Raw genomic sequence first — 69,632 nt, 5'->3', positions numbered from 1 at the left:
ACAATGTCCACAGTACAAAGGGAGAATGCAACACTTATAACAATGTTTAAAAGCTTTAAGCTTTTCACTCATTCCTCCATTGATGGGCTAACATGATATCCATTAACTTGACACAGCTATTCAATCAACCTCTCACTACACCAATGCAGCCTGCCTGTACTGAGCAAAAAAGGACAATTAATCAGAACACCAGGAGACCTACTGCTACCCTCTGACACCCTGAAGTCGCCGGTAAGAGTGTTGACATTGATGTACCAATCCCAACAGCTGAAAAAAAAACCTCCTGGCAAAATGATGCATTCATGAGCGGCAGGTGTGGGATGCACCAATGGCACAGGAGCCTGAGGGCACGTACCACCAGACTTAAGGACAGCTTCTACCCCACTGTGATAAGACTATTGGACAGTTCCCTTATACATTGAGATGGACTCTGACCTCACGATCTACCTTGTTGTGACCTTGCACTTTATTGCACTGCACTTTCTCTGTAGCTGTGACACTTTACTCTGTACTGTTACTGTTTTTACCTGTACTACATCAATGCACTCTGTACTAACTCAATGTAACTGCACTGTGTAATGAATTGATCTGTATGATCGGTATGCAAGACAGGTTTTTCACTGTACCTCGCTACAAGTGACAATAATAAACCAATACCAACACAAATTAGCTATCGGGCAGATCCGTTACTCAAGGCTGCCCCAGTCACATGTCCAACTTTGTTTTCAGGCCTAAGGGAGATAAAATTAGCTCTTTGGCACCATCACATCAAGCTCTCGTAAGGCTGACTGGTGCCATTTTATTATGTGGTTAACAGTTATTGCACAGAGGATATATGAAATGCCAAGCCCGACACACAATGTCACTTCTTGATCATGTTTTATGCCTTTAAGTTGTTTATTGATGAGGCTGGAGACTGGGGGGCCAACACGTGACCTGCTCAGGAAAAGTACCTTAAATTGCCTGGACCATGGATCACAACCTCAGGGAATCTCACAGTACTTCATGGCGTGGGGTTGGTCGGCAAACCAGCTGCCAACGTGTGCACAGTGAGATCCCACAAATGGAAGAACTCCGCTTTTGAGATCAGGAGCTGGGCGAGGAACCCATGGACGGTAATTTGTCAAAGGACTTCCCTAATGAGATTGCGTTCAGTGTCTGTGCCCTGGACCGACTATGTCACTGGGGCTGGGATGAGCTCAGGGGCTACATCATGAAAAGGCTTGAAATCCCTTGAGTGGAGAATATAAACGGGGGACGTCTGCAGTGAGGGAAAAGCTGGCAATACACAGAACGAAAACATTGCACTTCGCTCACTCAAACCTGCAGCCGGGCAGCAGCCCGGGAGCCTTCCTGCCGCTGGAAGGGACCAGATGACACGATAATGTTCACCCAGTGGGGTGACTGGGCGTGGAACCAGCCGCATGGACGGGCGGTGATCGGGGGCAGGAGGGCTCAGCCAGAGTCCGGGCGCTGCACCCTGGAGTGATGCTAAATACTGACCCCGCTCCCCCCGCCAGGGGCTCCACTCTCCCCCTCTCCTCTGCTGGGGGTGGGGGGGGGGGGGATCCCCAGTCCCGGGACAGATACCCCGGAGTCCCGAGCGGGCGGCACCGGCTGAAGCCCCGCGGTTTGCAGCGGTCCCGGGGAGGGAGCGCCGCACCCGAGCGGCTCCGCTTGTCGTTTCCCAACAAACATTTTAAATGCAATTAAAGAAATCGGTTTGCCCGGCGGGGTTTGGGATGAATGAGGCGCTGCTGGTCTTTTTGCATCGATGCACGATTAAATACAACAGTTTAAAAAGCTACGTGCCAGGTGTACAAAAGGCGACCACGAAGGGACTCGAACCCTCAATCTTCCGATCCGAAGTCGGACGCCTTATCCATTAGGCCACGCGGTCGGTGCATCTGCTGCCCTGGGCTGCACATCGGCAGTGGTGACGGGAGGCTCGCAGCTTCCAGCCCAGCCTCCCGGCGCTCAGCTCCTCCTCCCCGCCGCCGCTGCTCGCACCCGCCCGGCCTCGGGCTGAACGCCCAGGGATCGTGCCTGTGCCAGCCGGAGGCTTGGACACACGGGGACAAAGCACCCGGTGCGCCAGCCTCCGGGTGAAGGCAGTAACACATCAGTCTGTTTTACACCCATTCTATAGTATTGGTTTATTATTGTCACTTGTACCGAGGTGCAGTGAAAAACTTGTCTTGCAAACTGATCGTACAGGTCAATTCATTACACAGTGCAGTTACATTGAGTCAGTACAGAGTGCATTGATGTAGTACAGGTAAAAACAATAACAGTACAGAGTAAAGTGTCACAGCTACAGAGAAAGTGCAGTGCAATAAGGTGCAAGGTCACAAGAAGATAGATCGTGAGGTCAGAGTCCATCTCATTGTATAAGGGAACCGTTCAGTAGTCTTATCACAGTGGGGTAGAAGCTGTCCTTGAGCCTGGTGGTACGTGCCCTCAGGCTCCTGTATCTTCTGCCCGATGGAAGAGGAGAGAAGAGAGAATGTCCCGGGTGGGTGGGGTCTTTCATTATGCTGGCTGCTTCACCAAGACAGCGAGAGGTATAGACAGAGTCGAAGGAGGGGAGGCTGGTTTCCGTGACGTGCTGGGCTGTGTCCACAACTCTCTGCAGTTTCTTGCAGTCCTGGGCAGAGCAGTTGCAATACCAAACTGTCATGCATCCAGCAGATAGGATGCTTTCTATGGTGCATCGATAAAGATTGGTGAGTGTCAAAGGGGACATGCCAAATTTCTTTAGCCTCCTGAGGAAGTAGAGGCACTGGTGAGCTTTCTTGGCCGTGGCGTGTACGTGGTTGGACCAGGACAGGCTATTGGTGATGTTCACTCCCAGGAACTTGAAGCTCTGAACCCTCTCGACCTCAGCACCATTGATGTAGACAGGTGCACGTACACCGCCCCCTTTCCTGAAGTCAATGACCAGCTCTTTTGCTGGTATTGAGGGAAAGGTTGTTGTCATGACACCATGTCACTAAGCTCTTTATCTCCTTCCTGTACTCCAGCATCGTTATTTGAGATACGGCCTACTAGATGGTCTCATCTGCAAACTTGTAGATGGAGTTAGAGCAGAATCTGGCCACGCAGTCGTGAGTGTATAGGGAGTAGAGTAGAGGGCTGAGGATGCAGCTTTGTGGGGCACCAGTGTTGAGAATAATCGTGCTGGAGGTGTTGCTGCCTATCCTCACTGATTGCGGTCTGTTGGTCAGGAAGTCAAGGATCCAGTTGCAGAGGGAGGTGTTGAGTCCCAGGTATTGGAGTTTGCTGATGAGTTTGCTTGGAATTATAGTACTGAAAGCAGAGCTGTAGTCAATAAACAATAGTCTAACGTAGGTGTCTTTACTGTCCGGATGCTCCAGAGATGAGTGTAGGGCCAGGGAGATGACATCCACTGTAGACCTGTAACAGCGGTAGGCGAATTGCAGTGGATCGAGATTTACTGGGAGGCTGGAGTTGATGTGTGCCATGACCAGCCTCTCAGGGCGCAGTTCAGGAGAGTGACGGAATACTCTCCGCTTGCCCGGAGAAGTGCAGCTCTGACAACTCTCAAGAACAATGGCACACAGTGGCTGCAGGATGTAGTGCGTTACTTGCTCAGGCTACTCTGACAGCACCTCCCAAACCCCTGACCTTTATCATCAAAAGGAACAAGGGTGGGAACACCACCACCTGTAGGTTCCCCTCCAAGTCAACACCTTCCTAATCTGGAAACTTATTGCAAAAAAACATTAATGTTGGAAGGTCTCAGCGAGTCAAATGCCACCTGTGGGAGGAGAAATCAGTCAATGTTTCAGGTCAGGGATCCTTCCTCAGTAACTGAATGGACCCAAAACATTGAGTGGCTTCTCTTCCCACAGATGTTGCTTGATTGGCTGAGATCTTCCAGTGTTTCTGTTTTTGTTTCAGATTCCAGTGTCTGTAGTTTTATTTGTTTCTGTTACTGTTGGAGATTTATTGCCAGCCCTTCATCATTACTGGGTCTAAATCCTGGAACTCTCTCCCAGGAAAATGTGGAACCTTCATCAGAGCAACTGCAGCAGTTTAAGAAGGTGGCTGACAGTCATATTTTGAAAGGCAATTAGTGATTAGCAGACTGATCAGTTATGATTAACAAGTAGTCATCACCCTTGATGTGTCACCTGCATTGTCTCTGTGAGCACCTTACCAGAGATACCCCCTCCTTGTCCTTTCACCTCTCTCCCTCACTCAACTTAAAACACATTTGTTCTCTCATGTAAACAAAAAACAGAAGATGCTGGAAACACTCGGCAGGGCAGGCAACTTCTGTGGCAAGAGAAATACCGTTAATGTTTCAGGTTGAAGACCGTCATCAGAACTGGGTAAGTTTCTCGCAGGCCAATATCACATTGACGTTTGAGGGAGCTGGTGTACTGAAACTGACTTCTGTGTTTCATACACTTCCAAGATAATCCACAGTCTGTCCACTATTTAAAACAGGTGGAGGTGGAGAAAGGTGCTTTCAGTTTCTTTCAGTCAATAGAGCAGAACTGGCATGACTTGTGAAACAGTGTCTAAATCACTCCTGTCCCAGAACACTTCCAATTCTCAGTCATTAGTTTTAATGATAGGAAAACTGGATGCATTAAAGAATCAAGTCCCTACTCAACTGAAGCGGAGGTTGTTCTCCTGGCTGCAGCTGTACCTGACGGCCAACATCTGAGGTGGTGTGCTGCCCTGCGAAGTTAACTGCTCATGCAACTTCTCCATCCCAAACCCTATCCCATTATTGGTAAAATGGGTGGTTTCAATGCCAGTGTAATCCTCTGCACCATAGGCCTGAGTTTTGCCAACTGCACCTTTGCTTGTTCCTTAAAGTAGGCAGTTGAGGTGGGTTCTTACTAAGATCCCACTGCATTGAAAACATGGGAATTACATCTGCGTGGGTGTGCTTGCAGGTTGGTCTGGATATTTGACGCTCTGCACTGTCACATGTACCGAGATACAGTGAAAACCTTTTGTTTGCATGCCATCCAGATAGATCATTCCATACATACATACAGCGAGGTAGTAAAAAAGAAAAAAAAGAAAGCAGAATATAGTTTTACAGTTACAGAGAAGGTGCAGTGCAAGGGCCATGATGAGGTAGATAAAGAGATCAAGAGTTCATCTTTATAAGATGCCTGTTCAAGAGTCTTATAACAGCAGGATGGAAGCTGGAGACACAGAAGATTGCAGATGCTGGAATCTGGAGCAACACACAAAATGCTGCAGGAACTCAGCGGGTGAGGCAGCATCTATAGAGGGAAACGGACAGTCGATGTTTCGGGTTGAGACCCTTCATCTGGACTGATAGAAGCTGGACTGATAGAATTTGGATAGAAGCTGTCTAGATGGTGGTGTGGAGACACGAGGAATTCTACAGATGCTGGAATCTGGAGCAAGTGCTCCAGATGGTGGTGTGTGTTTTCAAACTTTTGTATCTTCTGCTGGATGGAAGTGGGGAGAAGAGAGAATGTCCAGGGTGGGTGGGGTCTTTGATTGTGTTGGCTGTTTTCCCAAGGCAGCGAGAAGGGGTAGACAGAGTCCATGGAGGAAACACATAAGAGACCACAGATGCTGGAACCTGGAGCAACAAACAATCCCCAGTCGGAGCTGGTGTTCAGAGTGCTTCTTTTGACAAGCTGAGAAACACGGTGTGTTATATCCATGGAAGGGCTGACTGCTGTGTGTCGCTGCCAGCAGCCTTAGTGGTATGTGAGTTTTTATATTATCCAGGGGAAGTCTCTGCCCCTGTCTCTCACATCGTTTGTTGCCCAGTGGAGGGGAGGCTGGTTTACGTGATGCGCTGGGCTGTGTCCACAACTCCCTGCAGTTTCTTGCGGTGCCGGGCAGAGCAGTTGTTGTACCAAGCTGTGGTGCGTCCGGATAGGAAGCTTTCTGTGGTGCATCGGTAATAATTGGTGAGGGTCACCGGGGACAGGCTGAATTTCCTCAGCCTCCTGAGGAATTAGAGGGAATGTGAGCTTTCTGACCATCATTGACCATCAATGACTTATTTTCTTCCAGTCGAAACATTAATTAATTCCAATGGTTAGCATTACTGAAAGATTGTATTTATTTATATTTCCAAAACCCCTTGTGTCCATTCCTGTCTTTGCTGCTCTGTTCCGGGTTTTGAAAACTCCGCTCCCGGCTGCCACGTGATCCACTCCGGGTCCTTGATGCGACTCCGGGCCGCGCATGCGCAGGACGACACTTCGTTTCCGGTGCGGCCGGAAGTGCGCCGCCGCCATGAAGTCGTTCCCCAGACGCTGGGCGAAGCCGCTGCTGTTCGGGGCGGTGGCGGCGGCGCTGGCGGCCGGGTTCGTCCACAGGTGAGGCGGCCCCTGCTCCCGGTGACCCGGGTCTCCCCACCCCCGGGCAGAGGTTCCCCCGTGACCTTTCCCTTGACGTGACCTCCCCTCTGACTCCGTGACCTCTTCTCTATCCCTGTGACCTTTCCCCTCCCTGTGACCTCCCCTCTGCCCCTGTTACTTTCCTCTGTGACCTTTCCCCTCTGCCCCGTGACTTCCCCTGTGACCTTCCCCTCTGCCCCATGATTTCCCTCTGTGACCTTTCCCCTATGACTTCCCTCTGTGACCTTTTCTCTCTGCACATGACTTCCCTTTGTGACCTTTTCCCTCTGCCACGTGACTTCCTCTGTGACCTTTCCACTCTGTCCCATGACTTCCCTCTGTGACCTTTCCCCTGCGCCCCTGTGACTTCCCTCTGTGACCTTTCCCCTCTGCCCGAGACGCTGACCCCTGGCCCTGGGTCCCTCAGCCCGGGGACCCACCCCGCCTGTGAGCCCCTGAGGTCCCTCCGGCGGTGAGGAGACTGGAGTTGTTGGCAATGGTTTAGGTGTCATCTCCTGTACACAAATCCTCTGGCAATAAAGCTCAGCTGTTATTTGATATATCTGCAACTTAGCTTCAGCAACTTGTGTACCATGACACCCAGGTCATTTTGAATGTCGTGCTTCCCAATCCCTCATCACTTAAACAATACTCAGCACTTCTGTTTTACAGTGGATAACTTATCATCTTCCAACATTGTGCTGTGTCTGCCATGTTATTGCCACTCACAGAGTTTGTCTGCCTCCCTGGTGTCATTAGCGGTGTTGGAAGGACACTCAGTCCTCATTACCTGCGAGGGACAGGGACACGGACCTCCTGTGGACAATGAAAAATGCAGATTGGCAGTGACACACGGCAGTCAACCCTTCCGTGGATATAACAACACTGTAATGTTCACCTTGTCAAAAGAAGCGCTCTGAACCCCAGTTCCAACTGCAAACCTACCAGGTCTCTGACCCCTGTTGTTCCCAACCCCAGCCCACACTCTGGACCCTGGATGCAGTCCTACCCATGTTCCTGATGCCTCCCCTCCAGTCTTCCTGAGCTTGATCCTGACTCTGGCCACAAACCAACTATTGGTATTTCACTACTTGGTGACACAAGGCATCAAATGCAATCCATCTCATGGCAGACAGGATTCACCAACCTCACACGAGAGAAGGTTCTGGAGGAACTCACTATATTTACCCGCACTCCCAGTAGTGCGCAACTGACCTTGCAGGTACATGGATCAGCAGGTAGTAAGTCAATGGATATCAAGGACTTAGTGTGTTACCTTTGGTCCCCTCAGCCAGATCGATATAGACTGTGGTTAGTTGGGGTCTAAAGAACAATCCTTGTGGTACCCCACTAGTCACAGCCGGCCATCCTGAGAAGGTTACGTTTATTCCTAGTCTTTGTTAACCAGCTCTCAATCCAGAACATTACTCATTATCGCACGTGCTCTAACCTTGTTCAACAATCTGTATGAGATTTTATCAATGCTTTTTGAAATTGAAATACTCTATGTCCCACTGTCGTAGCCTTCAGTGTAGTTTCCCAGTCTTTACTCTTGTACACAAATCCTCTTGCAATAAAGCTCAACTATTACTTGATGCACCTGCATCTTAGTTTCAGCAACTTGTGCACAATGACACCCAGGTCATTTTGAATGTCAGTGCTTCACTCCTTCGCATCAATGCTTCACAGCCATCCTGCCCCTCGTACCTTCGTAGTTTTCCTTGTGCGGATTGAGCACTCTCTTCTGAAAAATTCTATCCTATTATAGTCACTCTTTCTAGGGACGCCGTTACAACAAGATTATTTAATAACCCTATCTCATTGCACTGTTCTTGTTGGTTCCTCCAGGTACCAATCTAGAATTCTATCCCATGTACATTCCAGGAATTTATCCTCTACATTGTTAGTAGTAATTTGATTTGTCGATTAAAATCCCCCATGATTACTGCACTACTCCTTGCATGCACCTTCGATTCCCTTATTTAAACCATCTACAATTTGGAGGCCAATAAACAACTCAGCAACGTTCTGTCCCGATTCTTCTAAGCAGCACCCAAACCAATTTCAATTCCATACCATAACCCATGTTGAACTTCTGTACTGAGCTCATCTCTGATTATCAACACTACCTCACCACTTTATCCATTTTGTCTGCCATTCCTAAATACCCTAATGAGTCGGAACCAAAGCACTGGCAGCTGGAAACACACCTTGAAGCTGCTCAAGGGTGGACCCAGTATGATCTGTCCCCTGGGGTCGAGGCCCACACCCTCAGGCTCACCACCAGCCCAGGGCGATCACTGGCCCAGGCTCAGCAGTGTTTTCTGTCTTGAACAGGCGCAGTTTTTTCCCTGACATCGAAGAGATCCGAGATAGAGAGCGGCAGAAGTATGGTGAGAAGCTGCAGCTGGTTCTGGAACGAAGGGAGAGGCAGCTGCTGGAAATAGAGCAGAAGAAATCATCCCGGTGAGCTTGGGAAAGAGCTGAACAATGCCAGTACACGGTGGCTGTGTATCCCGCTCCAGGGGACTGCAACCAGCCACCGTGTGCGATCTGGCACCTGGACTGGACAATTAGACTAAAAGGAACAGGAGTACTGGTCCAAAATACAGATAGTGGAATGCGCCATGAAGGATCACACTAATGATGTATCTCTATGTTGCACACCATGTGTTGTAATAAATCATTTCTGAATATCATGTTAACATAGGAGCTTAAATTGTTACATTCAATACAAAGAACTTCTCCACTTATTCTCACACAACAGATAGGCTCCAGCAGCACCCAGTAAGACCACTTTGAATTGCTTTGAGATACTTGAACCAGGAGATCCCCAGTCTAATCCTTTGTCCATTCCTTAAACAGTGGCAGTGGCAATATTGAGGAAAAAGGGAATGGAGTCGAGTTCAGCAATGTGTCACGTAACTGATCAATGCAAAGATAATCATGATTTGATAAAATTGTTCTTAATTACTTCCTACATCACTCTGGCTGAAGATGGTTGAAAACACTTCAGGCTTGTCTTTGCCAGTTGTCCTGGGTTATCCCGCTGTTGAGGTTGGTGCTGTTCTTGGAGATGCTTCCTCCTCCCATTAATCCACCACCAGATGTTGCAGGCTCACAGAGCTCTGGTCTGATCCTTTGAGGAATGCCAAGCTGTGTCACCTGCTGCTTCCACTGCTGGGCTCTGTTGCAGCTTTCCCAGGTTTAGTGGGTCCTGCTCTCAGCAGGCCCCTCCTGCACACCTCATTGAATTAGGCTTGCTTGCTTGATGATAATTATAGAACACGCTAATACTTTGTGGTGGATTGCAGTTCCGCTGATGACCAAAAGGATCTCCCGTATATCCTGCTTTGAATTCCACATTCATGTTGCAAATCTATCCCATTTGACGCAGAGGTAGTGCTGTGCAATAAATGGTTTGAGGATTGAGGATGAACTTTGCTTCCACGAGGAACATGCGGTGGTCACTTCCACCAATAGTGCCATGGATGGATGCATGTGCTGCAGTCCCGTGTCCTTCAGAACTGAACCAGCTTGGTGGTTCAAACCACTCTTTGTGATAGATGTTGAATTTCCCAGTTTGTTCTGTGCCCCTCCTATCCTGTGTTCAACATGGAGGTGCACCGATTCATCATCTGAGGGAAGACAGTTGGGTGGCAATCCCCAGGTTTTCTTCTTGTTTGACCTGCTGCGATGAGACTTCAGTGTCCAGAGCCAGTGTCGGAGATGAGATACTCCCTGACTGAACACTTTTGTGCCACCATCTCTGGTGGGTGCTGTTTCTTATGTACCATGACAGCCTTGGGGGTGGTTGAAAGATATGATCCAGGCTGTCACTTGACTTGCTAGATGTACAGCTCCCAATTTTGACAACAGTTCCCAGATTTGAGGAAGTCATCAAAAGGAGTTTAGCAGATGAAGGGCATGACAACCAGTGGGGAAGCAATTACCAACAGGGACAATCAGGAGGCAGATATCCCAGACACACAGATCTGGAAGGAGTCAGGTCATGAAAGGATATGAAAAATGGTAAGAATCTTGTAATTTAGCTGTTTAACTGGTAAATTAGTGAACACTGGGGTCATGTTCTCTTATGACATGCGCAGAGGCATTTCATCCCCTTGAGTTTATGCTGGGGCTCAGGGCGATCCCATTCACCCACTTATTTCCCTGTAACCTATTCTCTCACATGCCCCATGATTTTCCTACCACCTGCCTACAAAAGGGGGAGTTGACAGCAGTCAATGAATCCACCATCTAGCACAGTTTTTGTACATGAGGAAACTGGAAGGCACCACGTGGTCACAGGGAGAAAGTGCAAACTCCACACTGAGTGCACTGCAGGCCTCTGAGCTGTGCTCTGCTAATCCACTGTACTTCCCAAAACGATGGATGGAGCAGCAGATATTTGGATGTTGGAAGCTTAAGGAGGATAGAACGAAAAGGTTGGAGGGGGTTTTGGTTTAGTAGTAGTGAAGTCTGGAGGTAATTGAGCTGTAGATGATTTCAGTGGCAATTCTGTTGAGGCAGCACTGAATTAAAAGTAATCAGCCTTGTCGGTGGCACAAATGTACGGTTGTACGCTTAAATGTGAGATGAAGCTTGTGAACAGTCCGGCTGAGTTTGAGATATCATGGAGAAGGATGGAGGATGGAGCTGGTGCATAAGAAGTGAAATTCATTTCAGAAACAGAACACAACTTTGATCTGCCCAGTAGTTACTGGGAGGAGATTTGGTGAGGATGGCAAGGACAGGGTTGCAGAGTGGCTGAGTGACATTGGTGTACGTGTACATCTGTACTATACCCCATGTTCCAGTGATAGATGTTTACGTTCCCCAGTGCTGTGCCCTAGGTTACAATGGAGATATCTCCCCCCCCCATTGCAGTACTGCAAGTTATACAGTGATTAATAGTCCCCATTGATCTACCTTGTGTTATACTGTGGCAGTAAGATCAGATTACAGTAACAATCAGTAAAATTGTTACTATACAACAGGATTCTCAGCAGTTGAGTATGTTCAAAATTGAGATGGTATTCAAAAGTCTCTCCAAGGGAATCGAAGGATCTGGGGACTGTGTACAAAGTGGACAAAGTACAGGATTGACCATGGTCTGACTGAGTACTGAAGAAGCCCTCCATATTTATTTCTTATGCACTTCGGATTCTCCAGCACAAGTAGATCACTGTTATTCCAAACATACTGTTAAAGATGGCCTCTTCTCCAGCAAACCTAGATTTGGACCCACACAACTCAGAACCACATGTTGGCATTTTGAAATGAATGTAAACATTCTAAACAGAACAGCACAACGCTTCAGCGAAATCCGAATGACAATACTGAATGGTTTAATCATCACATTATTGTCATAAAAGTAGTGATCCAATGCAAGAGGAAAAATAACATTAACATGAATTACTGAATCACTTCATTCAGTGTTTACGCAATAATTACAATACTGTATCCTGCCCCTCCCAAGAAACCTGCCCTGTATTCATTGAGTGGAATCCATGCACACAATGCTCCACAGAAAGAACACAAAAGAACTTTCACTGAGCACACACACTGAAATTAATGTGGCTTTGCTTCCTAGTCACTGAGGAACAAGCAACATCACAGGTCTGTTAAAGGCAATTAAATGCATTGGCTGAATATATATTATACAACAACAAACAATGACACAGGGAGATTTGGCAGCCTTAACAATTAATTTTTGAGAGAAGTGCTGTGAGCCTCTCATAGGCTTCAGGTGAAAGGCAGAGAGGTTGATTTCTCAGTAAAACGAACCCTCAAATCTTGGAGGCCCACGTGAACTGAAAGTGTCGAGGCCAGTGTCAGAGGATGGCAAAGGGTTGGCACCCTCAGCAGACGGACGATTCCTCTTCAACATACGGAATGTAAGCAGCAATTCCGACCAACAAGGTCACATCCTCGAGCCTCGCTCTTGCAGAATCTATTTCCAATAAAATGTCAGGAGACAAGACCATTAGAGATTGTGAGTAGGAAAATGTAATTTGGTGAACAAACGACCTAAATACCTGTGTAAAAATATGCCTTATGTCTCAGAGTGCATCTGACTTCACATGTGTCCCCATCTGACCCACGACAACACAAAGAATATCTCAAACCACCCCAACTTGACGACTAGAAGTTAACCCATTTTGTGACAAATACAGCAAGCAGCTGAGAAAGAACAAGAGGCAAAGGGATGGACAGTGTGGTACCTTGGCTTTTTCACTAGGCTCTATGACAATTCCATTGGTTGAGTTGTTCAGCTCCCTGGAGACAACGCAGAGAAATTCAGCCTGATCTTCACTGCCATAGTTGTAGGAGGATCCGATGCTAATGAGCTGAGACAGAGAACCAGAATTTAAATACTAATACACACAAAGGGGCACCAGATAAATCACACTATTCTCTCTTACAGCCTTCCAGAATTTAATCAAATAACCCAGTCACAAATGGTAGAGATCACTATACACAGCAGCTGGAATCCACAGATCCACTCTCAAAATCCACAGATCTGAACACAAAATGAAGGCCAACTCCCCAGTTCTTTATGCAGGGAAAGCTGCACTACTGAATGTGTTGTCTTTCAGAAGAGATATTACATCAAACCTTGATACAGACTGAAGTCTGGCACAAACATCTAAGTGTTTGAAACTATCTTATTGAGGATCTAAACATCTTGTTGCAAAGCCCCAAACACCTAACATAACAGCAAATTATATTGGGGAACGATGATTTTTTTTGCTGCAGGATTGCTAGAAAGACCCAAAAAATTTACAAGACCTTCAAAAGTGGCTGCATTACAAAACAGAAAAAAAATTTCTGGTCAACCTTAGAAAATCAGAAATGTTTCTTTCTGAATATAGCTAGAGCATCCATGTTCACAGTGACAACTGGGACTCCTGCATGGGACACAGATTATAATCACAGCATTTCTAAAGGAGGATATGGAAATAGTGGTGGTCCCAGTGGATGGGATATTTATTTTACTGGCTCTTGCCAATGTAACATTAGCCACACATTCTACAATACATTACGATGGATTGAGTCTGAATGGATTGAGTCCAAATTGATCTGTAAGCACATGAACATACAGGTCAAACAACACTATATATTACCAATGACATCACCTTTTCTGTTCAACTAATATCATAAGTATAATCCATTAGTTACATGTGTCGGTATGCACGTGGGATCAAATTAGCTACTCTAGGGCAATTTATCAGTAAGCTATCTTTCATTGGAGCAGTTTCTAGGAGGAACTTTTCACAAGCAATCCCTGTATGTTAATAACACATTGGACAAATGTACCCTAATTAAAGTATTTAGTAAAACTGATGTAAAAAGATGTATTTCACTGTACGTTTCGATGTACATGTGACTAATAAAGATATCTACTGCCATTATTAATTTAGTTACTTTCACTATACTCAACTCCCAACTTGTATAACAGATCATATAGCATATTTACCACAGAAACAGACCATTCTGTAGAAAGCAGAGGGTTGTGGTGGAGGGAGTGCATTCAGATTGGAGGGCTGTGACTAGCGATGACCCACAAGGATCAGTTCTGGGACCTCTGCTTCTCATGATTTTTATTACTGACTTGGATGAGGGGGTAGAAGGGTGGGTGGGCAAGTTTGCAGACGACACAAAGGTCGGTGGTGTTATAGATAGTGTGGAGGATTGTCGAAGGTTGCAGAGGGACATTGATAGGATGCAGAGCTGGGCTGAGAAGTGGCAGATGGAGTTCAATCCGGAGAAGTGTGAGGTGGTACACTTTGGAAGGACAAACTTCAAGGCGGAGTACAAAGTTAATGGCAGGATTCTGGGTGGTGTGGAGGAGCAGAGGGATCTGGGGGTTCATATCCACAGATCCGTGGAAGTTGCCTCACAGGTGGATAGGGTAGTTAAGAAAGCTTATGGGAGGTTAGCTTTCATAAGTCGTGGGATCGAGTTTAAGAGCCACGAGGTAATGATGCAGCTCTACAATACTCTGGTTAGACCACACTTAGAGTACTGTGTCCAGTTCTGGTCACCTCATTATAGGAAGGATGTAGAAGCGTTGGAAAGGGTGCAGAGGAGATTTACCAGGATGCTGCCTGGTTTAGAGAGTATGGATTATGAGGAGAGACTAAAGGAGCTCAGGCTTTACTCATTGGAGAGAAGGAGGATGAGAGGAGACATGATAGAGGTGTATAAAATATTGAGGAATAGATAGAGTGGACAGCCAGCGCCTCTTTCCCAGGGCACCAATGCTCAATACAAGAGGGCATGGCTTTAAAGTAATGGGTGGGAAGTTCAAGGGAGATATCAGAGGGAGTTTTTTTTTACCCAGAGAGTGGTTGGGGCATGGAATGCACTGCCTGGAGGTACATTGGTCAAATTCAAGAGACTGCTAGATAAGCATATGGAAGAATTTAAAATAGAGGGATATGTGGGAGGAAGGGGTTAGATAGTCTTAGGCGAGGCTTAAAGGTCGGCACAACATGAGGGGCCGAAGGGCCTGTATTGTGCTGTACTGTTCTATGTTCTATGATTCAGTCCACACTGGTGATTATACTCCACTCCAGCTCCCTGATATCTTTCCCCATCTACTTATTTGTCTCACATATATCCATCCAGCTTCATAAAATTATCTGTACTCTTGCCTTAACCCATGAAAAACTAATTCTCATCACTTTCTGCTCTTTTGAGTTTCCTGTTTGGTTTCTTGGTAACAATCTTATATTGGTGAGCACTTTCCCACAATGCTCTATCAAAACCTTCTCCATGCATCAACCAAACTGGGTTCAGAGCATTAATTAGAGGTAAATGAGGCTACTGGTTATAGGGGCCGATGGGTTGACATGCAGCAATGCTGAGGACCGGCAGTCAATTCCCACCCTACACAACCCACAGATCATGTCCAATTCTACAAAAGGCTGCAGAGGGTCACATCTTCCTTTCAGAGCTCAAACCAAGACACCATTCTGGCTCTCGTCACCTTCAGCAGCCTCCTTCACCAAAAAATATTTCATTTCCTCTTGTCGCCAAATGCCCACCTTTCAGCAGCTCGCTGGCTATAAAATGTACACACTATACAACCTCTTTGTCAAAGAGCTCATTCTGAGCACATGCTGATCGTCCCTCTTCTATGCCTAAGTTAGTGTTTCTTTGTTAAGGTTTGTGTTTATCTCTGATTATTACTGCTTGACTATTTATGATCCTTAAAATCCCCTCAGTTTAAATACTGCCATTAGTAATTTAGTTACCTTCACCATACTCTCTCAACTCCCAACTTGTATAACAGATCCTTATGACTGAAAATCGATGTGCTACCTGCTCAAATTTCCATCCGTCCGACATCGTAGAAACCATCTGTGTGAGTTCCTCCTCCTGACACTGTAGGACACGGTAAACGTGTTTCACTGGACCCTGTAGAGTGGATGTAACACCATAAACACTCTTTCATAGTAATTCTTATTACGATATAAAAGTCAGCTACAAATACTGGGAGTAATCTTCATCATTGTTGCAGTCACGTTTATACATTAGTCCTTACGAGACAGGATGTGATCAACTACCAGTGCACTACGTGGCAGCTGTCTGGTCTGGGCTGCCAGCCAATTTCAACATGGGTTCTTACATAAAAATAATTCTTGGATTCTGATGAAGGATCTCAGACCCGAGGTGCTGACTTTTATTGTAGATTCCTACATTCTCTCTAGAAGTAGGGGATGAGTCACCTTGACCTACTGGAGCCCAGATGGTCACAGTCTTTCCACAAAGCTGTTAGTTACAGAGTTCCAGCTTTTTAACTACTTTGTTGAGAAGGAAAAGTGATACAAATGCAACTTAGCAGTGCTTTGGAGAGGTATTTGGAGTAGGTATTCTCATTCATCTGTTATCGATGTTTTTCCAATTGATAGAAGTCAGAGAATTCGGAGGTGACACCAAAGCAGCCTTGGCAAGTTGCTGCAAGGCAGGTTATAGATGGCACACATTGCACCAGTGTGGTATGTTGCCAGATGTGCAGTTTACTTTGTTCTGCATGATGTTGAGCTTCTTGAGAACTGTTAAAGTTATAGCCACTACACTTTTAATGTGCCTTGCAGGCTGGTAGAAAGGCTTTGGGAGTCCGGAAGTGCATCACCTGGTGTGGATTATCCAGCTTCTGACCCACTTCAGCAGTCACAACATGACTGGTTTAGCGGGATTTCTGGTCAATGGTGTTAACATTACCAGAAAGAATTCAACCACATTAATGGACTCGTAAGAGAATGTAGTTAAACTTTCTCCTTTATGGAAATGACCACTGACTGGTATGTGTATGAAATCAGTCTTGTCTCATCAGCCTAAGCCTGAATATTTCTGAACTCTTGCTGCACATGGATACTGAACCACTTCATTACCTGAAAGATTGAAAATGGAAGGGATTAGTCCACCAACGATCTTCCGATGAAGGAAAATTCATTGATGAAACACAGCACCACTTTAGGAATTCCTGCAGCAGGGTCCTAGGGCAGAGACGATGAGCCTATAACAATTGCAGTCTCTCTGCTCCCTATGGCTCCAGCCACTGACCATTTTTCACCCTGCTCCTACTAGATATTCTTAGTGGCAGATACCGCTTTCTTCTCACCCTCACAAAAATTAAGCTCATGTCTATGTCTGGATCAAGACTAAGAGTTCTGGAGTCCAAAAGCCAAATGAGCATTAGTGGGGAGGTTATGGTTGCGCATTCCTACTTGATAGCAATGTCACCTTCCATTGCTCTGCTGATGATTGAGAGTGGACTGATAGACTAGGTTAGATTGTTGATTTCCAGCAGGGGTTAATACTGATCACAAACAGCTTCAGCGTTCCGGGGCTGGAGATTCCCACCGCTGATCAGTCTATGGCTCCGCAGCAACGGGTACACATGTGGGAAAAAGGGCAAGCCACAAATGGAGGCAACTGTGATGGAAGCTGAAGCTTTCCAAAACACGTTGCAAGGAATCAAATGTGAGTGAGGTAACACAGAGCAACTCAGGAGAGAAAACAAGTCAGCAAAGAAACTGTTCCTTCTGATTCTGGGCAGTCTTACATGTGCTGCATGCGGCTGATAGTTACCCAGAATCTTTTTCTCATCTCTGCCAATCAAAGGGTGGTGGGGTTGGGGTATGAGCTGCTGGTCTGCCTGTAGTTTTCTATTTGTTTTATATTTAGAGTTGGTACCTTTCAATAATTCCAGTCAGGGACTGGGCAGAGTGGAAGCAAATTTTTGAGTGGCATGTCCCAAACTTATCCTGTCCCTTGAATATCTGGACTTACTGAATTCACAAGGATATGCACAGTTTAAAAAAAAATATAGATCAATCATTTTTGGGAAGCCAACCACAAACATCACTGATTCTGTAACATAGAACATCTACTCAGGCAATTCCAATCTTTGGATTTTGCCTGAATGTGTTGTAAGCATAGACTGCGTCTCAGAGAGATGACGTGAACAGTTCTGTGACAGAAACAAATCTATCCCTTCAACCAAGCAGGGAAACTGTTATTAGGCAATTTCTAATTAAATAAATGACCAAACAGTCAAGTTCGGCTCACCTGTGAAGTCCTATTCTCCAAGTCCCGAATACGTTCTTTGACCAATCGGACAAGTAAGGCAATGTTATAGAACTCTGCCTCCTCCAGCACCCCTGGGAAAACACAGATGGGTAAAGAAGCAGTTGGCCAGAGCCCAAGTCCATTAGAACAGCACGCCAATGACCAGTCAGCATTACACCAAAGAAGAATCCTACCAATCTAGCAGTTAGTCTCAGCTCTAACCCTTCAGAAACTTTCTGACATTTCCACAACTAAACATCACACTTTGCAAAGCCGTCCAAAGTTGGGTGTTAGAATCTCTCAAGTCATCAGAACCTTGGAAATCTATCCCTTGAACCAAGCAGATCAGTTCTACAGGAGCTCAGTTTTTGCCTTCACTAGCCTGTCCTGTTTGAAACTGTGGCTTAACTGCCTGCTTCCCATGCCACTAACTTACTGATGGAGAAACCCTAAATCGGGTCTGGCAGCATCACAAACCCTTGATAGGTGTAAAGTCAAAGTAATGTCGACAAACATTTACATGTTTTCCCCATCTTGTTATATTTCCAGTAATTTAACTCAACTGATCAAACAGTGAAGGCTACTAGAAAAACAGCAGAAGATACAGCCACTCTTAGCCCCTGGTATCCAACGTGCACATCCATCCAACCAAGAATACAAAAGGTTTGAGTGTCCTGGCATTTGCCTCATAGTTACACTGTTCACCTGGCTGGCTGTCTACTCTGTGGGGACTGACTCCTCATCCAGCCTTCACAATAATATTGCAGTAAAAGTGGACTTCAAAAATAGGAAAAGATCTCAAAGTTTGTAAATGTACAGAACATTTACCAAGATCTTAATTTGAAGTGCCATCATCTAACAATAACATTAGAAGTGTTTTAACAGTATGCCTCTCAATTTCTGGTCTTTAGAGATAAATTTATGGATCACAGAAGTTCTGAAGCAGCAGATACAACTTCAGATGTTTATATCTCCAATGTCCAACCTCACCCAGTGTCAAGTATCAAACTTACAAGCTCACCATGGTGTCTGTAACATTGTGTACAGATTTTCCTCATCACTGCTTCTTTCACCTTTCTCTGCCTGCCTTGCTGGGCTATAATTCCATGGCGGCCATTTGCCATCTACTACCGAGCTAATTAGTCATCTTTTAAGTGTGTATCAGCAGAGTCTATAACTACAGTGAACATCAGAACTTACCTGGTAGTTTACACAAAATTAAACATAACCCATCAACAGGCTGTTGTACTAATTCAGTACAATATAGACATTAAATCTTACAGCCAGTGGTCTGTATGGCTTTGGCCCATCCTGAATTTGTACTCCCTCTATTACAAGTATATTTTTCCTTAGGTAGGGAGACCAGATCTGTAAATAATATTCTTAATTGGGTCTCACCAGGGCTCTATACAATGGGAGAAAGACATTTCCATGCTTGCACAGATAAAACTGACACTCCAGCTACATGATTAATTTTTCCAGAATCCAGCAGTCAGTGGCAAGATCAGCATTTCTTGCCCATTCCTAAATGCCCCTGTGAGCCACCGCAGTCCTTTTGTTTAAGGTGCTCCCACAGTGCTGTTGCAGAGGGCATTCAAGGACTTAGATCCAGCAAAATGAAGGACCATGAATATATTGCCAAATCAGGATGGAGTGCAACTTGGAGGCAGTGGTGTTCCCTCGGTGGTGGAGATCATGGATTTGGGAGGTGCTGTCAGAGTAACCTAGCTGAGTAACTGCAGTGTTAGTGGTAAGCGTGTAAGAGAAAGTTTTCAGTGGGGTGTGAGGTGCCAAACAAATACACTGCTTTGTCCTGGATGGTTTGAGCTTCTTGAGTTTTCTTGGAACCACATTCATCCAGTCCGGGGAAGAGTATTCCATTGCAATTTTGACTTGTACCACGTAGAATGGTTGAATGTCTTTGGGGTATCAGGAGGTGTGTCATAGGCTGCAGAACACCTGGTCTCTGACCAGCCCTTGTACCCATAGTATTATTTATGCGTCTGGCCAATGGGAGACCTCCAGGATGCAGATCATGGAAGACTTAGTCATGGTAATGCAGTTGAATATCAAGGGTAGATTGACTTCTCTTGTTGAAGGTGCTCCATTTTTGACATTTTATGGCACAAATACCACTTGCCACTTATCAGCCGATGCGTGAATGTTGTTTCAGACTCGACACATGTAAGCATGGGCTGTCTCATTTGCTGAGGACCTGTGATTGTAATTGAACATTGCACAATCATTACTTCTGACCAAATGATGTAAGGAAGACCATTGATGAAGGAGCTGACGATGCTTGGTTAGCTATTGCCCTGAAGAACTCTTGCAGCAATGTTGTGGGGCTTGGTAGGGCTCCACTCATTGTAAAATTTTCCTTTAATGCCCAGTTTTATCAGGCTCCTCAATGCCACAAAAGGTCGAATGCTGTCCCCAATGTCATAAAGCAACTTTAGTTCTCCATCCCAATCTGACCTGGACTTTTCTGCCTCTGGCCTCTTACACACCTTCACTGCAGCCCAACTGGCCGATTAGGCATGTTACAACTGACAGTGAAGGACTCAACACTGAATTCCACCATTCCAGATTATCAGTGTGTTCAGCATGATTCAGAACTGTCCAGCTCTGATCAAAGGTCATCAACCTCCATGGTAACTCCATTTTCTTCCTCCACAGATGCTGTCTGGTGAGCATTTCCAGCATTTCAGTGACTGCAGTGTTTTGCATCTAACACTGTATTTTTCTCTCTCCAATGCCCTCATTCATCTCCCTCTATTTACACCTCCTACAGACAGGTTAGCTATTTTAAACAAGCCTTCAGCACCTCTTCCAAGCCAACACCATCACTGCTTGCGTGATTCAGTCTCTCCTGATCTCCAGCCCATTACAGACATTGCCTTTGTTATCTCTATCCCCCTGCCCCCCTCCTCTGCAACTTAAAACTTGTTTGATTTCTGATTTTTCTCCTTCTGATGAAAGATCATTGATCTGAAAAGTTAACTGTATCTCTCAAGAAATACTGCCTGCTCTGCTGAGTATTTCCAGTATTTTCTACTCATTTTTCAAAAAATGAGATCTTGTTCTGTGTACGTTTGTCGTAGTTCCACAGTCTTGTGATACAAGTGAGAACATGTCATAAAGAATATTAGTGGCTGCGTTTAAGATTTCAATGTAAAAGCAACTTCTTAATAATTAAAAACTAATGCAAGACTCGTGTATCCAACCTATCCAGGGTTCTTACTTTTTTAATTCAGTCTCTGTCACCTTGATAATCCAGCCCACACGGAGCTAACAATCTGTGTCTGGGTCAATCTAGGAGTCTAACGTAATGTCCATCTGAGTGTTTTCACCAGTATCTGAGTTACTCTCCAGCCAACCTCCCTGTCAACATTCGGATTATATTTCAGCAGGTATTCAGCTCTCACCCTCCTCTGCCAAGTCCTTGTTAATGATCAGTTTGCCATGTCGAAGATAGTTGAGGATTGGGCCAAAGTAACTTGGATCTCTGTCAATGAGATAGGCACCAGTTTCATCCTGCAAAACAGAGAGACAAAACAGATTGCAAAATTGACTACAATGTGAAAGTGGCTCACAGTCTCTGAGCAAGTTTTGAATATGGACTGTGGTGAACAAGCAAACTTGCCTTAATTATAAGTGTGGAAAAACACAAAAAGCCTTATTACAGGCTATATGAGTTCTCTCTCAAGATATGCATCACCAGGGTACAAATCTTTCACTGGAGAACTCTAGAGTGCAGATCTGTCACTGTGTAACACTGGCATGCAGTACTGATGTGTACAGGTCATCCACTGTAATGGTCTGCTGTATCAGGCTATTATTGACTTCCTTGATGAGCAGACATTCAGTTCCATTTTTTCCTAAAAGGGCAGGGAATTTGGTGGCTGAGGAACAGATCATACTGGACTTCAGGAACCCACCATCGTCATTGTACACTTCTGGTAAAGGTCACTTGGAACAGTCTCAATCAGGAACAGGTACACATGAGTTACACACACAGTAAAGCGTCCTCCACAATGTCATATGAAACATTCCGAAGGCGTTGACAGCATGGATCAGTTACAGAGTAAAACTCCCTCCACACTACCCTGCAGCCTGTTCAACAATAAGGCTGTTCCTATATCCCACAGCACCTATTCTCACCCTGTTGATGAGATTCCCAACTTACAGCCCAGGAAAATTGAGATAACTATAGTGTAAAGCTAAATGTACGATATCCTGTCAAACACTCCTGGGCAGGGACAGCGATGGGTTAGGTACAGGGTAAATCTCTCTCTACGGAGTCCTGGCATACACTCCCAGGGTAGGGACAGCAAGGCTTAGAATCTGAGTAAAGTTCCCTCTGCACTTCGGGTCAGCGACCCTTCACCAAATGGGACTGGTTTCTCTTTTCACAGAGGCTGCTTGACTGACTGAGTGCTTCCAGCAATTCTGTTTTTGTTTGAGGCAAGTGATATGCTGGTGGTGTTAGGAGAGGATTTGAGTCCTGGAGTAAAGATTTCTTACTGCAGTTATTTAGAGCCTTGGTGAGACTGCATCTGGAGTATTATGTAGTTTCAATTTAAAACAATATATCTGTCAAAGAGGGGTCTCGCTTCCCATATTTTCTTGTGACATAGGAAACAGCCATCAGGGCCCATCAGGTCTATGCCAGCTTTCAGAACAATCTCTCCTATTCCCCATTTATTTTCCTGTAACATTTTCTTGCACATGTTCATCAAGTCCTGCTGATTCTCCTGAAACACACTCATACTAGAGGAACTTTACAGTCAATTAATCCATCAATCCACACATTTTTGGGATGCAGGAGGAAACCCACGCAGTCACAGGGAGAAAGTATAAAACTCCACACAGACAGCACTGGAGGTCAGGATGGAACCAGGTCCCTGGAGCTGTGTAGCAGCATTACCTGTCAGACCAATGCGCTGTCTCTATGCCTGAAGATTCACTGGACTGGTTTTAGGGATGGCAAGTTTGGTAAGGTAAGCAGGCAAAGGCTCATTTCTTCATCCAAATTCAAATTCCCTAGCCACCATGTGGGATTTGAATTCTCATGTCCCTGGATCAATGGTCCAAGTGCCCAGTAATTTAATTACTACTGTACCCACGTATAACCAGAAGGACAGGAAAATTCATTGGAGGGATTATAAAGCACCAGAGAGAGGACAGAGATCTTCAATAACCAGGGAAAGGGCAGCCTGGGCCTGTGGACCCAACCATTGAATTCCAGAGGTGAGGCAAGAGTAACTGCCTTTAAGACCAAGGCAAGATTTAACTGAGAGAGGCATTGACGAGGTTTAGTAAAACTGAACTCATTGTCCAGAGTTACAAAGTGAAACAGTTGTGATTAATGGAGACCAATCACCTCAGCCCCACGGCATTGCTGCAGAACTGTCTTAGAAACAGCCACTTCCATCTACCTCAATGATTTTCACTCCATCTCAAATCAGGTCATTTGTTGATAATTCCAGAGTTCTGTTCCATTCAAAACTACTCTGATGATGAAGCCCATTCTATGCTTCTGTACTTTCAGACTTTGGTGATATTCAGACTCAGCTGGTAAGTGCAAGTATAATTTGTGCCAGGGAATGACACTCTTCCAACAAACCATCTCCTCATGGCATTTAATGGAATTACCATTGCCGTATTCCCGCCATCTTCATTTTAAGAGTTACCACTGACCAGAAACTAGAATCACAAAAACATGACTGGCACAAATGCAGATCAGAAGTTTGCTGACCTGCAACAAGTAGCACCTCCTGACTCTCCTACAGCCAACAGCCTCCAACAAGGAATATGTCAGGAAAACACTTAATTACTTTGGAGGGCTGGAGCTCTAACAATACCCATCAAACAAATCAGCCCAACTGATTGGTGCACAATCCCAAACATATACTCCCTCACAACCGACACAAGATGACCAGAATGCATACTTCCTACAAGATCAGAGAGAAACAAAGGACTAGATCCAGAAATCTAGATGGAAGACACAATGATGCTGGAGGAACTCAGCAGGCCAGGCAGCACCCGTGGAGAAAAGCAGGCAGTCAACGTTTCGGGTCAGGACCCTTCTTCAGGACTGAAGATAGGAAGAAGGCGGAGCCCAATATGTGGAGGGAAAAGCAGAGCAGTGATAGGTGGACAAAAGAGGGGAGGTGGGGTGGGCGCAAGGTGGTGATAGGTAGATGTAGGTAAGAGATAGTAATAGGCAGGTGTGGGGGAGGAGGGGAGAGTAGATTCACCAGGGGATGGGTCAAAGGTAGGGAGGAAAAAAAGGGGGTAGAAAAAAAAGGAGAGATAGACTAGGAAAGGGAAGACAAGAAGAGGCCTGGTGGGTGTGGGAGTTACCTAAATTGGGAGAATTCAATGTTCATGCCATTAGGCTGCAAGGTTCCAAGATGGAAAACGAGGTGCTGTTCCTCGAGTTTGCGTTTGCAATTCTCCTGGCAGTGGAGGAGGCCGAGGACTGACATATCAGTGATAGTGTGGGAGGGGGAGTCAAAGTGACTGGCAACGGGGAGATGCAGGTCACGGTTACGGACGGAGAGCTGGTGTTCTGAGAAATGGTCACCTAACCTGCGTTTGGTTTCACCAATGTAGAGGAGGCCACACTCTGAGCACCGAATGCAGTAGGTGATATTAGGGGAGGTGCAGGTGAATCTCTGTCTCACCTGAAAGGACTGTTTGGGTCCCTGGATGGAGGTGGTGTAGGGGCAGGTGTTGCACCTATGGCGGGGACAGTGGAAAGTTCCCGGGGTGGGGGGGAGTGAACTAGGGAGTTGCAGAGAGAGCAGTCCCTGTGAAAGGCAGAAAGGGGTGGGGTGGGGAAGATATACTTGGTGGTGGGGTCCTGTTGGAGATGGCGGAAGTGGCGGAGAATGATGCGTTGAATATATAGGCTGGTAGGATGAAATGCAAGGACAAGGGGGACCCTATCCTTGTTGGGTCTGGGAAGGGTGGGAGTGAGAGCAGAGGTGCGGGAAACGGCAGAGATATGGGTGTGAGCTCCCTCGACCACAGTCGGGGGAAGCCACGGTTAGTAAAGAAGTTGGACATCTCAGATGTCCTGGAGCGGAAAGCCTCATCATGGGAGCAGATGCGGCAGAGGCAGAGAAATTGAGGAAAAGGGATAGTGTCCTTGCAAGAGACAAGGTGGGAGGAGCTGTAATCAAGGTAGCTGTGGGCCCACCCTACAGTGGATCTGCTCTCTCCTCCTCCCCCACACCTGCCTATCACTATCTCTCACCTGCATCTACCTATCACCACCCTGTGCCCACCGATCACTGCTCTGCTTTTCCCTCCTATATATTGGGCTTCCCCTTTTCCTATCTTCAATCCTGAAGAAGGGTCCTGACCTGAAACATTGACCACCTGCTTTTCTCCACGGATGCTGCCTGGCCTGCTAAGTTCCTCCAGCATCATAGTGTTTTCCTATCTACAAGATACACAGGATCAACTCACTTAAGGTTCTTTTACAGCACTTTGCAAATCCCTGACCTCTACCGTCCAGAAGAACAAGGCAGCAGGCACATGGGAACACCACCCTTGCAGGTTCTACTCCAAGTGACACATCATCCTGACTTGGAAATATGTCCCGGGTCCTTCATCATCACAGGGTTTAAATTCAGAAACAGCCTCCCCAACAGCATCGTAGGAGTACCTTCACTGAAAGGTCTGCAGCAGTCCAAGGCGGCGGCAGTTCACCATCACCTTCTCAAGAACAATTTGGGATAGAAACATAGAAAACCTACAGCACAATTCAGGCCCTTCAGCCCACAAAGCTGTGTCAAACATGTCCCTAAGAAATTACTAGGCTTACCCATAGCTCTCTATTTTACTCAGCTCCATGTACCTATCCAAAGGTCTCTTAAGAGACCCTATCGTATCCGCCTCCACCACCATTGCCGGCAGCCCATTCCACGCACTCACCACTCTCTGAGTAAAAAACTTACCCCTGACATCTCCTCTATACCTACTCCCCAGCACCTTAAACCTATGTCCTCTTGTGGCAACCATTTCAGCCCTGGGAAAAAGCCTCTATCCACATGATCAATGCCTCTCATCATCTTATACACCTCTATCAGGTCCCCCCTCATCCTTCGTCGCTCTAAGGAGAAAAGGCCGAGTTCCCGCAACCCGCTTTCGTAAGGCATTCTCCCCAATCCAGGCAGCATCCTTGTAAATCTCCTTTGCACCCTTTCTATGGCTTCCACATCCTTCCTGTAGTGAGGCGACCAGAACTGAGCAACTTTTACCGATGCACCATAGAAAGCATCCTATCTGGATGTATCACGACTTGGTACGGCAATTGCTCTACCCAGGACCGCAAGAAATTGCAGAGAGTTGTGGACACAGCCCAGTGCATCACGGACACCAGCCTCCCCTCCTTGGATTCTGTCTTTACCTCTCATTGTCTTGGTGAAGCAGCCAGCATAATCAAAGACCCCACCCACCCGGGACATTCTCTCTTCTCTCCTCTTCCAACGGGTAGAAGAAACAGGAGCCTGAGGGCACGTACTGCCAGGCTCAAGGACAGCTTCCACCCCACTGTTTTAAGACTATTGAACGGTTCCCTTATACAATGAGATGGACTATGACCTCACGATCTACCTTGTGACCTTGCACCTCATTGCACTGCACCTTCTCTGTAGTTGTGACACTTTATTCTGTACTGTTATTGTTTTTACCTGTACTACATCAATGCACTCTGTACTAACTCGATGTAACTGCACTGTGTAATGAATTGACCTGTACGATTGGTTTGCAAGACAAGTTTTTCACTGCACCTCGGTACAAGTGACAATAATAAACCAATACTAATACTAATACCCAATCCTGGCAGCATCTTTGTAAATCTCCTCTGCACCCTCTCTATGGCTTCCACATCCTTCCTGTAGTGAAGCGACCAGAACTGAGCACAGTACTCCAAGTGGAGTCTGACCAGGGTCTGATAATAGCTGCAACATTACCTCTCAGCTCCTAATTGTCGATGGCCAGTGAATGCTGCCTTGCCAGCAGTGCCCACACCTGTAGGTGAACGGGTGAACCACACCGGTAACCGGACCAGCAGGACCACCGCATGGAGTAACAGGGATCATTTATCAGCCAGAGGTCATCAGTTATTAATCACCGAGGAGATGGGCGGGATTATTGGTCTCCATGGAAACAGACAGGTAACAGGTTGCCCTGGCGACCAGTGGGCCCCCTTGGTTACCATGGGGATGGATGGGACTGTCGGTTATCATGGGGAAAGGTGGAGATTGTCCGTTACCGTGGGGACAGGTGGAGATTGTCTGTTACCATGGGGACAGGCGGGGTCTCCATGACGACGGATGGGCCGAGTGGCCGCCCTACCTTGTCGGAGTCCAGGTCGGGGTCCTCCTGGCACAGGCGGCACAGGAAAGACTTGGGGTCGCGGCACAGGGTCTGCTTGGTGCTGATGAAGTAGGTGCCGCCCACGTTCAGCCGCACCCACTTGTTGCCGGGCCTGTCGGCGGGCCCGGGGGAGTCGGCGCCCTTCCCGCCCGCGGGCCCCGAGCTCTGCCGCTCCGCCATCACGCCGCCATTTCCGGAAGTGGGGCGGCGCCGGGGGGCGGGGCCTGCCGAGCGGTTTCCGCTTCCGCCCCCGCCCCCGCCATCTTTGCGCCCTTGGTGGACTCAGGAGTCCGTCCCCTGTGAGTGACCGGGGGGAGGGTGGGGGGTGAGTGACCGGGGGGAGGGTGGCGGCAGGGGCAGGGTGAGGGGCAGTGACCGGGGGGAGGGTGGGGGGTGAGTGACCGGGGGGAGGGTGGCGGCAGGGGCAGGGGGAGGGTGGGGGGTGAGTGACCGGGGGGAGGGTGGCGGCAGGGGGAGGGTGGGGGGTGAGTGACCGGGGGGAGGGTGGCGGCAGGGGCAGGGTGAGGGGCAGTGACCGGGGGGAGGGTGGGGGGTGAGTGACCGGGGGGAGGGTGGCGGCAGGGGCAGGGTGAGGGGCAGTGACCGGGGGTGGGGGAAACGTGTGGGGGTGAGGGTGGTTGCAGGGTGAGGGGCAGTGACCGGGGTGGGGTCAGGGGTAGTGACGGGGGGGGGGGGATGTGGGGGTGAGGGTGGTGGCAGGGGTGGGGGTGAGGGGCAGGGGTAGTGACCAGGGTTGAGGGGGGGTGGTGAGGGTAGGGGTAAGGGTAGTGACTGAGGGGAGAGGACGTGGGTGTGAGGGTGGTAGCAGGGTGAGGGGCAGTGACCAGGGTTGGGTGGGGGGGGAACATGGGTGTGAGGGGGGGGTGGTGGGGGACATGGGGGTGAGGGTGGTGGCAGGGGTAAGGGCAGTGATCGGGGGTGTGGGGAGGACGTGGGTGTGAGGGTGGCGGCAGGGGTGAGGGGCTTGAAGGTATGTGTGTGGGTCGGAGGTAAGGGAAGGGGTTGGGGCTCAATGTATGCAGGTGGGAAGGAGGTGATGTCAGGGTAAAGGGTGGGGGGAAGGGTAGGGTGGGCGATGAACGGGGGTAAGGAGTAGGGGGTGAACGTGTGTCTGTGGGGGAGGTACGGTCAGGGTAAGGGGGTGGGGGCAAAGTTTAAGGGCAGGGGCTGAATGTATGTGGATGGGAGCTGAGGCAAGTGAGAATTTTTTAATTCATTTTCAGGGATGGGGCATAACTGGCAAGGCTGGCATTTACTGCCCCTCAGGAGGTGGTGGTGAGCTGCCACCTTGAACTGCTGGTGAAGGTCTAAACCCTGGAGCTTCAGGGGTTGCAACATTTAGATCCAACCGTGCTGAAGTACTGGCCATATAATTCCAAGGCGGGATGATCTGTGGAGGTTGTAAGGGAATCCACAGTTGGTGATTTTATGATCCTGCTACTTCTGTCCTCCTCGTGGTAATGGTACACACTGCAGGCAGTGTGTAAGGGTGGTGGATGGGGTGCCAGCCAAATCCATGTAGGATCTGTGTTGTCCCAGGTGGTGTTGAGATTCTTGAACAACAAACAAGATGCTGGAGGAACTCAGCGGGTCAGGCAGTATCTCTGGAGGGAAACGGACAGTTGACATTTTGGGTCATGACCCTTCATCTGGCAAGGGTGTTGACCCGAAATGTCGACTGTCCATTTGCGCAGGATACCCAGACTCTGACCAACAATGGTACGTACACGGCTGGTTCAGTTGAATTGCCGTTGAATGGTGATCCCCCAGAAAATTGTTGGTGGGGGACTTGGTAATGTCATTGAAGTCAAAGGTAGGTGGTTAAACTTTTAAAAAAAAAACCCAAGTGCCAGACAATGACCATCCCTAACAAAAGAAATATTAACCACCTACCTTTTACGTTCAATGGCATTAACATTGGAGAGTCCCTTATTATCAATATCTTGGTAAGTGTGATTGTTACTTGCCACTTATTAGCCCATGCCTGACTGGTCTCTAAGTCTAGTTGCATTGTAGCCTGGATTCCTTCATTTGCTGAGGTTGTGAATGGAGTTGAACATTGTGGAATCATCAGTGATCGGCCCCACTTCTAGACCTTGTAATGCAATGAATGCCCTGGCTGAAGATGTTTGGGTCTAGGATACTCCCTGAGAAACTTCTCCAATGATGTCCCGGGACTGGAATGATTGAAAATGGTTTTGTGACAACCATTTTTCTGTTTTATGAGTTATGACTCTGACCATTGGGATGTGTTCCCTTTAATGTCCATTGATTTCAGTTTTATCAGAGTTCCTTGATGTCAAGGGCAGTCATTCTTTCCTCACCTCTCCAATTCAACACTGGTCCACATTTGGACCAAGGCTGTGAGAAGAGTCGTTCAGTTGAAACCAAAAGTGGGCATTGGTGGACAGGTTATTGGTGAGTAATGCAACTTGATGGCCCTGTCAACAACACCTTTTATCACTGAGAGTGGATTGGGTGGAGATAACTAGATTGGATTTGTTGTACTTTTAGTGAACAGGACACACTTGGGCAATTTTCCATACTGTCCAGTAGATGCCAGTGTTGTAACTATTACTGGACTGGTTCTTCAGTGCTACAGTTGGGATACTGTCTGGTTCAAGAGCTTTTGCTGTATGCAGAGCTCTCAGCCATTTCTGGATGTTATTTGGAGTGAATACAATTGGTGAGCCTTATTTCTGGTATGGCACAGAACTCAGGAGGAAGTCGAGGTGGATCTTCTGGCTGAACACTGCTCTGAATCTTTCAAACTTCAGCAGTTATGTGCTGGGCTGTGCCATCGATATGAGTGGGGATGTTCTTTGAGCCCCATTCTCCTATGAGCTGGATTTGGTGGGACTACAGAGCATTGATCTGATCTGTTGGTTGTAGATCATTTAACTCTGTTATTGGCTGCTATTTAGCATGTGCGTGGGCTTATATTGAAGCTTTCATTAAGCTAACACCTGATTTTTGGTACACTTGGTGCTGATCCCCATCATACCTTTCTGCACACCTCATTGAACCAGGGTTGAGGGACATACTGGGTCATGAGGTTATAGGTTGTGGTGGTACGTTCTGCTGCTGTTAATAATTCACAGCACCTGGTGGATGCCCAGTTTTGAGCTGCCAGATCTGTTCTGAGTCTCTCCGATTTTGCACATTTGTACTGCAATTGTAAAGATAGTCCTTGTGGAGACAAAAATTCTTTGTGACAGTCATGTTGTCATGTATAGACCAGAGGTAGAGTGGTGAGGCTGAAGTCTCTCATCCAGACTACCTTTTGTATCCTTGCTATTTTTGGTGTTTCTTCCAAGTTTTGCTCAACGTGGAGGATTCTTCGGCTGAGGGAGGACAGTAGGTGGTAATCAGAAGCAGGTTTCCTTGCTGCGTTCCCTTTCTCACATTACCTGTGTCCTCTTTGATAAAGATCCTGGTTTGGGGGATGCTGTAGAAGTTGCATGGGCAAGCCGTTTGCACCCAGCAGATGGTGCACAGCAGAGACATTGTCCTTCAGTGATGATGGGAATGAATGTTTTGGAAGGGGAACGAGGTACAAATTAAGTAGGCGCCTTTATCCTGGATTTTGTCGACCTTCGTGGGGAGTTGTATTCAAGCGAGCTCTATGTTCAAGTGTGATGCTCTTGACTTGTGCCTTGTAGGTGGTGGGAAATCTTTTATGGTGTCGGGAGGTGAGTCACTTGCCACCATCTGAAATTCTGTTCAGTGGTGACCTCCAGGATGTTGATGGGTGATCTGGAGATGGTAATGCCACTAAACACCATGGTTAGGTGCCCAGAGTCTCTTGTTAGAGTTGGTCATTGACTGGCACTCTTGTGGCACAAATGCTATCTGCCACTTATCAGTCCATGCCTGAATATTGTTCAGGTCTTGGTGTGTGCAGGCATGGATCTGAGCCGTTGTGAATGGTATTGTCTAATCATCAGTGAGCATCCCCACCTCTGACCTTATGACCAAAGAGGGCTATTGATAAACAGTTGAAAATGATTGTGCCTGGAACTCGGCCCTGAGGAGCTCCTGCAGTGATCATTGACCTCTGACAACTGCAACCATTGTCCCTGGTGAGAGTGGGACACTGGGCAAAAAAGCACTGAGGAAGCAGAGCAGCAGGGTAGGATGGTAAAAGGAGGTGGGAGTAGCTGTAATGGATGAACCAGACCCGTGAGGAGGAGATGATGTAGGGGCAGGTAGCAGGTGGTTGGCTTGGGTAAAGTTGGGCTGTGAGAGAGTTTTTGTGTCTAGGTGTGAATGTTGTAGTGTTAAAGTGGTTCCGCGCTGTAATAAAGCAAAGACAAACAGAACCAAGGAGCGTACAACAAGCACTTTATTGTTCTTTCGCTAGTGGGAGTGAGGGATACAGAGAAAGAGTAAACAGTGTAACCCGAGCTCTGTACTGATCCTCACTCAGAGATTCAAATGCCACAGTCCCTCTTTTATACTTAAAACAAAGAAGCCTATGTACTGAGTTTTACACACTAAGCTGTGCTAACGATTATCTTTTCTTAATTATAATGGTTTACTCCTCCCTTTATTATCCGTTATTTTTGTTTATCGTTAAGCACTTTGTAACCCAGCAGCAGTTCATCATGTTACAATCTGAAGTCACGGACAGCTCCAGGTTCCAAGGATAACTACTTACCGCAACCAGCTCGCAAAGACAAGGGATACTCCTTTAACTACTTCTTTGATTCACACAAGACACCTGGACATTGTGTATCTCTACTATAGTCATGCCATGGTTAGGCCACAGCAGCTGGATAACATTACCCCTTATGTTCTCAGTTACATTTACAGTAGAATGAGAGTTGTTGTGATATTGGGACAGGTAAAAATAAAGTTATAGTAAGCATGTGGGAGTGGCAGATAAAAATCACCATTGAAGCTCCAAGTATCATCACCCTGTGGGTAGTTGAGTTAGCACAGCAGCACCTGTACGCATGTTATTGTGAGGGATTCTCCAGCATAGTGACCGTGTTACCTTGGTTTCCCTGGTGTCACACTCTCTGATTTTCTTCCTTTCTAGACAGCAAGGATGTCGAGCCGAAGAGTTACCATGAAAGCTGTTGACTGGTTGGCGTTTGGCGAGCGGGTCCCACCCAACCAGAGAGCCATGTTCAATGCACTGAAGACTCGAAGTGATGCCCTGTCTGGCCGGTGAGTGCCCTGTAACTAAATGTTCTTCCGGTTCACAGATGTAAACTCACAGCCAGTTAATCCTGTCACTCCAACGAAGAATCTTTTGTCTTTCCCATCCCAGTGAATATATGTTTTCCTCAGAGAGAGGGGGGGGGGTAATGATATGATCAACTACGTCTGGCACCCAACGCCAATATTAAGCAGTTTAGGGCAGGTTTAGCAATGTCTAGATACACAATAAAGCTTCCACTGCACACCTCCCAGGGCAAGTCATGTGTGGATTAAATACATTGCATTGGTGCTGCACATTGTGTAATTCAGATCTTTAGGCTAACTAGTCCATACTGAGGTTTGGGAAGCACTTTGGGCTCCTCCCATTCTTTTAATCTTAACAGCTTAATCCTTAAATGTTTATGTAGCTTAAATGGATCCATGCTATTCACCTTAGTTTTGTGGTAAAGAATTCCATGCTTTCATCTGCTAGTAAAGACATTTCTTCTGAATTCCTTGTTTGATTATAAGATTTTATTTCTTGCAAATTAGAAAATGGCTAAAGCTGCCTGTGTTCAGAACTATCAAACTCTCCCAGCTTTCTTCCGAGGCTTAAGGTTGACCATTGTGTGTCAAAAGGAAAGTGCAATAATATCTCCAATACCACAGGTTAGCTGGTATCTGTGGGAAGGTAGAGCTATCGGGAACAAAATTCACAATAAACTGGGGTTACAGGAGTATCTGTGTGGCGGGGCGGTTCTCTGGTTGTAACCTCTTGTATGTTTTGCCATAGGTTGACGTCGCTTCCTGAGAAACCTCCAGCCATTGACTGGAGCTACTATCGGAAAATGATTGTTAAACCTGGTATGGTGGATGAGTTTGAAAAGAAGGTGAGGGGGTGGTCCCACGTGGTTTTGGAAAGCTGTAAGTCTTTGAAAAAGCAGGGAAGCCCAAAGAACATCTTCCTGTGTGTTTTGTTCAAATCTGAACACATTGAGAATCTACCAGAATTTGGATAGACAAAGTATGATTAGGGGGAGTCAGCATGACTTTGTGCGTGGGAAGTCGTGTTTGACGAATCTTTGAAGAAGTAACCAAAAGGGTAGATGAGGGTAGGGCAGCGGATGTTGTCTATATGGACTTCAGCAAGGCCTTCAACAATGTCCTGTGTGGCAGGCTGGTCTGGAAGGTTAGGTCCCATGGAATCCAGGGAGAAATAGTTAGGTGGATTTAAAATGGGCTTAGAGGTAGGAAGCAGAGGGTGGTGGTTAGGATATTCTCGAATGAAGGCCGGTGACTAGTGGTGTGCCGCAGGGGTCAGTGTTGGGACCCTTGTTATTGGTTATTTATATAAATGATTTGGATGTGAATGCACAAGGCTCGATCAGTAAGTTTGCGGATGACAGGAAATTAAGAGATGTTAGTGAAGAAGGTTATCATAGATTACAGGGGGATGTTGATCAGTTAGGGAAGTGGGCTGAGGAGTGGCAAATGGATTTCAATGCAGATAAGTGTGAGGTGATGCATTTTAGAAAGTCAAACCAGTGTAGGACTTGTAGTATGACTGGTAGGGCACTAGGGAGTGTAATGGAACAGAGGGACCTAGGAGTACAAGTTCGTTGAAATTGGTGTCACAGGTAGACAGGGTAGTGAAAAACTGGCCATCAGTCAGGGCATTGAGTATAGGAGTTGGGACATGTTGCAGCTGTACAAGTTGTTGGTGAGGCTGCACTTGGAGCACTGTGTACAGTTTCGGTCACCCTGTTATAGGAAAGTCGTGGTTAAACTGGAAAGAGCGCAGAGAAGATTTATGAGGATGTTGCCAGGATTAGAGGGCCTGAGTTATAGGGAGATGTTGGCCAGGCTGGGTCTTTATTCCTTGGGACATAGGAGAATGAGGGGCGACCTTATAGAAGTGTTTAAAATTATGAGAGGCAGAGATAAGGTGGACGGTAACAGTCTTTTCCCCAGGGTAGGAGAGTCTGAAACTAGGGGGCATAGGTTTAGGGTGAGAGGGGAAAGATTTAAAAGGGCAACTTTTTCACACACAGGGTGGTGAGTATATGAAACGAGCTGCCGGAGGAAGTGGGTGAGGCAGGTACAATGGTATCATTTAAGAAGCACTTGGATAGGTACATGGAGGGGTGGGGCTTGGAGGGATATGGACCGAATGCAGGTAATTGGGATGAGCTGGGTGGGCACTGTGCTTCCACCCCAATAACTGTACGGTCTTCTGGGAGAGGGGAAGGAAAAAAGAGCCATTGCTAAAGGAAGTAGAAAAAAATCTGGGCATTTCCTCTCTGACACCCACCATCACAATCATGGCAATCAAAACCAGACCATGAGATTGCGTCGCATGTGCATAGGTAAACTGTACGGTCTTCTGGGAGAGGGGAAGGAAAAAAGAGCCATTGCTAAAGGAAGTAGAAAAAAATCTGGGCATTTCCTCTCTGACACCCACCATCACAATCATGGCAATCAAAACCAGACCATGAGATTGCGTCGCATGTGCATAGGTTAAATGTAAATCCACATCAGCTATTTAGTGAGATCTTGCCCCAGGCAACGAGCTGAGGTCCTTAAAGCCTTGTAGAGTCAACACCTATTGGCCAGCGGCCATTCACTGATCCATCTGGGTACATTTAAGAGAAATGTGGATTTTGAATAGCAAGTGGGATTAGATGATGGTGGGTTGGAGGAGGAATGTGTGGAGCTTAACACCAGCACAGTTGGGTTGACTGGCCTTTTTGTGATGCACCTTCAAAGTAGCTGTTGGTAATATTCCTGCTCTTAAGGGGTTTAAAAGCAAATCCACCAAGTCCCAGTGAATTCAGAATTTCTGTACAGTGGGGAGTATTGCAACACAGTTATCCTACTCCAACATATTTCTGAGTACTGTTCCCCCCCCCGGGCTACCACAGGGTTCTATTCCTGACAACTGTTTGTAACCTGAATGGTTGGTTGGAAGTGTGGCTGCCTGGCAATATATTTAAATAAAAACATTGGTCAATCATGGGTAATGTGTAGTTAAACCGGAGTGTTTAACTCAACCATTCAGATATTGCTGTGAACAGAGTTCCCATACATCAGAAGGTACCTCAGCCCTGCAGCAGCTGGCAAACCTATCCCGCCAATCTCCCAAGCGCTCTTTTGTATGTATGGGTTGTTCGTAAGTTGGGTGTTCGTAACCTGGAGAGTACTTGTATCCGATTTGGTAAATGAGTTTGTATGGGATTCCTTAGTGATTCAGTTGGTAACCATAATTCCAGTCTGTTTGATAGGAGGGAAATGGGTTGCAGGAGCATCTGTGACTGAGGGATTGTTGCTTTACAGTTTTTTCTCTCTATCCTCCCACACCCTCCCTTCTCTTACCCCCTCCCTCCCACTTACAACAGTACAATGCTTTAAAGATTCCAGAACCCATCGACACACAAGCTGAGAAAATTAGTACTCAGGAGCAAGAGGCTGTGAGTAACATCTTGTCTTAATACTGACCTATCGTGTTCAAGAGTCGAATGGGTTCCTTTAATGCACTGGATTAACATTTGATTAACAGCTGCTTTCTGTTCTGCAGAATAAGAGTGCTGAGACCTATTGCCAGGCTTCAAAGGAGCGGATTTCCAAATATGAGGAGGAGGTAATGCAACCCTGTGTGAATTCTCCAGCGACTACTTGTTGTAAACCTCCAGAGTTTTTCCCAGAAGGTGCTGACTTACTGGGCCATGGGGTACAATTCACCAGCAGTCAAAAACTACAGCTGCTGGAAATCTGTCACAAAAATAGAACACGCTGGAAATATTCAGCCGAGCAGGCAGCATCTGTGGAGCAAGGCAACATTTCATATCATTGACTGTCCACCAGAGCTCCAGTGAAAGATTGTCAACCTCAATCAGGATTACCCTGCCACAGCTGCTGCCTGGCCAGCTGAGTATCTCCAGCATAATGTTATTAATAACTTGCCAGCATTGTCTGTGGTACACAGGCTTCACGGGTGCCGTCTCTCCTGAGGATGTGAGGCCCATTGAATCTGTGTACAGGTTCCATGTTGGTGGGGATGCTGCACCTGCTGTGGGTGGTAGGGAAGGAAGACAACATTGCTGGTGTCTTGTCTGTGTTCCTGAGGCGGTGGGTGGAGTCTGACACTCAGCTGTGCAGGTATTCTGGGCTGGGACAGCACTTAACTTGCTGGCTACAGACTTGCGTGGATTCCACGAGTACTGATGCTCACTGGGTTACGGGTCTGCTTTCTCAGTTTGTGGGGGCTCCAGTACACGTTGGCCTTGCTGTTGATTGCGCTGGAGAACTCGTCCAGATTATCCAGGACCAGCTAATGGAGTTGCACTCAGTTAATGGATAAATTTTGGGGAGAGTACAATGTAGCAAAGGCCAGAACATGATTCACGGTTTGTGTAGCTCAGGGCGTGATCACAAGGTGGATGGATCTGGCAAGGTGTACAAGCTCTCCATGCAGACACAAGAGACTGTGGATGCTGGAAACTGGAGCAAAAGCAAACCGCTGGAGGGACTCAGAGGGTCAGGCAGTATCTGTGGAGGGAAACGGACAGTAAATGTTTTGGGTCGAAACCCTTCACCTGGACTGAAAGGTAGAGGGCCAGTGCAAAGGGGTGAGGGGAAGAACTGGCAGGTGATAGGTGGGACCAGGTGGTGAGGGTTGAGAGGCAGAAGGATGAGGGAAGTTGAAATAGCGACAGAGGCTGGGAGGTGATAGATGGAGGCAACAGAGGGTTGTAGATGGTGGAATCTGATAGGAGAAGGTGGAGCATGGAATCAAGTGAGGGAGGTGGGGAGGGCAGAGGGGACCCAGTGGGAGGAGTGTCTGGGTGATGGGCAGATGGAGTAGGTAGGGGAGGGGAAAGAAACAGGGTGATGGGGGGGGGGGCAGAGGGTTTATGTAGGACGACCTGCGTCAATCTGGTGGAGGGAGAAAAGGGACAGGGGAGCAAGTTACCTGAAATTGCAGAATCTAGTGTTGGATTTCCCATGGTTAGACCTATAACATCAGGTTATTTCTGCGTAAATGCATATTTTCCAACTTGTTCCATTTGCTATGTTTCAGCTCGCGAAATTCAAAAGCATGGTTCCGTTTGACCAGATGACCATCGACGATCTGAACCAGGCTTTCCCTGAAACCAAGCTGGACAAGGAGAAGTATCCCTATTGGCCTCACAAGCCCATCAATGAGCTGTGACAGTCCCTGTGCTGGCTGCAGATGTAACTTTATTTTAAAATAAAGCAATGTTCAGAGTTGAATGAGTGCGCCTATTCCATCTAATGGTGTGTTTCCAACAGGAAGAATCTTCACGCAAGCAAAACGTTATGAGGGCAAGTTGCCTTGTCCTTGAGTTCTGTCACAATTTTCTATTTTGCCTTAAATTCTGAGGTCCTTTTTCAAGGGAAAGGATAGTGTCACTGATGCAACAGTGGCAATCTGCTCTCAGCTTAAACTAGGAGATCTTGCTGTGCTCATTTCCGGTTACATTTTGTATATTATAGAAATGATCACTCTTCAAATGGAGTTAATTGGCAGTAAAACACTTTGGCATGTCCTGAGTATTGAAAGGTTTCTTCTTTTTCTCATATTCCCCTACCATATGGGAGACCATTTGGCCCATCAAGTTTTGCTGGCTCTCAGAGCGTCCCCATCAATCCTATTCCCAATTTATTTTTCGGTAACCTATTTTCTCTAACCAACCACTTCCCCCCCCCCCAGTTCTCCAACCACCGACCTGGAGATGATTTAAACTAGCCAATTAACCTACCAGTATGTCTGTGGGATGTGAGAGGAAACTGGAGCACCCAGAGAAACCCACGTGGTCACAGGAAGAACAGGCAAATGCCACACAGACAGCACCAGAGGTCAGGGTCAAACTGGGTTACTGGAGCTGTGTGACAGCAGCACTAACTGGTGCCCTCCCTGTGCTGTTCCAGGCTATGTTGTGTCTGTATCACAGCTGTGCTTTAAAAAAAATTTGTGGAATATTGATTGCATGGGGCATCCTCACAGAGGCAGTGACAACTCTGGTAAGGTTTGGAGTATGTATACTTGTAACGACATTTATTGAAGAAGTCTTCCAAAAGAACCTCAAAATGGGCACTGTCTTGATGATGTCAAGACCCCTAAAATCTGCTGTGATTGGAAGATGCAGCCTTGCAGAACTTCCTGCCCTTGATCTGGAAGATTTTCTATGGCAGCAAGCGAGCCAGGCATTGGTTGAGTTGATGCAGTCCATCCATTCATTGTAGAAGGATAAAGTTCCTGAAAGCAATGGGTTCCTGCCTCAGTAGCACTTGGCTGTGATGGGCCCAGGCCTGCTGGATGTGTCCAGTGCAATGTCAGAATTCGTGAGGAAGGGCACTTGTCTACAGGCAGAAGGAAGAGGTAAGTAATTGTAACTCACCTTGCTGCTTAACATGAATTACACCCAAGATCATAGCCGATGTGACATCTGCATTGGGCCTGGATGTTCACCTGGATCACACCTGCACCTTACCTGGCAGGATGATCGCTGATGGTCTTGCACTACTCAGATGCAATAGATTATGGGTAGAATTGGAAATGTCGGTAAGCATGACCAAGGAACTGTAGGGATAGAGTCTGACCACCTGTCTTGTATCCTAGTTCCACTTTGTGATTTACAACATGACAGATGACTAGGCTTCCTTAACCACGTAACATCAGTCAGCCTGTGTTGTGCTGTACTGTTCTATGATTCATTATCTCTTCCTGCAAGTTCATTCTCCACAAATGCTGCCTGACCTGCTGATTATTTGCAGCATACTCTGTTCTTATTTTAGATCTTCAATTTCTGCAACATCTTGCCTTTAACTTCAGTTTACCTGCACCACCTTATACAAATTCTATCAATGTTCTTGCCACTCTTCCAGATCACTTGAACTTTTCCACTCTCAGATTCTCACCTCGGCTGACAGTTGCTGTATACAATTGTTCCTCATGTAGTCAGTCTGAGCTGAAGGAAGTTTCTAGAACAGATCAACTTTTTTGGCCATAGCTTGTCTCCTCTTTTCTGCAGTTCTCCTGACTGCAGCAACATCAATGCACTTCCTGCTCCTTATTCCCATTGTCCACTGGTGTGGGTGCGTGATCAGTTCCTGACTGGCTGCCTATTCCATGCACTCCTTACCAATTGACTAACTGGACCATGTTTCTTTGAAATGGCATTTGGTATTGGTCTATTATTGTCACTGGTACCGAGGTACAGTGAAAAATGTATGTCTCGCATACCGATCGTACAGGTCAATTCATTACTCAGTGCAGTTACATTGGGTTAGTACAGAGTGCAGAGTTGTTGTTATCTTGTCACATAGGCCTAGTCTGCTGGGCTCAGTTTGAACAATTTGTCTCTGGTAAGTTGGCCATGGCAGGTTTATCAGTCTACTGAACCTCTGTGAAGTGTAAGTTGTACCCAATTGTTTGGAGTAGCCACTTCTTAATACAACACAGAACAGAACAGTCCAAGGTTCTTGCCCAGTGGTTTTCCACAACTGCATTATTTGAGTTTTTTTTTCCCCAAGTTTAATTATTTGGGACCAGGAGAATAATTCCATAGATGATCTTGAATTTGTTCATTAATATCCTTTTAAGGAAAGGAATTAGCCATTTTCACTCCCTCTGCTCTATGTGGGACTCCAGGCTCACACCAAAGTAGTTGATCCTTAACTCTCTCTCTGAAGTAGCTTGGAGAAATCTTCAGATGCAGTATACCACCCTCCCAGGGCTATCCAAATGGGCAAATATACTGTATGTTCCAGTGATCGCCAGAAATACCAGAGAATCAAGGTTTGAGCGACGATGAGGAACTGAAGGCAATTAAGTTTAAAAAACCCCAGAAAAGTTGGTGAGATTAAAAGCTGATACACCCCTAGGATTTGATCTACATCCCAGAGTTTTGAAAGAGGTGGTTATAGAAATGGTCAGCATGCTTGTTATAATCTTTCAGAATTCTATAGATTCTTGAATTGTTCCTGTGGATTGTGAGGTAGTAAATACCATTGTATGCATCCTCAGTTAGATCACACCTGGAGAACTGTGTGCAATCTCCTCATCTAAAAAGGTTGGCCTTGCCATAGAGTGAGTGCAGTGAAGATTCACTGGACTGAATCCAGGGCTGGTGGATTTGTAATATGGAGAGAGGTTGAATAGACTAGATCTGTATTCTCCAAAGATTAGAAGAATGAGAGGAGATCTCATTGAAACTAACAAACTTCTTGCAGGGTTCAACAAGCTGGATGCAGGGAAGTGGTTCTCCACACTGAAGAGCCGAGAACCGGCGTCATGGTCTCAGGATAAGAGGTAGACTGAGATAAGGAGAAACTTCCTCTTGCAGAGGATTGTCAGTCTTTGGAATTTTCTACCCCAGAGGGTTGTGAGGGCTCAGTCAATGACTGGGTTAGAACAGAGAAATGGTAGATTTCTGGATGTTAAGGATATGGGTATTGTGCAGAAAAATGGCATTGAGAAGGAAGGTCATAGAGTTATACAGCACTGAAACAGGTCCTTTGGCCCAGCTCTTCCGTGCTGACCAGGTTGTTTCCTGATCTTGATGAACAGCAGAGAAGGTTTCAAGGGCCAAATGGTTTTGTGTTCTTATCTCCACCCCCTCCCCCCAACTAACTTCTGAATGTGCTGTTTCTCTTGTCCTTCTGGTGTCACACAGGCGATCATCAAAATAGTACAACCCAGGAACAGGCCCTTTGGCCCATGCTATTATGCATATTAAATAATATTAAGCTAATGGTGCCTAATTACACCACTTGTCCCTTCTGTCTACACATGGTCCATATCTCTCCATTCTCTGCGTATTCATGTGCCTACCTAAGAGCCTCTTGAACAGCTTTATCGTATCTGTTCCCACCACTACCCCAGCAGCACATTCCAGCCACCCACTGCTCTCTGTGTGGAAAAGAAACTTGCCCCACCCATCTCCTCTGAACTGTCAGTGCAGGTCAATGGCACTAGCAGAATAAAGTTTCGGCACAGACTAGAAGGGCCGAATGGCCTGTTTTCTGTGCTGTAGTGTTCTATGGTTCTACCTGAAATGCATGCCCTCTAGTATTGGACATTTCGAGCCCGGGAAAAAGGCTACTCTATTCATGCCTCTGGTAGTTTTATAATTTCACAAGCTTCCATCAGGGACCATGCGTTGACTGATGTGCCGATGGAGACGGAGGGTGAGTGTCCCTTTAAGAGGCGGGGCTGTCCCTTTAAGCGGCGGGGCTGTCCCTTTAAGAGGGGGACGCCGCGCTGCCTGGCGGTGCTCGGGCGGGCGGGACGGCGGCGATGGCGCTGAACAGAGCGGGCGACCTGGGCGGCTGCAGGTACCGGGGCTGGTGTCTATGTGTCGGTCATTGGTGACATTGCGGTTAATTATTAACGGGTAACGGTGGCGACTGATGCAGCCCGGTAACCCCGCCCGTCCCTCAGCAGTCCCAGGTCTCTGCGTCACACAGGTGGAGGCCGCTCGGCCCGTCGTGTCGATGCTCGCCCCACTCTCCCGGGCTCAAGGAGGCGTGCAGGGGATGTCTGCCTCTCCCATCCACCCTCTGGGTGAGGAATGTTCCCTCGTCTCTCCTCCCGTCCTCCTGCCCATTGCTTTGATTCCCCGTTCAGCTTTGGCCCTTCTGCTGAGGGAAAGTGGTCTTTCCTATTTACTGTATCTAGACTGCTCAGAACTTTATACAGCTCTGTTCAGTCGCTCCATAGCATCCTCTGTTCCAGGGAAAATAACCCAATTTATCCAGCCTTTCCTCAGAGTCACAATGTTCCAGTCCTGGCAGCATCCCAATAAATGTCCTCTGCATCCTCTCGAGTGCCATCTCATGTTTGCTGTGATGTGGGGATCAGAGCTGTAGCCTAAGGTGCATTGTTTACAATTCTAGAATAACCTTCCTGTTGTGTCCTAGATAATAAAGGCAAGCATCTGGTATGCCTTTTTAAACCACCTTTTTGACCTGTTGTGCTATTTTCAAGAATCTATGGGACACTGATAATCAGATCATAAGGTTTAAATTAATAATAAAAAAAGCTACTAGTAATGAAAGTAAATGATGAAAAGGAATCCTTAAAAAAAAGAACACACAAACTGAAGAGGACCTGGCCGTGGTAAAGTGAACCAATATACGGGAGACCCCTGTATTGTGGCCATTGGGTTAGAGAAATTATCCCTTATTCAATTCGCAAATCACTCCCCAAAATTTTGAGATATGGAATTTATGTAGGGGAAAAATAGTAAACAAATCAATGTAAGATTTTATTTCAACTTGCGTTTCTTGATGCATTGGATGACGCAACTTAGTGTTACGGAAAATCGTGATGCAGCCGGTCTTATAGGCATGCAGCTACATCCCCCTTGTAATGCAGGTTACCTCCATTGGTAGGTAACTTTATACTAGAACAATGAGTGATCTATAAAGGCAAGATGTTTTAGGTACAGGTCTGATATATTCCCACAAGAAAAAAACATTTGATGATGTCTCACACAAAAGGCTGGTTGGTGGAGTGGTAAGAGAACCAAAGTTGGAACTCCCAGTGTGGAAAAGGATCTGGGAGCACGATGCAGGTCAGATGATTAATTCCAGTGAGAGTCAGGCTGAATACAGTGAGCAGAGAGGGAATGTGAAAAGATAAACAAGATGAGCAAAGAGTGAATGGTAGTTAAGATGAAAGAAATCCAGAAGCATGCAATGTAAATTTCCAGGGGCAGTAAATGAGGAGTTGGGGTGATTAGGGGTCAAGAAGGCATAGCTGGAGCACTGCGAATATTTTTAGCAGTGAGGAGGCTGCTGCCAAAATCTCAGAAGGGGAGATGATAGAAGGGGTGGAGCTGAGTCCACGGCCAGATCAGCCACGATCTTATTGAATGGCGGAGTAGGCTGGATGGGCCAGATGCCAACTGCTGCTCCTATTTCTTATGTTCTTATGGTAGAGATTTGGGGCAGCACAACGACCATAACAATTCTGACCTTGGCGTTGTCTGTGTGGAGTTTGAGTTTCCTTGCACGTCTCAAAGAAGTGCTGGTTCTCAAAGGGTAGCTGAATTGGGTATTGTAAATTGCCCTTAGTGTGTAGAATCTGAGGTGGGCGGGGTGAGTTGGTGGGAACGTGGGGAGAATAGAACTGATTCATGTAAAAATGGTGCTTGATGGTTGGCTTGAACTCAGTGGGTTAAAGGGCCTGTTTCTGCACTGTATCTCTCGATGACTCTTATAGATTGGGTAAAAATGGATGAGAGAATGTTCCTGAAAGACTGGCTGTACTTAAACAGGTTACCTGGTCTGGAGGGGATGGATACTAGATTGTTGAAGGAAGCGCTGGCAGAAGAACTTGCCTAGATTTTAAAATCCTCCCTAGGTACATGGCAGTTGCATATAATGGGTATGTGGCAAATGTAAAACCCTTGTTCAAAAAGGGGTGAAGGGATTTGCTAGGAAACGATGGGCTATCAGATTAACCTCAGCTGTGGGGAAGCTTTTACAGAGAATAGTTAGGGAAAACATTAGAGTTGATAAAATAGAACCAACACAGGATCTGTCATAGGAGAAAAAATGGCCTTAACTAATCTGGTTGAATTCTTTGGTGAGGTAACAGAGAAAGTTGATGAAGGGAATGCAGAGGATGTCATCTGTGTGGATTATCGGCATGCACTTAATAAAGTGCCACGCAAGAGGTTGGTTAGCAGAATTAAGTTCAACGGGATTAAATGATCGATAGAAAATTGGATGAGAAATTGGTTCATAGGCAGAAAGCAGAGAGTGTGGTAAATGGTTGTTTTTCAGACTGGAGGATGGCACTTGTGCTCACCATGGTTCACCACAAGGGTCAGAGCTTTTCTTTTGATATATATTGACTTAGGCATGGGTGTGAGGAGTAATATTTTTAAATTTGCAGATAACACAAAGCTTGGAGATGTGGCGGATGAGGTTATAATAGTTGCAAGGAGGTTGGTTGTGTGGAAGATGGATTTTAATACAGAGTAGTATAAAAGGACACACTGCGATAGGAAAAAATAGGAGGGACTAAATGGCACAGTGGTAACGGGAGAGTAAGAGCAGGATGGGTTGTGAAAGTAGTTAGTGAATCACATGAGGTCTTGTTATTCATAAACAACCATGGTGTATGAACAGGCAGGTTACACTGAACCTGTATAAAACACTGTTTAGGCCACAACTGGAATATTGTCTGCGATTCTGGTCCTGACAGGGAAATGAAGGCCCTAGAGAGGGTGCAGAAATAACTGGTTGGAATGGTTTGTAGACCCAAGGTTGGACTGGAGACTGGATTGGAAGGAGGCTGAGAGATTTGATTGAGATCATCACTGGGTCAAACAGGGTAAAGAGCCCAGCTGTTTCCATGAGTCGGTAGTTCAGGGCATTGGGATGCAGATTTAAAATTTTGGGCTGAAGATACAAGGGGAATATGAGGAAAATGTTTACACGGAGAGTGCTGGTGCCTGTAGGGTAGGTGGAAATGGACTCAGTCAGAGCCAAAAGGGAATGGATATCATTGAAAGAGAATAATTTTCAAGAGGGGGAAGGAGCTGATGGATTTGCTGTCCTTGAAGCTGGCAAGGACATGATGGGCTGTGCAGCCTCCTGTGCTGCATCCAATGATATCAATGGATTGCTCAGGTCACAGACCGTGACAAATGGAACCCAGGTCACAGAAGTGTGAGGGAATGCATCATGTGACGGACAATAGTGATAAGCATAGAGGAGCAGAGAGCCTTGGTGAGCACGGCTGTACATCCCTGAAGGCAGCAGGACTGGTAGATCAGGAGGTTAGGAAAACTCCTAGAATGTTTTCTTTTGCCAGCCAATGCACAGAACAAAATCATGGGGAAGTGATGCTGGACTGTAACAGAGACATTCATTAGGGCCCTGCTAGGTTAGATGTGATAGCACCAGAGAGATTTACAAAGACGATATTGGGCCTGAAGACTTCAGCTTTGAGGAAAGATTGGCCAGGGTCATTTTCTTTAGAACAGAAGAGGCTGGAAAATTGAGCGATGGAAAATCGAGTGGAGTAGACAGAGTTGACAGCAAGGATAACCAGGGAACATAGATTTAAAGTAGCAGGGTTGGAGGACAAATGAAGAGCCGTTAATTTCACCTTGGAGCTGGTGGTGGTTGATATCTCTGTGTTGACTCACTCATCACGTCTAAATGTCGTGCATCCTCCTTGGATGTGCACCTCAAATGCTGTGAGCTGGGAAGTGGGATTAGGCTATGTAGAACAACTTATTGCACAAGAACCATAGAACCATACAGCACAAAACTGGCCCTTCAGCCCACCATGTTGTGCTGTCCATCAAACCACCCTCACACTATCTAACCCTTTCCTCTCGCATATCCCTCTATCTCACATTCCTCCATATGCCTATCCAACAAACTCTTGAACCTGTCCAATGTATCTGCCTCCACCACCACCCCAGGCAGTGCATTCCATGCACCAACCACTCTCTGGGTGAAAAATCTCCCCTGAACCTCCCACCCATAATCTTAAAGCCATGCCCTCTTGTCTTGAGCATTGGTGCCCTGGGAAGGAGGCGCTGGCTGTCTACTCTACCTATTCCTCTCAATATTTTATATACCACTATCATGTCTCCTCTCATCCTCCTCCTTTCCAGTGAATAAAGCCTTAGCACCTTAAGCCTCTGCTCATATTCCATACGCTCTAATCCAGGCAGCATCCTGGTAAATCTCCTCTGCACCCTCTCCAACACCTCCACATCCTTCCTATAATGCGGCGACCAGAACTGAACACAGTACTCTAAGTGTGGTCTAACTAGAGTTTTGTAAAGCTGCATCATCACTTCGCAGCTCTTAAACTCAATCCCACGATTTATGAAAGCTAACATCCCATAGGCCTTCTTAACTGCTCTATCCACCTGTGAGGCAACTTTCAGTGAACTGTGAATATGAACCCCCAGATCCCTCTCCTCCTCTACACTGCCAAGTACCTTGCCATTTACGCAGTACTCTGCCCTGGAGTTTGTCCTTCCAAAGTGTACCACCTCATACTTCTCCGGATTGAACTCCATCTGCCACATCTCAGCCCAGCTCTGCATCCTATCAATATCCCTCTGTAAGCTCCGACAGCCCTCCACACTATCCACAACACTGCCGATCTTAGTGTCGTCCGCAAACTTACTAACCCAGCCTTCCACCCCCTCATCTAAGTCATCTATAAATATCACAAAAAGTAGAGGTCCCAGAACCGATCCCTGTGGGACACTACTAGTCACTGCCCTCCAATCCGAGGGCACTCCATCCACCACAACCCTCTGCTTTCTACAGGCAAGCTAATTCCTAATCCACACAGCCAAGCTTCCCTGGATCTCTTGGCCTCTGACCTTCTGAAGAAGCCTACCATGAGGAACCTTATCAAACGCCTTACTAAAATCCATATAGACCACATCCACCACACTGTCCTCATCAATCTTCCTGGTCACCTCCTCAAAGAACTCTATCAGGCTTGTGAGGCAAGATCTTCCCTTCACAAAGCCATGCTGGCTGTCCCTAATCAGTCCATGATTCTCTAGGTGTTCATAGATCCTATCCCTTAGAATCCTTTCTAACAGCTTACCTACCACAGACGTGAGACTCACTAGTCTGTAATTCCCTGGACTATCCCTACTACCTTTTTTGAACAAGGGGACAACATTCGCCACCCTCCAATCCTCCGGCACCATCCCCGTGGACAACGAGGACTCAAAGATCCTTACCAGCGGTTCAACAATCTCCTCCCTCACCTCTCGAAGCAGCCTGGGGAAAATCCCGTCAGGCCCCGGAGATTTATCTGTCTTGATATTATTTAACAACTTCAACACATCCTCTCTCTTGCTATCTACAACCTCGAGAACATTACCCTTACCAGCACTCCCTTCCGCGTCATTGAGACCCCTCTCCTTGGTGAATACTGGAGAGAAGTATTCATTGAGAACTTCTCCCACTTCCGCCGCCTCCGGGCACATTCTCCCACCTTTGTCTCTAATCGGACGTACCTTTACCCTAGCCATCCTCCTACCCTTCACGTACGTGAAAAAGGCCTTTGGATTTTCCTTAACCCTACTAGCCAACGCCTTTTCATGTCCCCTTCTAGCTCTCCTCAGCCCTTTCTTAAGTTCCTTCCTCGCTACCCTATATTCCTCACGGGCCCTGTCTGAACCTTGCTACTTATACCTCACGTATGCTACCTTCTTCTCCCTAACTAGTCGTTCCACCTCTCTCGTCACCCACAGTTCCTTCACCCTGCCATTCCTTCTCTGCCTCACCGGGACATATTTATCCCTAACATCCTGCATAAGATCCCTGAACATTGACCACATCTCCATACTACATTTCCCTTCAAAAAGGACATCCCAATTTACACTCCCAAGTTCTCTCCTTAGCCTCATAGTTTGCCCTTCCCCAATTAAATATCTTCTTGTTCTCTCTGCATCTGTCCCTGTCCATGACAATTTTAAAGGTTATGGAACAATGGTCACTGTCCCCCAAATGCTCACCCACCAATAGATCCTTCACCTGTCCCGGTTCATTTCCTAAGACTAGATCTAGCATGGCATTCTCTCTAGTCGGCCTGTCGACATACTGCGTCAGGAATCCCTCCTGGACACATTTAACAAATTCCATCCCATCTAAACCTTTGGCACTAAGCAGGTTCCAGTCTATATTTGGGAAGTTGAAGTCTCCCATTATAAGAACCCTGTTATTTTTGCTTGTCTCCAAACACTGCCTGCCAATCTGCTCCTCTATATCTCTACTGCTACCGTAGGGCCTATAGAATACTCCTAGTAGAGTACCTGCTCCTTTCTTGTTCCTTACTTCCACCCATACGGACTCTAGAGATGATCCTTCTACAACATCCATCCTTTCCGCAGCCGTAACAGTGTCCCTGACCAGTATCGCCACCCCTCCTCCTATTCTCCCCCCTTCCCTATCCCTCTTAAAACACCGAAAACCAGGAATATTCAATATCCACTCCTGCCCTGATGTCAGCCACGTCTCAGTAATAGCCACAATATCATAGTCCTCCATACTTATCCAAGGCCTCAGTTCATCTCCCTTATTCCTGATGCTTCTTGCATTTAAGTAAACACACTTCAGTCCATCTGCCTTACTACTTTTATAGCCTGTATTCTGCTTCTCCTTCCCCAAAGCTTCTTTACCTGTTTGATCTAACTTTTCCCCATCCCCTTCTTCCTCTGACCTACTCTTCCGGTTCCCTTCCCCCTCACAAACTAGTTTAAACCCTCCTGTACCACTGTAGCAAATCTCGCCGCAAGGATATTGGCCCCCTTTTGGTTCGGATGTAACCCGTCCTCTCTGTACAGGTCCCACCTTCCCGAGAAGAGATCCCAATGATCCAGAGATCTAAAACCCTCCCTCCTGCACCAACTTCTCAGCCACGCATTTATCTGCCACCTCCTCCTGTTCCTGCCTTCACTATCATGTGGCACCAGCAGCAATCCCGAGATTGCTACCCTTGAGGTCCTGTTCCTCAGTCTTCTGCCTAGCTCCCTGAACTCGCTCTTCAGGACCTCATCCCCCTTCCTACCTATGTCGTTGGTGCCAACATGGATCACAACTTCTGGCTGCTCTCCCTCCCACTCAAGAATCCTGTGGACCCAATCAGTGACATCCCAGACCCTGGCACCTGGGAGGCAACATACCATCCGGGATTCATGCTCACTGCCACAGAACCTCCTATCTGTTTTCCTGACTATCGAGTCCCCTATCTCTTTCCCACCCTTCCCTTCTGAGCAGTAGTACCAGTCCCAGTGCCAGAGACCTGGTTACTGCAGCTAGGCCCCTGCAGGTCATCCCCCTCAACAGCCTCCAAGGCGGAAAACCTGTCTCTGAGGGGAACAGCCTCCGGGGTTCCCTGCTCTGTCTGCCTACCTGACTACTTCTTCCTCTTCCTCTTCCCTCCCCTGACAGTCACCATTCTATCTGCATCCTGAACCTCAGATGTGCCTGCTCTAAGGGGGGATGTGACGAATGGTTGGATGGGACGAATGGTTTCCTGTACTCTAAATTCAAATGATTTAAAAACTGGTAATAATTGTAGCAGCGATCTGCTGTGAAGATTCAGCAATAACTTTGTACCTAGCTGTCACCAATAATGGTGGCTGTACTCATAGAGTCATAGAGTCTTACAGCGTGGAAATAGGCCATTCAATAAACCAAGTCCATGCTGACCATCAGGCACCCATTCACACCAATCCAACGCTAACCCCATTTTATTCTCCCCGCATTCTCACCAACTCTTCCGATTCTCCCACTCACCTACACACTGGGGGCAATTTACAGCAGCCAATTAACCTATCAGCCCGCATGTCTTTGGAATGTGGGAGGAAACCAGAGTACCCGAAGGAAACCCACACAGTCATGGGGAGAAGGTGCGGACTTTACACACAGATTGGGATTGAACTTGGGTTTCTTTAGCTATGAGGCAGTGGCTGTACCAGCTGTGCCACTGTGCTGCCCCACACTCTTAGCAAACAGCCTGGCACTTGCAGGCAGCAGTGAACCAATGCCCTCTGTTGCTATCATTGTTAGCTCTCAAGGACCTGCCGATCTCTCTTTTTAGTCATTAACTTTTCAGTCCAAAATAAAATTGAAAATTTATCTCATTTAGGTAGAATCTTAAACGCACACAAATCTATTACTTGAGTTTAACATGCATTATATTTTGAAATGTTTATGTGAGGGGCTGCAATCCACATGTGTAAAGTGGTTTTCCTTGGATCAGAAAGTGTGCTGGGCGGTATCTATGTCATTATTACACAAATATAGTGTGTTCCGTTTGTTGTCCTTTAAAACTCACTAGCAACAGGCTCACCAGCAGGAAAAAGGAGAAATTTTTTGCTGGCAGGCACTTGATGAAGGCGGTGTCCATGTGTGAGTCTGACGTTACCTGTTTCCTGTGCCCACAGTGCATTGATGTCTCAGGATCATGTGGAGCTGTCATTCAGTGATGTGAGCAACAACTTGGAAGCTTTCAGAGGCTCGAGGAAGGGAACTGTTTACCTGATGCCGTACCAAGTATGTGACGTGGCAAGTGCTAGACGCTGGAGAGTTGAAATACAACAGGAAATGCTGTTAATACGTAGCTGATCGGGCAGCACCTGCAGAGAGAGAAACAGAGTTAACATTTCCAGTTGATGAAAAGTTGTGGAAAAAGTTTGTAGATTATTACAACATGCATTGATCAACTGATTTAAGGACCTCACCCGTATCAGAGACCAGGCCGGTGTCAGTACTGGGCCCCCTGCCCCAGCAGAGACTGGGCCCCCTGCCCCAGCAGAGACCCGGCCCATGCCAATACTGGGACCCTGCCCCAGCAGAGACTGGGTCCGTGCTGGTACTGGAACCCTGCCCCAGCAGACACCATGCCGGTACCGGGCCCCTGCCCCAGCAGAGACCGGGCCCGTGCCGATACTGGGACCCTGCCCCAGCAGAGACCGGGCTGGTGCTGGTACCGGGCCCCTGCCAGTACTGGTCTATATTAAGCTCAGTTTTACTATGTAAAGAGATCTGCCAAGCTGTGACGGGTCAGAACTGTCACTGCCTGTGTTTGTTGACGAGGTTCTCATATCCTCAACCATGGCATCTCCTGTCTCTGTTTTTTTGCAGCTGACCTTTGTGGCAAAAGATAGCAGAGAAGCACTGAAATCATTCACAATGCCGTTTTACTTGATGAAGGGCTGTGAAATCAAGCAGCCAGTGCTTGGGGCAAACTACATCAAAGGCACCATCAATGCCGAGCCAAATGGTGAGCAGCGGTAATGAGAATCTGCCCTGTGTGCATTCAGGGAGAAACCTCTGATGTCATTTATCCTTCTTGTTTACAACCATTGGAGGCTAGTGAGTGAGAAGCAACTGATCACACTGTTGCTTTATTGGGGGAGGAAATGGAGCAGGGAATGGGTCAGCAAGCTGATAACATGGCGGCAGTGGAGGGCTCTGGACAGGTGGTGAAGCAATAGAGTTCTGTGTTGGTAATGTACAGATTGGACCTGGCCAGTGTCTTTGCGTAACGTTGCACTGCGGCAGCATGCAGATATGACGGGGGCTGGGGACTCAAGGGAGTGGTATGAGAGATGGAACAGAAACCATTACAGGAGTTTCTCTGGCTGTGTCTGGTTGTATCCACCCTGATCACTGGATGGGCATTGGAGGAGGATGGTGTCGGGGTCTGCATGCAGTTCAGTGGGGAGTAAAGCGGAGGAGTTTACCATGGTTGCTGACAGAGGGTGATGTTTGCAGTACTGAGTCAGGCTGCTGTGGGCGTGAGCCTCACTGGAGTGATGGTCACGTTTGGTGGGAGTGGATAGTCCTGTGTTACGAACCAGCAACAAAAGAAACACACTGAGTCATGATTCAGTGTTAAAAACTACTTTATTAATCACTACTTATGATAATAAGAAAAATAAAAGTAAAAATGTTAGAAGTAAAAATGTTAAACCTTGAACATTAACCCCAAAAACTAAACTCGTCGTGTGTGTGTGGCAAAGTCCCAAACTCCAAGTCCAGGAATGGTTCTTAAAGTTCAGTTCAGCAAGCCGTAGGGTGAAACATGAGCAAAGGCTTCTTTAACAACCACCGTTGTCTGAAGATAAGATGTAGATGTAGAGAACATAGAGAGAGTAATTACGAAGTTCAAATGTTCCACGATGGAACCCAAACCTCACCCCGAAAAGCATCCGAATCATGGTCGTCCACACAAATACCTGTTTCCTTCTACAGGTCAGCAACAAAGTGAACTCCACCGGATTACTTCCAATTTCCATACGTGGATTGCCGTGACAGACACAGTTATGGTTTCTCACCCATCGATAGAGAAACTAGCAGGCTGGTGTCTCTCTCCCTTTTTTCTCTCTCTCTCTCTCTCCTCTGACTGACTTCGACTGACTTCTTCAACGACGTCATTACATCCTTTATCTTTTGTTGACGGAAGCACGCCACACGCACGCACGCACACACACACACTACTACTCTATCTAAAAGGGACATTTACCGAGTCCGTAACACCTGCCAAAAGGGTCGTGGGCTTTTGTAAAACTCTCCTGCGATGTGATACAGACCCCTCCCCCAAACTTCCCTCAGACTACCCTTCATCACACCTCCCAAACACCACTGGCTGGTGAATAGCCAGGGATATGTTGTGAGCTGTTATATGGTTTGCAAGTCTTGAGAATGATGTGAAGTGGTGGAAAGTGATGTTTGAAAGTACAGAATATCATTCGTGTTTAACCTGTTCAATAAAAGGGATGAAAATTCTATTCAGAATTTGTTCTGTTGACAGATGCTGAGATTGTAACTGCCCCCTGTAATCTCTTTCACTGAAGTGATTGTGAAGGATTCAAATGCTGGTGGGGTGTAGGGTTGGAGCCTTTTTGTTTGGAGAGGCTAATCCATGGGATGACTGAGCATGGAGACATGTTGATCCGGTCTGTGCAGTCCAGGCAATTAGACAAGAAGGAAATGGTGGGAATGTGGGGAGATAGGGGTTGGAAATGAGGAGTATGGCCAGGGGTCAGGGCTGAGAATTGTTAACCATGGATGAGGTGATTGTTGAAATAATGATATTTGTTGCTTCAAAGGCCTTCCCTGTCTCTACATGTCCTTTTGTTCCCCTGAATTGCTTGTTAGCCCTTGTGGTCTGAAGGTCCCAGAGTGACTAATCACCTATGTACAGAGTGGTGCAGCCAGTGAGCTGCTGTCTCACACCTGGTTCAATCCTGACCTCTGGTGCTGTTCATGTGGCGTTCTCTCTGGGACCGCATGGGTTACTTCAGGGCGCTCCAGTTTCTTCCCACATCGTAAAGATGTGCGGGTTGGTAGGTTAATTGGCCAATGTACACTACCCCCAGTGTATAAGTTGTTGTGGAATCGGGGGGGAATTGATAGGAATGTGGGAAGAATAAAATGGGATTGGTGTAAGGTGGGTGGGGACTCAGGCTGAAGGACCTGTTTCCGTGCTGTATGACTTGCTCTCTATGACCATAAGAGGCCGATAGCCCAAGGGAACCAGAGCGACTTGGGTGAAATCCTGCCTTTTTTTCTACTGAACTCTGCCCCTTTTCTTCTCCACAGGAGGATGGGAAGGTTCTGCAACCTTCAAACTTACCTTCATCAATGGAGGAGCCATTGAATTTGGACAGCTGATGTTTCGGACAGCGCAGCAGGGTACAGCCTCCCTTTCTCATCCTGCAGGCTTCAGCCTTGTCCCTCACAGGCTTTAAGCCCTGGTTTCACGTGCTGGTCATGCTTTCCTTCTCCATGTTTTGTCTCCTGGTTTGCTTTAAAACTGCTTCCTCTTGCTGTGCTATGTTTCCATCAGCAGGGCATCAATCCAGAATCTCAGCGATATAAACCATGTGGAGGGTTCACTCCTCCCAGCAATTCTCGCCTCTGTATCAGAACATCATGGGGCAAGTCCTCACTCCAAGGGTCCCAGCAGCCAGCGGGCCAGATTGCGTGGTCGGTGGTGAGGCAGCAGCACTCACCACTAACCTCTATGTCGTGGAATGTTGTACCCTGCCATCTATTCCAGCAGCTGTGTGGTCAACAGGCTGGCTGGGCAGATGGTCAGACCACTCGTGCAGCAAACCAGGAAGGAATAGCACAAATTTGAATTCAAACCTTTTAACAGAGCACTATGTAAAGTAGGAGCAAATGTGAACTATTATGGTAGATGCTGAAATATCATAAAAAATATATAATGTTTTCAGATCCGTGATAATTTGAAATATCTCTGAGCACACGACTTTAGTGTTTTGGACGCCCATTTAGATCCACACACAGCATTTTGTAGTGCGGCTAGTTTATAAACACCTTGCGTTTAGATCAGTTTGAGTGACTTATATTGATTCCATTGGAGGATGCTACAAGCAGTGCTGTCTGTTGTTGGATCACTACCAGCAACCTTGGGGTCTCTTCATTAAACTGCACAAGCAGAAATTCTACGGAATCTGTTGAGACTTTGATAGTGTGAAGATGATGAATGGTTTCAACTGTATATCACTGTCTTGTCATTGCCTGAAAAATGGCACATGGGCTGGCAGTTAGGACAGACTGGATTTTTCCTTGAGAAGAACCATTCCTTCTCAATTTGCTCGTCTCTTACTGTGTTCTGTTCAGAATTCTTCAGTCTAGTTATGAAACATGCAGCTGTTTACTAAACCCTGTCTCTGTTTTCTCTTACAGCTTCGAGAGGCACAGTCCCACCAGATGTATACTGCTACCCTTTCATGCCAAACAGTGTAGGTGGAATGGCATCACCCATGTATCCCCCAGCACCATCTGCAGTCTTTGCTTACCCACCCCCACCTCCAGGTGAGTTAGAACATACAGAGCACAGCATTGGAACAGACCCTCGGGCCCTGGAGTCTATGCCAACCATGATGCCCAGTTAAACTAAAACTATCTGCCTGCAAATACCTTTGATACCTTTCCTCAGGTAAACTGGGCTTTAGCATGACCAGCTCGGACTTTGTCAGGTCCCCACTTCCTTTGGTGCAGTTGTAGGGTCAACAATATGCTTTGACTAAACCTGAGACACTTGGCGGGGTACATATGGATCAGATTATTCATAGACAGAATAGGTAGACAACCAAAGTGTAAACAGAATAGCCTTGGGCATTATTTTCTCTTCAGGTCTCCAACCGTGCTCTTTTATACACCATTATTTGTCCATATTGAAAATAAAAGTCACAGATAAGACCTAGCTTTGTGTCTGTTTTCTGATCCATTGAATATTATCTGTTTTAAGGAACAAATAGTTATTTCTGAGGTACCTCCCTCAACCAGGACATGCAGATCTGTCACTGAATCCCTTGAGGGGTCATTGTATTATTTCTCATATTTTCCACAGAAGGGGACCATCGATTTCCCCCTAAGCTGCTCTCTCTTTCATCCCATTAATTCCCATGATTTTTTTTAATGCTGTAATGCGATTAACTGCTTAACACCTTTCTATTGGTCTATACCTTAAACAATGTTTAAACTAACTGCTAAAGATATACTTTAATCACACATAGTTGATTTCATACTGCCACATAATCTTGTGTAAGCTTTTCCTGTGGCTAACTCTGAGACATTTGGAGCAGAAGGGCTCTTGGTTTATTCCACTGGAATAAGTTACCCTAGGATGTAAGGTAGCTTGAGTATTAATCCAAGATGTCCAGCAACCAACACTATCAAATAAGTGCTAGGCAACAGCTGGACGTGAGAAAAGGAGCACCCCACCCGCTCGCAATCCAAGAACTGGTGTGTATGGGGAGTTCTGTTGCCTTTGGTTGTGGAAGACACAGCTTCTCTGTCTCCCTCTTCAGTCGCATTATATCACCTCTTGTAGATTTAACATCTGCCTCCTGAGGATGGAAATCATCTCAAATTCTTGCTGGTATTTATCAGGCAACTTATTTTACACTGAGGACAAAATTGTACCTGGCTGTAACACGGTATTTATTCCTAGCCTTGCAGGATTCATTACAGAGGATGCTTGTTGAGCAGAGTATCAGTAAAACGAAAGTTCACAGGGTCCACTCTGTTCCTCCCTCTTAGCCAACCCTCTTCTTTCTTGGACCTGTTTTCTTGAGTACTGCTTCACTTTATTCTTCTATGAGCTTAATTATCAAATGTCAGGGCATTGAACCTTGCAGCATTGCAGCCAGTTTTGAACGTCCTCATTTAGTACATGTACTAAATCTAGTAGAGTCTGGGACTCCTGGTCAGGTATTTGTAGTAACTCTTAGTCCCAAGGGAACTGAGGCCAATTTTCTGTTACCACTGCAGTTGAGATCAAGAATCAATCCTAATCCATAAACTGCATTTCAGGATCAGGAAGGAGTGAGGGTGGGGGATGGTGGTGAAGTGGAGATTCCTTGTTTTGGGACATGGAGAACTGGCGTCTGTATATCTGTAAAATTAGTTTGTATGTTACGTACCTATCTCCTTCATTTTTGCAGTGGGATTTTACCCAGGACCACCATCCAGAGAGGGTACAATGAACTACATGCCCCCACCTCCTTATCCAGGACCAATGACTCTTCCAGCAGGAGATGTAGGGCAACAAACATCTGCAGGTAAGTAAATGCTTCTGAGTCCTCTTGACTTTTCTGTGATGCTCTGACTTTAAGATGTGACTTTAAAATGGATGAATGCACTCCAGTGAATGGTATTCCTGTGTCCCAGTGCACCCAGGCCTTCAGAGAGACCTGCAGTTTCTTTGGAGTATCCATGCATGTTACTGTTCCTGAATGCATTCTCTCTCTCCCCAGAGTATGTGTACATCCTATTTCAGCATCACAATTTAGTACAATATTTTGTACACTTGGTCTTTATCTGTAACTTCAGGGGCCATTACTGTCAAGCTGGGGGATCAGCCCTGGTTCAATGGAGGATGCTGAGGGCATGGCATTAGGTGTACCAAGAAATGATGTGCCAACCTGGTGAAGCTGCAACACAAGACTGTGCTAACCAGCAAAAGTAGCATGTAATGGACAGAGCTAAGTAACCCCAAAACCAATGGATCAGACTAAACATCTGTAATACTGCTACATGCAGCCTTGGATAGTGGTGGACAATGAAGTAACAAAATGAGAGGAGGTGGTTTCAAGAACATCCCCATCCTCTGCGATGGCAGATCCCAGCACATGAGTGCTAGAGACCAGACTGAAGCATTCATAAGCATGTTCAGTCAGGAGTGGATTTTCCACCTCAGTTTCCTCCTGCGTTCCCCACCATCACAGACACCGGTCTTCAGGCGATTCAATGTGCCCTGAGCTTCACTCTAGAAACTAGTTGTACCTCCAGCCAAGTTGTTCCAATGCAGTTACAACACTGGCATCAACAATGTGGAAAACTGCCCAGGTATATCTTGTTATCAAAAAGCAGAACAAGTCCAAGCTGGCTGATTACTGCTTAGTCAGTCTGCTCTCAATCATCAGTGAAGTGATGGATGGTGTCATCGACAGAGCAGTCAAGTGGCAGTTGTGCACTGATGCCAGTCTGGGTTTCACCAGAACCACTCAGCACCAGACCACATCAAAGCCTTGGTCCAAACATGGAGCAAAGAGCTTATTTCCAAAGCTGAGGTAGAGTCATGCCCTTGATATCAAAGAGTGTGGCATTAAGGAGCCCTGGTAAAACTGAAGTCAATTGGCTTCAGTGACATTGCTCACTCAAAGAAGGGGGATTGCTGTATCTGTGTGTGCTTTAGGAAGCCATTCCTGGATGACATTGCAGGTTTGTGTCAACAGTACATTCGTAGTAACTCCTTGTTGTTTCTCGTATAGCAGCAGTAAATTCTGCAGAAGGGGATGGAGGTGTGAACAGGAGGCAGCCAAACCCTCCTATTACGCCAGTGCCCATGGTAAGAGGGGATGAGGAGGTGGGCAGTGTGGATCTTTCTGAAGGCAGGCATTTTTAATTTTAACCATTGCTAATTTTCTTTGCTTATCACTATTCAGTAACCCTGCTAAAATGTCAGCATTTTCCATTTCAGGCACTCAGTGTTAACATCAAATGCCACCACTATGCCCTAGTTCTAGATAATGCTATTAGGAAAAGCATCCACCCTATCAAAATCCCTCTTGGAATCTTATAATTTTAATTAAGTTGGCAGCCATTACCTGGGTAACAGAGGCCTAAACATTGGGTGCAGAGCCAATAGATGTGTCATCCCTAACCACTGTGTGTGGAGTCTCCAATCTAGCTTTATATGTCACGAACAGGTCCCTCCTGCTTCACCCCCACCTTGAGCCACCCCTCCCTCAGCCTTTCTGCCTCTTGGATCCTCCGTGTGCCCTGTTCTGTTGCACATTTAAAGTAACAAAGTGCCTCATTGAAGCTCTGGATACTTGCACTAGAAATGGCCTCAGCAGTCACCAGCTTTGGGCACGCTATAGTTCCCTGATGGACCCTCCCCGAGTTCTAAGTACAGGTTGTCACTGAGTTTCTGTTTTTACAGATGTTCATAAATTGAGTTTTGTCCATGTCAGAAAATAGAGGAAAATCACTTGATATGATAACCACACCTCTACAACATTGTAATGATTGGCATCAACAGTATGTAAGACTAATAAGAAAGAACAATTGCTAAAAGTGGAGAGACAGAGGAAACTATTGTGCCTTTCGGAGGAGCAAACGTATGTATGTCGGACTTCTGAATTTAATAATGTTATGGGAGCTCATTTACATGCAAGGGTGTCCATAAGTCGAGTGTTACAGGGACATTTATAATCAAATGGCATTAACACAGCTGTCAGTGCCGATACCTCACAGCTCCAGGGACCCAGGTTCAATCCTGACCTCCGTTGCTGTCTGTGTGGAATTTGCATGTTCTCCCTGTGACCACATGGGTTTCCCTTGGGTGCTCTGGCTTCCTCCCACATCCCAAGGACGTGTTGGTTGGTATGTAGTTGGCCACTGTAATTTACCCCAGTAGTGTAGGTGGATGGCAGGAGGATCAGGGAAGAGTTGATTGGCCAGTGAGAGAGGATATGTTATGGAGGAGAATGGGATTGATTGATCGCTCTGAGAACCCGTATAGACTTGATGGGCCAAACAGCCTTTTATTTTATAAAGAAATATGAGAAAATCGTAGCTGAGGATGTTGTTGTTTCAGGACAGATTACATTTCTTTAAATTTATCCACTTACAATTTTTTTATCCTCTGACCACCAGGGGTCCACAGACCACAGCTTGGGAGCCACAGGTTTAGATAATCAGTGATACAGTATTACATGCACACAGTGCTCAAGGTTTACCAAGGAGGTGGGCAAATGTTAGTTAATTGTAAATAAAAATGAAAGAAATTACCTATGTCTGCATTTTTGGAACTGTTGGATTAAGATATTTCTGTTAATTTTGGTGAACCTACAATTTCTGTATAACTGCACAATAGAGAGTGTTGTAGAACAGAGAAACCTAGGGGTACAAGTGCATAGTTCCCTGAAAGTGGCAACACAGTTGGACAGGATGTCGAAGAAGTCAAATGGTATGCTTGCTCTAGAGACAATCAGGGCATTGAGTACAAGAGTTAGGATGTCATGTTACAGTTGTACAAGATGTGGTGAGACCACACTTGGAGTATTGCGTGCGGTTCTGGTCGCCCAGCTATAGGAACGATGTGACTAAGCTGGAAAGGGTGCAGGAAAGATTGATGCGCATGTTGCTGGGACTAGAGGGCTTGAGTTATAAGGAGAGACTGCATAGGCTGGGGCATTCTTCCCTGGAGCGCAGGAGGCTAAGAGATGACCTTACAGAGGTACTGTATATAAAATCATGAGGGGCAGAGATAAGGTGGATGGTCACAGCCTTTTACCCAGGGTGGGGGAGTCTAAAGCTAGAAGGCATAGGTTTAATGTGAGAAGGTAAAGATTTAAAAGGGACCTGAGGGGCAACTTTTCCACACAGAGGGCGATGGGTATATGGAATGAGCTGCCAGAGGAAGTGGTAAAGGCAGGTAAAATTATAATGTTTCAAAGACATTTAGATGTACATGGAAAGGTTTAGAGGAATATGGGCCAAATGCAGGCAAATGGGTCTGGCTCAGGTGGGCAACTTGGTCGGCATGGACGAGTTGGGTCAAAGGGCTGTTTCTGTGCTGTGCTGTAATGACTTGCTGTACAGCACTGCAGTGTCACCACTGACAAGGTGGTGTCCTTTCAGGGAGCTCCTTGGTTTATCTCCATCCCCTTTATCCCAGGGATCTTCCCGGTATTAACCCCATTCCCTGTAGACCATGGTTCCGCAGACAGTTTCTAATATAAATGTGGACATTGTTCTGTATTGAACATAAAATCCTTTGTATGAATTTCAAATGGGAACAGAATTAAGTCCTGAACCCTGGATTAATTATCATCTAATTTCTAACCTTGCTTTACCTGCAATCTAGAGTTTGAATACTTGTATACCTGGGCACTCTCTGGATTTGGTCAGGTCAGAGTGTTAGGTAAATTAAGTAAATTGCCAAAGTTCCAGGTAGCTTGATGGTTAGAATGAACGGTGGGCCAAAGGGTCTGTTTCTGTGTTCATGGCTCTGACTCCATGCCTCTTGAGGTCTGAGCCCATATTATCTCGTTGGCTCACAGGCAGCAGACCCCCACTGGCAGGGGATTATTACTGGTGTGGTCCCTGCAGGAATTGTACAACCCACCCCTCAGTGAGCACCCTGAGTATGGGGGAAGAGGTCACACAGGTCCTGATACTAGGTATTTCATAAGTACAAAAAACATGTTTGGCTGTCTTTGTTTAGTAATTGCTGTATTTTTCTTCTGTATCCAGGATCTTTAGGGGTTAAGTTTCTAAATTGGGGAAGTGAGAGGCCAATTTTATTAGACTGAGAAATGGTTTAGCAAAAATGGACAGTAAATAATTACTTGAAGGTAAATCACTCTCAGAACAGTGGGAGGAACATAGAGTTCTTGATAAACATGCTCCAACCAAGAGAAGGGGTGGGACTGACCAATCTAGGGCCTTTGCATGCAGAGCGCAAGATCAGGGGAAAAAAGGGAAGCTTGTGAATTCTGCAGAAAGTCTAGAAAAACGTAGGGTGAAATTCAAGGGAAACAGAGAAAGTGTATGAAAAGCCTCTGGCAAATAAAATGAAAGAAAATCCAATAAGTTTTAAGCACAAATAGAGCAAAGAGTAGAGCCTGCGAATGACTAAAAAGGTAATCTGTGTGTGGAGGCAGAGGGTGTTGGTGGGGTTCTCCAGACAAAACCGAAGAATCTCACCCTAGGTTGAACTAATGATACTTCAATTCTCTGAAGTAGTGGTTGTCAAACATTTAAAGTTTTACCTCTTCTCAGAATTGAGTGTTCAACTCATTATCTTGAGAATATCTCCTAATCCCCGAGAGCAAACAACCTTTCAATAGGTGAGGATGTTAAAGGTTATGGGAGCAAAGATGGGTAAGTAGGCCATCAATGCAGGTCGGCTGTGAATGGTGGCCCAGATCTGAGAGGTGTGATGGTATTTTCCTATTGCTATGCCCTGTGTTCTGTGCTGTCAGTTTATCCCCTCCCCACAGCCCCTACTGGAGAAGATCCATTCTACATCACGGAGAGTAAATGTTGTTGGACTCCCTATGACTCAGTATTGAGTCCCTATGACTCACTCTTTCTGCTCACCTAGTGACTGTGAATCTCCAGCTATCTCCATATCTTTGAGCACAACTGTTACACGGGCTGTAGGTGGAACATCAACACTTGGCTTCGGCAAGGGACCCAAAGAGGAAGGCGTTGGGGGATCATTGCTGGGCTCACAAGGCTAATTCAACAATCCATGTTGTGCCTGAGTGGTTAAAATGGAAACTCGCCATCATTTACTCTCTTGATTTTTAAAGTGCAGATGATCCCCATGACAGACAGGGAACCACCATGGCCTTCTGGTCCCTGTAGGGAGGCTGTATATTGGGGGCTGGAGGGAAGTCTGGAGATGAATGGGGAGGAATTGTGTGCCTGACCAGCTGAGATGAAGTGAGTTGAGACAGGCATGGGGAGGTGTGGAGAAGCACTCCTAGTTATTGGACGGATGTGCGCCCGGGTCTCCTCTGGCCCATAATCACCCCCACCCAACCACCACCCCCTCCCCCCACCTGCCCAGAGGTTCTGCTGCACAGCCTCTGACCCATTCATCCTGTGTCAGGGACACTCCAACAACCTCTGCTCAAAAGAGCAGCTTAACATTGGGATCCAGCTAAAAGGAGTGTGAGCATAATTGGAGGGGCAAGTAACTGGTCTCGTGTTAACTGCGACACCCTGGTCAGGTTTCTGCCAAGTGGGGTGGAGAGAATTACACTTGTGTTTGTGTCTCCTGCATTCCATTGTCCTTGAGCTGCTTTGACCTATGTTGTGATGATGCTGACTTTCCTTCTTTCTTCCCAAACAGGAGCAGCCCCCTCCATACTCGCAACACGCTGAGAAGCAGTGACAGTGGGGTAACGAGCCAGTAACTGCAATGTATTGATGCACAACGTGCCCCTTCCACACTACTCTCAACCCTTACCAGTAGCTGTTTAACCGAGACCACATTTCCCAGATCACAGGACAGTGACTAATCTGCCTCCCTCTGCCAGTGCACTCCAGACCCCAGCCACTCGCTTTGTAAATAAGACTTTACCACATGTAATTTTTAGTTCTTTTGCCAATCATTTTCATTATGTCCCTTGGTTCTTGACCCCTTCAACAATGGGAGCAGTTTTCTTTAACTGCTATTTCTGCATCCTTTATGATTTTAAATGCTTCAATCGGATTCCCTTATCACTTCCTCTGTCCCAAATAGACAGGGAGACCAGTCGTCGTGGCTATCCCTCGAGGTCAAGGATGATGGTCTTTGTTCCGTTGATCTATTTATAGGCTCTCAAGTGGCTTATGAGTCCAATCTTGGCCCTGAAAGTCCTTCCGCATTCAGGACAGGTAGTTCCAGATGGCAGATGCCAGTATGGTTTATTTGAACATTGTCACTACACTGCAACACCTCTGAAGGACTCTGCAAAACAGCATGTATAGCCAGTCTCCCCACCACCCCATCCCCCAAAGAACATTCTCATGTGTATCTTTGGTGTGCTGGCAACCAGTGAGTGAAGCAACTTTCCCCAGACCAATGAAGCAAAACAAACTGACTGGAAACAAAACGGCTTCTGCAGATACAGCAAGCAAAGGAGTGTGGAGACGAGCAAAGGATAAACTTTGAAGTTACTGTTCCCATCACTGAACTTCACTTGTGGGAGCCAGGGTTGGAATCTCCGTGTTTTCCCGTGCTACGCAAATCTCTGCACCAGGAGCTACGCTAAAGTAAAGATCTAGCCAAATGAGCAATCTCGTAACTATAGGCTGATATTCAGAGAGCCTAATTTCAGAGTTGCTTAGAATCTTCAAGATGCTGTTGCCCTGTTCTTATTTTTACCTCTAGGCTACCTATTGCCAGCACACTGCTGTCTGTTCTACCCTCAAACCCACTCACCACAGCACAGGAAGAGCTTGCATTCCTGTTTAGCCTTGCATAGAACATCCCAAAGTGCTGTACAGCCAATTAACGTAATAATGGAGGAAAAGCTGCAGCCAGTTTATGCACAGTGAGCTCCCAAAGAGAGATGAGACACGAGTTTTAGTGATCATAGTAAATAGATAAATGTTGCCATGTTACTATAAGTCATTTGGTCTTGCCAACAGTGCCATGAGGTGTTTGACATTAGTATGTTAGTGCAGATGATAACACTGTTTCATGTATTTTTGGATGTGAGTGCAGTGGGCTCTTTAAGGCCATGCTTCAAGCCGAGTTGTACCTCGGGAGTGGGCTTGTTGGGGCAGTCCCATTGTGGGGCAACACAGTGCCAGATCTGCAAGGGTTACCGAAACTGTATCTCTGGATTCTGCAGCAGTGCAACATCAGTGATGAATCTTCACACGCCTTCTTTTGTTGGTTGGTGTTACAGACCTACAGATATGTTATAACTGGGCTTGCAGGCAAAAGAGTGATGGGTTTGTTGGTCTAATGTGTCAGAACACTGAATGTAAATGAAGGGATGTTCTGTGATGTATGTCCTTGGGCCACTTTCCCAACGATTATTTGAGCTGACAGAGGATATTTTCAAGAATGGGACCAGGGACCAGTTGTATGGAGAGACTGGAGAAATTGGGAATACTCTTCAGGATCAAGAGGTGGGGATTTAATGGAGGTGTTTAGATAGGGTCAATAGGGAGTTGCTGCTTCCTGTGCCAGAATGGTTGGCCGCCACAAGTCTCGGCCAAAGAACCAAGAGGAAGAGGGAACAGATTTTCAGACAACCTGAAAGTGGAGGAGCAGATTAAATAATTATCAAAAGGAAATTAAATATAAATGTGAAGGCAGAAAAAGACCAGGGCTGTGGAAAGGGCAAGTACAGTGGAAGCAAATGGAAAGGCATATGTGGGTGGAAGGGGTTAGATAGTCTTAGGTGAGGTTTAGAGGTTGGCACAACATTGTGGGCCGAAGGGCCTGTATTGTGCTGTACTGTTCTATGTTCTAAAGTGCTTTCAATGGGTTGAACAGCCTTTACGTCAGTGATTCAATCTTGGGCACACCCATGCAAAGCTGATACCAAATTACTGGGCTACACTGATCAGCATGACACTGCTCTGCAGAGCTCACAATCATCCAGTGGGGCGACATCAGTGGAGAGAGAAATATGTTCTGGCCATTGGGCCATTGACCTTTCGTCATTGTGGTTGCTCCACTTTTCTGGCAGCTGTCCATGGAAGCTGACACCCATACCAGTCCCCTTGCTGAAATCAGACTTAAAAGAGCAGGGAAGACACTGATATTCAAGGACTGTTGATGAAAAGTAGCCATTTTTGCACAAATTTAAAAAGCACTGATGAAGCCAGGAGAGCAATGCTAATGAAGTGAGAAAACTGCTGGAGCCTCAGTGGGTCAGACGGCATCTGTAGAGGGAAATGGACAGTCAATGTTTCGGGTTGAGACCCTTCAACTGGACGGTGTTAATGTTCCCCCAGTTCGGGATCATTGACCTATATGATGTGAAATGTGTTGTTTTGCAGCAGCAGTACAGTGCAAAGACAAAATTACTATAAATCACAAAAATAAATAAATAGTGCAAAAAAAAAGGAATAACGAGGTAGTGTTCATGGACCATTCAGAAATCTGACAGCGGAGGGGAAGAAGTTGTTCTTGAATCATTGAGTGTGGGTCTTCAGGTTCCTGTACCTCCTCCCTGATGGTAGTAATGAGGAGAGGGCATGTCCTGGATGGTAAGGGTCCTTAGTGATGGTTACTGCAATCATCCAGAAAGACAAGCATCCAGATAACTGCTCTCCTCAAATGCCTGCATTGCCATTAGTACAGGAGCCAGAAGCTTGCACATAAAATGTTAATTAGCCCCAAGTTTGGGGTGACCCTGTGCCTACCTGTCAGACACAGTGCCAGGTCTGGACCAACTAATAGATCCAGGTGAACTTTTACTTTATTTTATCCCGCACTTTGAGTTCATGTTCACTGCTTCCCTCCCCATTGCCCCTCAAAGCTTATTTATTTGCAGGTTATCTCTATCCCAGCAAAGTGGAAGCTAATTTAAATTGCTTATCATGGCAGCAACAGAATAAGAGACAAAAAGAAGCAGGAATGGGCTGATTCAGCAATGGTCAAAGTGAATGGCGTGTAACTCCATGCCCACGGACAGTTTATCCCAGCTCAGTGAGATTATCTCACTGGTCTGGCGGAAGGTGGGAGAATATTGTACCGTTTTAACTGCTGAAAATGTGAAATTGGAGTCTGCAAAAATATAGAATAAAGTGGACTGAGATTGAGTTGATGAACTGCCTACTGACTATAATTGGGCCGTGTTGAATCTAGCTGCTGCTGCCACTCGCAGGGATGAGTTTCCCCAAGGTATCCAGTACTGCATCACCGTCAGCATGGCCAGTGGATGTACAGCTGAAGCTCAAGCATTGGGTGAAAGAAAGATCACCCCATTTATGCCCCTTTGCACGCCGTACTAACTCAATGTATCTGCACTGTGTAATGAATTGGTTTGTAAAATAAGCTTTTCACTGTACTTCGGTACAAGTGACAATAATAAACCAATACCAATATAGATCACAAACACACCTACTTCATTGAGTGATGTTACTGTGTTCTCGTAGAATGTATTGGCTTCTGTAGACCCTCTGCCCTGTTCTACAGACTTTCTCCCTTCTGTTAAAATAGTGGAGATGGAGGGTTAATAGGACTTTGTCAAATTTAACATTACTCATTTCCAAACTCGGAGTTACCATTTTTTGTCTTTTTCCTGACTAGGAGGCAGTTTCTTTGGTCATTTGCTGATTCGGTGACACCTGCCTCAGGTTACAGGATGACAGGACAGGTTGCATGCAAGATATAACCTTCCTCTGGACTTGCGTGGTAAGGAGTGGACATTGCTTATTCAAACCCATATGGGCAAGGAAGTTGCATTTATCTTCTCCACTTGAGCCATCGTGGGCCAGGGATTCCCAGGAGTTGGTGGGAATGTCGCATTTCTTCAGAGGTTTTGATTACATCCTTTAATATTTTTCTCTGTCTTCCTTGTAACCTCTTCTTATGACAGCAACTCAGAGTGTTTGATCTGGGAGTCTGGTGAGCAGGCAAGGAAGCAGTGAACCCAAGCGGGGCAAAGATAAGGCAGTGAGAGAACAGAGTAGCAATAGCAGCATAGTGGTGTATCAGGTAGAGCTGTAATCCTGACCTCTGGGACTGTGTGGATTTTGCACGTTCTCCCTGTAACCATGTTGGGTTTCTCTGCTCCAGTTTCCTCTCATATCCCACGTGATTTCACTGGAGAAGGTGCAGAGGAGGCTCAACAGGATGTTGGCTGGGATGGGAACGTTCCAGTTATTAGATGAGACTGGCTAGGCTGGATTTTCCTTGGAGGGGAGGAGGCTGAGGGGAGCTCTGACAGGTATTATGAGGGGCATATATAAGTTAGGTAGTAAGAAAGTTTTTCCCATAGCAGAGATGTCTAAAACTAGAGGGCAAAGGTTTAGGGTAAGATGAGAGAGGTTTAGAGGAGATATAAGGAAGAACGTTTTCACCCCGAGGGTGGCAGGAATCTGGAACACATGGCCTGAGTGGATGGTGAAAGCAGGTACTCACACAGTATTTCAGAAATACCTAGATGAGCACTTGAATTGCGATGGCTACGGACCAAATGCTGGTAATGGGATGAATATAGAGAGGTACTTGATGGTTGGCATGGAGATGGTGGCTTGAAGGGCCTGTTTCTGTGACTGTCCCAGAGATATGCATGTTGTTGAGTTAACTGGTCACTGTAAATTGCCCCTAGTGTGTAGGTGAGTGGTAGAATCTGTGGAGAGCAGATGGGAATATGGGGAGAATAGTGTAAGTGGGTGCTTAATGGTCGGCTTGGATATGGGCAAAAGGTCCTATTTCTGTGTGGTATGACTGTGTGGGTGGTGAGAGAGCAAGAGCTGGCTATGGCAGAGCAGATAAAAAGCATTGAGAGAGTACAGGAGATGTGGAGAACAGAGTTCTTCAGAGATGATTTCATTGTCTGAATTGAAATTCCTTGCAGATTACACTAACCCAGTAATACAACCACACCATCATTGCATCCTCAAAAGTATCTGGAATGTGTTGACGTAATTATCCCGTTAGGAAGACATTACTGAGATGATAAAAAGTACAATACAAAAGCTCAAAAAAATCATGACAGATGCATGCTTGAGAGGCATCAAGAAGTCAACACTGCTTCCACCAGGAATGGGTAACGTTGCTTCCCCATTGTAAATTTTGCCTTTGCAGGTAGGGCTATTGCAATCTTAGAGTCATAGAGTTGTACTTCATAGAAATGGGCCTTTCAGTCCACCATACCAACCTGTTTGCCCATCTACACTAATCTGATTTGCCTGCACTGGGTCTATATCGTTCTGTGCCTTGCCTAATTAAGCATCTGTCCAAGTGCCTCTTAAGTGTAGAAATTCTATCTGACTGTACCGCCTTGTCTGGCAGCAAGTTCCGGATATCAACCACTTTCTGTTTAAAAATAAAACTTTCCTCTCATCTTCCCTTTAAAACTCCTTCCCTCATCTTAAACCTATGCCCTCTTGTGTTTGATACCCCAGCCATGGGTGAAAGATTCTGAATATGTGTCTATGCCTCCTATAATTTTATATATCTCTATGAGATCATCCCTCAGCCTCCTCCGCTCCAGGGAAAACAAAGCCAGCATATTCAGTATTACCCCATAGCTAAAGTCCTCTAATCCAGGCAACATCCTGGTGAATCTCCTCTGCACTCTTTCCAGCACAACCACATCCTTCCTATAGTGTGGTGACCAGAACTGCACATAATACTCCAACTGGGGCCCAACCAGTGTTTTGTAAAGTTGCAACATAGCACCCCAACTTTTATATTCTCTGCCCCAACCCATGAGGGCAAGCGTGCCATATGCCTTCTTCATCGTCCTATTTTCCTGCATTGCACTTTCAGGGAACTATGGACTTGAACCCTAGGGTTCCCTGTCCATCAACATTCCTTAGTGCCCTACCATTTAATGTACATGTCATTGTCCTATTTGACTTCTGAAAATGCATCAGCTCCCACTTGTTGGCCTTAAATTCTGTCCGATCGAGCTATAGCTCTGGAAAGCCTTCCTCGTGATCCACAACACCACCAGTTTTCGTGTAGCCCACCGACTTACTAATCATACCTCCTACATTCACTTCAAGTCAGTTATAGCATATATCTCAAATGTCAAGGATCCCAGCACTGATTCCTGTGGGTACACCACTGAATCATAGAATTGTATAGCACTAAAATGGGTCCTTTCAGCCCACCTCATCCTTGCCGACCATTGTGCCTACCTACGCTAATCCCGTTTGCCTACATTAGGCTTGTATCCCACTGGTTACAGACTTCCAATCAGAAAAGCTTCCCTCCACGCACTACCCTCTGCCTCCTATCACGACGCCAATTTTGGATCCAATGAGCCAGCTTGCCTTGAATCCTATGTGCCTTAACCTCTGGACCAGCCTACCATGTAGGACCTTGTTAAAAGACTTACCAAAGTCAATATAGACAATGTCTATCACCCTGCCTTCATTTATCATCTTAGTTACCTCCTCAAAAGTCTCAAATTAGTGAGGCAGAATTTCCGTGTCCCTGATCAGCCCATCTTTCCAAATGTACATAAATCCTATGCCTTAGGATTTTCTCCAATAATTTCCCTACCACTGACGTAAGGCTCACTGGCCTGTAGTTACCTAGCTTACCCCTGCTGCCCTTTTTAAATAAAGGACAACATTAGACATCCTCTAATCTTCTGGCATCTCACCTGTGGCTAATGAAGATGCAAAAATCTCTGTTAGGACCCCAGCTATCTCCTCCCTTGTTTCCTATTGTCACCTGGGGTAGATCTCATTCAGTCCTGGGGGTTTATCGACCTGTCTGCATCCTATAACATCTAACACCTCCTCCTTAATGTTGATCTGATCTAGATTATCCTTGAACTTGCCATCTTCCGTGTCCTTCTCTTGGTGAATACAGGTGAGAAGTATTCA

The 69,632-nt window shown here is 46.3% G+C and overlaps 3 protein-coding genes, 1 long non-coding RNA gene and 1 other non-coding gene across 6 annotated transcripts; 3 read left to right on the top strand and 2 right to left on the bottom strand.

Moving 5' to 3' along the window:
* Positions 1-1,827: 1,827 nt before the first annotated feature.
* On the bottom strand, positions 1,828-1,900 carry trnar-ucg (transfer RNA arginine (anticodon UCG)). Its single transcript has one exon. It is a non-coding gene; the product is annotated as a tRNA-Arg (tRNA).
* Positions 1,901-6,238: 4,338 nt separating this feature from the next.
* LOC127579895 (uncharacterized) lies at positions 6,239-9,081 on the top strand. Its single transcript, XR_007957740.1, has 2 exons — positions 6,239-6,353; positions 8,712-9,081. It is a non-coding gene; the product is annotated as an uncharacterized LOC127579895 (long non-coding RNA).
* Positions 9,082-9,219: 138 nt separating this feature from the next.
* On the bottom strand, positions 9,220-27,579 carry LOC127579893 (BTB/POZ domain-containing protein KCTD2-like). The gene is made up of 6 exons (XM_052032937.1): positions 27,333-27,579; positions 21,386-21,494; positions 17,961-18,052; positions 15,708-15,803; positions 12,602-12,727; positions 9,220-12,330 (listed from the first exon to the last, which is right to left on the bottom strand). Exons 1-6 carry the CDS (start codon positions 27,531-27,533, stop codon positions 12,301-12,303), a joined length of 654 nt encoding a protein of 217 aa, XP_051888897.1. The 5' UTR covers positions 27,534-27,579; the 3' UTR covers positions 9,220-12,300.
* On the top strand, positions 27,512-37,793 carry atp5pd (ATP synthase peripheral stalk subunit d). Its single transcript, XM_052032938.1, has 6 exons — positions 27,512-27,652; positions 32,419-32,549; positions 33,316-33,412; positions 35,918-35,989; positions 36,097-36,159; positions 37,600-37,793. Exons 2-6 carry the CDS (start codon positions 32,428-32,430, stop codon positions 37,729-37,731), a joined length of 486 nt encoding a protein of 161 aa, XP_051888898.1. The 5' UTR covers positions 27,512-27,652; positions 32,419-32,427; the 3' UTR covers positions 37,732-37,793.
* A 3,981-nt stretch (positions 37,794-41,774) lies between these two features.
* On the top strand, positions 41,775-66,178 carry LOC127580034 (WW domain-binding protein 2-like). Of its 2 annotated transcripts, none has more exons than XM_052033171.1 (8): positions 41,775-41,879; positions 50,498-50,606; positions 51,198-51,336; positions 53,661-53,753; positions 54,774-54,902; positions 56,537-56,653; positions 57,866-57,942; positions 62,467-66,178. In XM_052033171.1, the coding sequence occupies exons 1-8, from the start codon at positions 41,842-41,844 to the stop codon at positions 62,506-62,508; spliced, it is 744 nt and encodes a 247-aa protein (XP_051889131.1). In that variant the 5' UTR covers positions 41,775-41,841; the 3' UTR covers positions 62,509-66,178. The 2 variants fall into 2 exon arrangements, with proteins under 2 accessions (XP_051889131.1, XP_051889132.1); XM_052033172.1 differs by having other exon boundaries at positions 41,794-41,879; positions 57,869-57,942.
* The last annotated feature ends 3,454 nt before the right edge of the window (positions 66,179-69,632 follow it).

Source organism: Pristis pectinata, chromosome 18 (assembly GCF_009764475.1).
Source record: "Pristis pectinata isolate sPriPec2 chromosome 18, sPriPec2.1.pri, whole genome shotgun sequence".
NCBI lineage: Eukaryota > Metazoa > Chordata > Chondrichthyes > Rhinopristiformes > Pristidae > Pristis > Pristis pectinata.
Note: the sequence above shows the minus strand (reverse complement) of the source record. Positions and strands in the feature narration are given on the sequence as shown.

Bases quoted from the DNA above. Each gene is read 5' to 3' on its own strand.
- LOC127579893 (XM_052032937.1), bottom strand. From the start codon at position 27,533: ATGGCGGAGCGGCAGAGCTCGGGGCCCGCGGGCGGGAAGGGCGCCGAC. The intron at 18,053-21,385 runs GTGAGAGCTGAA...GTGTTTTCCCAG, and splicing joins CAAGGACTTGGCAGAGGAGG to GGGTGCTGGAGGAGGCAGAG. The intron at 12,728-15,707 runs GTAGCACATCGA...TCTCTGTCTCAG, and splicing joins ACGGATGGAAATTTGAGCAG to CTCATTAGCATCGGATCCTC.
- atp5pd (XM_052032938.1), top strand. From the start codon at position 32,428: ATGTCGAGCCGAAGAGTTACCATGAAAGCTGTTGACTGGTTGGCGTTT. The intron at 35,990-36,096 runs GTGAGTAACATC...TCTGTTCTGCAG, and splicing joins GTACTCAGGAGCAAGAGGCT to AATAAGAGTGCTGAGACCTA. The intron at 36,160-37,599 runs GTAATGCAACCC...GCTATGTTTCAG, and splicing joins TTTCCAAATATGAGGAGGAG to CTCGCGAAATTCAAAAGCAT.
- LOC127580034 (XM_052033171.1), top strand. From the start codon at position 41,842: ATGGCGCTGAACAGAGCGGGCGACCTGGGCGGCTGCAG. The intron at 50,607-51,197 runs GTATGTGACGTG...GTTTTTTTGCAG, and splicing joins TTTACCTGATGCCGTACCAA to CTGACCTTTGTGGCAAAAGA. The intron at 57,943-62,466 runs GTAAGAGGGGAT...CTTCCCAAACAG, and splicing joins CTATTACGCCAGTGCCCATG to GAGCAGCCCCCTCCATACTC.